The sequence below is a fragment of the Mauremys mutica genome, unplaced genomic scaffold (genome assembly GCF_020497125.1).
Source record: "Mauremys mutica isolate MM-2020 ecotype Southern unplaced genomic scaffold, ASM2049712v1 Super-Scaffold_100199, whole genome shotgun sequence".
In the NCBI taxonomy this organism is placed as follows: domain Eukaryota; kingdom Metazoa; phylum Chordata; order Testudines; family Geoemydidae; genus Mauremys; species Mauremys mutica.
Genome location: NW_025423286.1, coordinates 1 through 64709, shown reverse-complemented (window position 1 = coordinate 64709; position 64709 = coordinate 1). Strand labels below are relative to the sequence as shown.

General features: G+C 51.4%; 8 non-coding genes across 8 annotated transcripts; 3 read left to right on the top strand and 5 right to left on the bottom strand.

Annotated features, from left to right (window-relative positions):
- Window positions 1-25585: 25585 nt before the first annotated feature.
- On the top strand, window positions 25586-25657 carry TRNAC-GCA. Its single transcript has one exon. It is a non-coding gene; the product is annotated as a tRNA-Cys (tRNA).
- A 3968-nt stretch (window positions 25658-29625) lies between these two features.
- Window positions 29626-29697, bottom strand: TRNAG-UCC. Its single transcript has one exon. It is a non-coding gene; the product is annotated as a tRNA-Gly (tRNA).
- A 12145-nt stretch (window positions 29698-41842) lies between these two features.
- On the top strand, window positions 41843-41924 carry TRNAS-UGA. Its single transcript has one exon. It is a non-coding gene; the product is annotated as a tRNA-Ser (tRNA).
- Window positions 41925-43462: 1538 nt separating this feature from the next.
- TRNAF-AAA lies at window positions 43463-43535 on the top strand. The gene has a single exon. It is a non-coding gene; the product is annotated as a tRNA-Phe (tRNA).
- A 13034-nt stretch (window positions 43536-56569) lies between these two features.
- Window positions 56570-56663, bottom strand: TRNAI-UAU. The gene is made up of 2 exons: window positions 56626-56663; window positions 56570-56605 (listed from the first exon to the last, which is right to left on the bottom strand). It is a non-coding gene; the product is annotated as a tRNA-Ile (tRNA).
- A 780-nt stretch (window positions 56664-57443) lies between these two features.
- TRNAQ-UUG lies at window positions 57444-57515 on the bottom strand. The gene has a single exon. It is a non-coding gene; the product is annotated as a tRNA-Gln (tRNA).
- Window positions 57516-59165: 1650 nt separating this feature from the next.
- TRNAF-GAA lies at window positions 59166-59238 on the bottom strand. The gene has a single exon. It is a non-coding gene; the product is annotated as a tRNA-Phe (tRNA).
- A 2083-nt stretch (window positions 59239-61321) lies between these two features.
- On the bottom strand, window positions 61322-61394 carry TRNAF-GAA. Its single transcript has one exon. It is a non-coding gene; the product is annotated as a tRNA-Phe (tRNA).
- Window positions 61395-64709: the final 3315 nt, after the last annotated feature.

Sequence of the window (64709 nt, the reverse complement as noted above, 5' to 3'; positions counted from 1 at the left end):
TTAATACAGGGTCCGACATGAGCATCGCCTTAAGCTGGGTAAAGGCTTTCTGACACTCATCAGTCCACTTAACTGCATTTGGCTGGGTTTTCCTGGTCAGATCAGTTAGTGGGGCAGCGATTTGGCTGTAGTGTGGTACAAATCGCCTGTAATATCCGGCCAAACCTAAGAAGGATTGGACCTGTTTCTTTGACCTTGGGACAGGCCACTGTTGGATAGCCTCCACCTTGGCCTGTAGGGGGTTGATGGTTCCTTGACCCACCTGGTGTCCTAGGTAAGTCACTCTGTTTTGGCCTATTTGACACTTTTTGGCCTTAACAGTTAGTCCTGCCTGCCTGATGCGCTCTAAAACCATTTTCAAATGTTCTAGGTGTTCGGGCCATGAATCAGAAAAAATGGCCACATCATCGAGGTATGCAACTGCACAGTCTTCCAATCCTGCTAGTAGACCATCCACCAGCCTTTGGAAGGTGGCAGGTGCATTCCGCAGTCCGAACGGAAGCACAGTAAACTCATACACCCCTGCATGGGTGATGAAGGCAGATTTTTCCCTGGCGGGTTCATCTAGTGGTACCTGCCAGTATCCCTTGGTTAAATCAATGGTAGAGATGAACTGGGCACGTCCCAACTTTTCCAATAGCTCATCAGTGCGTGGCATTGGATAGTTGTCTGGACGAGTTACAGCATTTAGCTTACGGTAGTCCACACAAAAGCGTATTTCCCCATCTGGTTTGGGAACCAGAACCACGGGAGATGCCCATGCACTGGTAGAAGGGCGGATGATACCCATCTCCAACATGTTGTCAATCTCCTGTTTAATAGCAACTTTGGCATGAGGTGACACCCGGTAGGGTGGTGTTCTAATCGGGTGAGCATTACCTGTGTCAATGGAGTGGTAGGTTTGCTCAGTCCGTCCTGGGATGGCTGAGAACAAGGGCGTGAAGTGAGTGCACAGCTCCTTGAGCTGTTGCCGCTGCAGACGTTGCAGGGTTGTGGAGAGGGTCACCTCTTCCACACCACCATTTCTTTTACCTTCGTAGTAGACCCCTTCAGGCCACTCGGTGTCATCTCCTTCCTGAACTGTAAAGTGACAGACCTGTAATTCTCTGGGATAAAAGGGCTTTAGAGAGTTAACATGAAACACTTTAGGCTTTAAAGAGGAATCAGGGAATGTTATGAGGTAGTTAACAGCTCCCAGGCGCTCCTGGACCATGTATGGTCCTTCCCAGGACGCTTCCATCTTATGGGCCTGTTGCGCCTTCAAGACCATGACCTGGTCTCCTACCTTGAAGGACCGCTCCTTGGCATGTCGATCATACCAGACCTTTTGCTCCGCTTGAGCATCTCTTAAGTTCTCTCGAGCAAGGGCCCAAGAGTCTCGGAGGGTGTTTTGAAGGTTGCTTACAAAGTCCAGAATGTTAGTCCCTGGAGGAGGTGTAAACCCCTCCCATTGCTGCTTTACCAGCTGTAATGGCCCCTTAACCTCATGGCCATACACCAGCTCGAATGGTGAGAATCCTAAACTCGGATGTGGAACAGCCCTGTAGGCAAACAGCAACTGTTGTAACACTAGATCCCAATTATTGGAGTGTTCATTGATGAATTTGTGGATCATGGCCCCCAATGTTCCATTAAACCTTTCCACTAGGCCATCAGTTTGGTGGTGGTACGGGGTGGCAACCAAATGATGCACCCCATGAGTTTCCCACAGGTCTTTCATGGTCCCTGATAGGAAATTTGTTCCCGAATCTGTTAGAATCTCGAAGGGCCAACCCACCCTGGTAAAAATGTCAGTTAAGGCCCGGCACACAGTTTGAGCCCTGGTGTTGCCTAGAGCTACTGCTTCCGGCCATCTGGTAGCAAAGTCCACAAAAGTCAGTATATACTGCTTTCCTCTGGGGGTCTTTTTTGGGAAAGGACCCATAATATCCACAGCTACTCGCTGAAATGGGACCTCAATTATGGGAAGTGGCTGGAGAGGGGCCTTGACCTGGTCTTGAGGTTTTCCTACCTTTTGGCATACCTCACAAGACCGGACATACTTGGCAACGTCCTTGCCCATCCCCTCCCACTCGAAGGACCTTCCCAACCTGTCTTTGCTTCGGTTCACCCCAGCATGGCCACTGGGATGATCATGGGCTAAGCTTAAGAGCTTTTCCCGGTACTTCGTCGGAACTAGCAACCGTTTTTGAGGATGCCAGCCCTCCTGGTGTCCACCAGAAAGACATTCCTTGTATAAAAGTCCTTGGTCCACAACGAACCGGGATCGGTTAGTGGAGCTGAGAGGCGGTGGGTTGCTGCGTGCCGCCGCCCATGCTTTCTTGAGGCTGTCATCGGCTTCCTGCTCAGTCTGGAACTGTTCCCTTGAGGCGGGAGACACCAGTTCCTCTGGACGTGATGTAGGTGATGAGATTGTTTCTGTTGACTGTGAACCGCTCTCCGCTGGTCCACGAGGTGTTATTTCAGGCTCCGGCTGAGCCTCTAGGGTAGGGTTGTTTGCTGCTTCTGCCAGTTCAGGCCCGTTGGCGCCCTCTGGCGGTGGAGTTGCAAGCGCTGGCGCCGGTGCTGGCGCTGGTTGCTCTTCCAGTTCCGGTTCTGGGACTGGATGTACTATGGCTGCTGTAGGTGTTGGCCTGGGATCCGGTTCCACCACCTCTGTCTGGGTCTCTGGTAACACAGACGGGGTCCCGGTGGATGGCTCAGGAACAGGGATGGGTCCGGCAGCTCGTCTGGCTTGGCTGCGTGTAACCACTCCCTCTGTTTTTTGCTGTTCAATGTGTCGGGCCAAGTCGTTCCCCAGTAGCATGGGAATCGCATGGTTGTCATAGACAGCAAAAGTCCACTTCCCTGACCAGCCCTTGTACTGGACAGGTAAACGCACTGTAGGTAATGTTACAGGTTTTGACATGAAGGGTCGAATTGTCACTTTGGTTTTCTGGTTGATGAATTTGGGGTCCACGAAGGTTCGGTGGATAGCTGACACATGTGCTGCAGTGTCTCTCCATGCGATGATCTCCTTTTCGTCCACTCTCAAAGTTTCCCTATGTTCTAAGGGTATTTGAGATACATCTATGTCCAGCTTTCCTTGGTGTGAAGGTGCAAGGAGTTGCACTCGGTTTAGGTTCTTTGGGCATTTGGCTTTGATATGCCCCAATTCATTGCATTGAAAACATCGCCCAGTTGATGGGTCACCGGTTTGTGTTGGTCTACTGGAGACTGGTGAGGTAGAAGAAGAGGTAGAGTGTGACTGTCCGTGGGTTGTAGGTGTGGGTTTGATTGGTCCGCGACGGTAGGGTTTAGTGTCGGTGTGTACCCTGTTGGATTCGCTCCCCTTGGCAGTAGCTGTCGTGTTGTCTACCGATGCCATCCATCTGGCTCCAATCTCTCCTGCCTCAGTGAGAGTTTTTGGTTTACCATCTTGGATGTAGCGTCTAATGTTCTCAGGAACACCATCTAGGAACTGTTCCATCAATATCAGGAGGTGTAGGTCGTCTAGCTCCTTAACCTTGGATCCTGATATCCAGGAGAAATAGTGTTTTTCCAGGTAAGCAGCGTGCTCTGGAAATGACATCTCTGGTTTCCATTTCTGGGCTCTGAAACGCTGACGGGCGTGATCAGGGGTGATGCCCATTCTGAGTCTGGCCTTGGTTAGGAACAGTGGAAAGTCGTCCATCAGGTCTCTAGGCATTTCAGCTGCCACCAGGGATAATTGTCCGCTGAGCTGTGACCTCAGCTCCAGCATGTATTGTTCTTTAGGAAGATGGTATCCAATACAGGCCCTCTCAAAGTTTTCTAAAAAGGCCTCAACATCATCCCCTGCCCTGTAGGCGGGAAATTTTCTCCGAGAAGGTTGATCAGTAGGTTGAAAAGGGGTTGGATTGGTTGGCTCCTGCTGCTTAGTCTTTGCTAATTCCAGAGCCTGCTGGTGGGTCTCCCTCAGGATTTCCATTTGTCTCTTGTGCTCAGCCTCTTGTTTCTCCAGCTCCCTCTTGTGGTTAGCTTCTTCCCTGGCCCTTTCTGCAATAATTAGTTCCATCTGTATTTGATGTTCTTTTTGTTTTTCTTCAGCCTGCAGCCTGGCCAGGTCAAGTTTGCTAATTGTTTCACCAGTACTCATGATTGTGTGCCTTCTGGTGCTGGCCACACCCCTATGCAGTCAGTGAACTGTCTGTGGTGTTTGACAGTCCCTAACCCTGGCTATGATAACTTGAGTAAAGAAAGAGAAACAATCCTTTCTATAGCAAATTGTGGTTTGTGTAATGTTACTGTTTTGTACTGAGAAAGAGGGAAAGAAAGAAAAGAAATGTCTCTGTCTCCCTCTGCCCTGAGTTGATGACTCAATACCTGTGAGAAAAGCCTGGTCTATTTCCCTCAGGGATCTGTGTTCTCCTGCCTTTTGAGCATTTCAAAAGACCCAGGAGAAAAAAAAAACACCTGGCTGGAGGGTTATCTCCCCCCCCCCAAACCTGTTTTTCCAGCTGGATGGGAAATGTACTTTGAGGAGCACTTCCCCCCCCAAACCTGTTTTTCCAGCTGGATGGGAAATGTACTTTGAGGAGCACTTCCCCCCCCAAACCTGTTTTTCCTGCTGGATGGGAATGTACTTTGGCGAGCACTTCCCCCCACCTTAGGAATCCTGAGTGGTACCTCGTATCACAATCAGAAAGCCCTGCAAAAAACTGAAAATACTTCTAACCCTGAAACTGCCTCAGAGTGCCTCTGGTAGAAAAGCCTTGCCTCTCTCTCTGGGTCCGAAACACCACTGCCACCATGTCAGAGTCTACCCTCACTTGAAACTGGGCGGTTTCAAAGTGAGGACCCGCATGTATTCTCCCACCCTAAAATCCTAGGGTAGGTCTCCCCTTTTGCTGCCACCACCCGGTCAATTTCGTGGGCCGGGACACCCCTGTTTCCCCCCTGTCTCCCTTCAAAGACACTCCCTGGGAACACAGATCAATTCACAGAGGAGGAACCTTCCCCCTCCCCCCTCTCTCCAGCCTGCTCTGGAGACAGAGATACCTTGATTCAACTCCTTGAATCTCACACACACAGGGAAGCAGCCCACTTCCCCCCCCCCCCTCTCTCCCAGCCACCCTGGAGAGATATACACTGATTCAACTCTGTGAATCACTGAGAGAGAGTGTCTCGGCCCCTTCCCCGATCCACAGTAGAAGGGATTTAATCAAATCTTTATAGAAAGAATTTATTAAAAGAAAAACAAGAAAATACAGAATCTCTATGAGTCCAAGCTGGACACTCATAGGGTATAACCTTGCTACGTTCTGGAGAGAATCCCCTCTCTTTCTCAGTACAACCAGTACAAGCAGAATTAAGAATAATCAACAACAAACACACAGAATTGCAAACATAGGATTATTAGATAAGGACACAAAGTATCTTTCTAATACTCACTATCTTGACTAGAAGAAATTAGTTCAGAAAGGTGGAAGCTGGTAGACTTGATTAAAACATCTGGACTCTTGTAATTCCAAACGGCCAAAGACAAAGACCCCCCCAAACAGAGGGAAAAGTTCCCTCCTAGGAGTTTCAAATTCTCTTCCCTGATTGGTCCTCAGGTCAGGTGCCCACCAGGTACTATGCTTTAACCCTTTACTAACTATTCATGACACCAGGACTCTCTCATTGTCTCTGGACCTCTCTGTCAGCAAGAAGCAGTGCCAGGGAGACTTGCCCTCTCTCTGGAGACGTCAATATTTGGGACATGGATTTACTTTCTCTGTGCTTTACTGTGAGAGCAGCCACTCTTGGGCAGTTAACACACAGTCTCCAGCATGTAACTCGCTCCCAACTTGACAATATTGAGTTCTGTTAGTTAGTGACTCACGAATTACAGTACCCACAGGGGAACCTCAGAAAATTCTCTGGTCCCAGACATCCCCCAGAAATGTGCATCTTGTCCTGTCCAGCACACTGCTGAACAATGGGAACTCATGAATGGGAGCTCTTGCATCCGACAAAGTGGGTATTCACCCACGAAAGCTCATGCTGCAAAACGTCTGTTAGTCTATAAGGTGCCACAGGATTCTTTGCTGCTTTTACAGATCCAGACTAACACCGCTACCCCTCTGATACATATGAAATCTGTTATTTCATCAATGGAAAATGACATGCACCAGCCTTGTTATTCCAAATGGAGTTTCCAACACACTTTAATCCAACCACACTGGTTAGATAAACAATAAAAAAAAAATAACTGCCGGAAAAAAAATCTTTTCAGTGACTACGGGTAATGAGGCATGAAAGTCAGAATTGTTTACAAAAGAAATGCAAAGATAAAACACAAACTAACGTCTAAGTTAACCAGCTAAAATGGATTCAAAGCAAATGTTTCTCTCACCATGTGCTGAGACAGGCTGGTTTTCCTTACAGCCAGGACTCCCCCTAACCTGCCCCTGCTGCCCAAGTTCAGTTCTTCAGGATTTGTCATGGGCAGAGGGAAAGGGGAGAGAGAGATTTTCCTCACCCCTTTTTATAATTCAGTCCTTTCTATTAGAAACAACTTCAGTTCTCAGCTGAGTGATGGTGCCAGGCTGTCTGTTGTAGATATGAGTTTCAAGTGTCCCTGTGATGGAATGTAAATGTCTTCTTCACACCTTCCCCCTGCCAGCGAATGGCTGTTTGACCAGCTGTTTGCCTTGCTGTCTCTGAGGAACTGGTCTGTGGGTGTTCCCCAGAATTGTAACTTTTTGTGATATCCTACAGTAACATCTCATCACTTTACATACAGTGTTGTTACACGTTTTAACAGGAGGATACTATTCAGTAGATTATGCAATTTCAAGTGATACTTCACAAACCATTCTGTGTACAGAATTGATCATAATTTTCCAGAAGAGTGAACATAGGGGTACAGGCTGACACAGGCCCTGTGTCAATGTGTGTTCCCAGCAGATATGTGGGTATTTCAATCCCTCCTAAGCAGAGTGTACTGCATCTTCAAGGACCTGGGCAGCTGGTTCTGGGAATTCACTGGTTTACTAAGTGTGACACGGTCTGGAATTGTGAGATACTTTATTATTATTACTTTATTATTAATACCAATATGATAAAATTGCAGTGAATTGTGCTAGATATGCCATGCGGCAGAGGGCTGGGGGGAGACGGCTGGGCAGCTTCTCAGCTTGCCCCAGGGGGCTGATGGGGGCAGTATGGGCTAGGGGGGAGTTTCTCAAGGACTGAGCCAACCATTCTCAGCCCACCCTGGTGTCTCCCCCAGGACCTGTGCTCCCCCTCCAGCCAGGAGAAACCAGCAGTGGGCCCCCCCTAGTGCTGGGCAGGGGGACAAACCAAAAGACATTGCTCCTTTAAGAAAAGTTTGCCCTGGTGTCTGATGAGTGAACTTGGTCTGAGGCCAGCTGCTCACCACCTCCCCGTGCTCCAGCCAGCCAGCCGGGTGCGCCTAGCCACAGCCAAAGGGGAGAGGGGCTTCACTGCAGCCCTAGCCCCAGGTGCAGCTGAGCAGCCCCCCTTCCCAGCCTGGACCCTGCCTGTGCCCAGACTCCTCCCATGTGGCCTCTGGGAGCTTCCAACCCCTACAGTTCTGACCCAGGTCCCAGGGCTCTGCATCCATTGCCCCATGTGTGTGGGACAAGAGGGGCCAACACACCACCAGTGCTTCTAGCCGCATCCTCCCCGTGGGGTCTTCTCCATGGCCGGCTCTCATGCCTGGGAAAGTAACGCTTGCCCCCCTCAAAGCCGTCTCCTCCTCCCCTGCCCAGATCAAGCTTGGCTGAGGGGCTTTTCCTCCCCGCGAGGAAGTTTATCCCTTCCCGCGCCGACCAGCATCTGCATCAGGAAAGATTGATTTCCTTCCCCTGGATCCTTCCACCCCCCATCTCCTCTTCCCTGGGAGCTGCATTCACCCCCATGTATCAGCTTCAAGTCAGGAGACACGGCCCTGCTTCACCTTGGGATGCCTGAGCTCGTCTTCCTTCGGGGTGCTGGGCTACTGCAGCCCGGGGGAGGAAGCAACCCCTCCCCCCTGCCTTTGGCCATGATCCCCCCGGGGCTCCCCACCCACAACGTTGAAGAGTGGGTGAGGGAGTCAGCGAGTGAGCTTCAAAGTGGGGGTGGGCTGCAGCCTGGGGGACTGGGAGGAGCTGGAGTAACGCAGCAGCCATACAGCAGGATGAATAAATGGGCCATTTCTATGCTGGGCTGTTGAATTAAATTTCTCTCTCTGGCTCAGGGTGGGCAGTTCCTGGGCTGGCCACAGTGGGTGGGGCTTGGGGAAGACAGAGCTGCTTTGAGTGCGTGGGTGGGAGCGGGCACTAAACAGGCACCAGGAGATGGGGAGCAGAAAGAGAGAGAGAGATGGGGAAAAGGGACCCAGGTAGAGAGCAAGAACTGGGAAACATCAGGAAGGGGAGATACCAGTTATAGACACACTTTCAATGAGGACACTGGAAGTGTATACATATGCTGAAAATAGCCTCCCTTCAAAACTGGCAGAGCCCCCCTCCAGCACAAGAACCATCGCCCTTACGGCAGGAAGGAGTGCAAAGGAGCGAGCAGTAGGTAGGAGGCATTTAGGGCAGGGGGCCAGTAAGGAGGCAGCATTCAGGAGAGTCTAGGGAGATGGGGCAAGAAGAAGTACAGTGAGGGCGGGGCTTTGGAGAAGGGGGCGAAGCCAGGATGGGGCACCCACCGGCAAAACCAAAAGTCAGCACCTATGCAAACTGAAGCCTTGAACAAAGGACTGGATGACCCATCCAAGCTGTGGCTGTGTTCCAAACAGACTTTCAAGCCAGCAACTTACCAATACTGCTAAGAAGCTGATATATAGATTTCTGAATGTATCTGACTCCTTTCCCATTTAACAACTTTCTTTCTGTTTCTGGTTTTCTTTCTCTTTCTTATATAAACTTTTAGTTTAGATGCTAAAGTATTGTCTGGCATCATGGTATTTTTGGTAAGATCCAAACCCATACTGACTTGGTAATGTGGCTGACCCTTTGGGGTCAAAAGAACATTTTGTTTATGTGCGCAGAGTTTTTAAATAACCTCTCACTGTACCGGAGCTAGGTGCTGACTGGGAGTCAGAGAAGTGCAATGCAATAAAGGGGGCTGTGCGATTTCTTTTTTTCAGATTCTCAATAACCCGTGTGGGGGATCAGAAGCACAGTTTGTGACTGGTCAGTGAGTTTAACTTCAGTGTTAACCACCAGTTTTGGGAGCATCTGCCCTCCCTTTTTCAGCCTGCCCTGACCTTGGCATTTTCAGTGAAAACTGCCCCAGGCACACCAAGTCACACTAAGCACTGAAGATAAATTAATAGAATGTTTTTTATGACCAAGTCTTAAGAAATCCACTGAACTCCTTTGTTTTCTTTCATCTGAGCAGGGTTTCCCGTTTCCAAACCTCATCTAATCTCCCAGCTGGAACAAGGGGATGAGCCATGGGTCCCAGACCTCCAGGGTTCAGAGGAAAGAGAGATCCTGAGAGTTCCCTGCACAGGTGAGGAAACATTAAACCAACTCAGAATCTGTAAGTGCCTGAAGGAAACATCTGGGATGCCCTACAAAGCACTTGGGAGCTCTTTCAGTTCATTATTGTCTCTAGCAGGGGTCATATCCTCAGGGTACATATAGTTCATGGCTTCCTGTAGATCCTAGCAGACACCAGGCAGTACCTTCCTCCCTTCCCCCTGTGAATTTGGATGGGATGTGGAGGCTCAGTTGTGATCCCCTCCTCTCTCCTGTTTGGGGAAGAGTTTGGGGGAGTTCAGTTCCTGATTTTTATTTGACCTCCCTTCCACACTTGTTTTGGTTTGGCCTTCCCCTTTCCATCCCTGTCTGAGGTTTCTGTCTCTATTGCAGCAGGTGACGCAATGGTAGGTGAGAAAGAGGAGCAGAATTCTCAGCAGGAAAATGTTGAGCAAGTGGATAAACACAGGGAATTATCGCAAAGATCAAAAAGAAATGTGTCGAAGAGTCATGAGCAGGGAAAATCATGCGAGACTCAGCACACACCAGAAAGAGAGCAGGGAAACCAGCCAGGAGAGAAAATGGGTAAATTTATTTCCTGTCAGGGAACTCAGAAGAGCGTCAAGGAAACCACAACACAGCAGGAAATCCTCATGGGAAAGAGGGAAAATACATGCAGTGAGTGTGGGAAAAACTTCACTCGAAGATCAACCCTTTCTGTTCATCAGAGAATCCACACAGGGGAGCGGCCCTATAAATGCCATGAGTGTGGAAAATGCTTCACTCTAAGATCAGCCCTTTCTGATCATCAGAGAATCCACACAGGAGAGAGGCCCTATGAATGCAGTGAGTGTGGGAAAAACTTCACTCGCAGCTCAAACCTTATTGCCCATCAAAGAATCCACACTGGGGAGCGGCCCTATAAATGCCGTGAGTGTGGGAAAACCTTCTATTGCCACTCAAACCTTATTGCCCATCAAAGAATCCACACTGGGGAGCAGCCCTGTAAATGCAGTGAGTGTGGGAAATACTTCACTGAGAGCTCAGCCCTTTCTGCACATCAGAGAATCCACATGGGGAAGACGCCCTTCGAATGCCATGAGTGTGGGAAAACCTTCAGTCACAGCTGGCACCTTATTAGGCATCAGACAGTCCACACAGGGGAGAGGCCCTATGAATGCAGAGTGTGTGGGAAAACCTTCAGTCACAGCTGGCACCTTATTAGGCATCAGAAAATCCACGAAAGTGAGAGAACCTATGAAAGCAGTGAGTGTGGGAAAACCTTAGGGCCCAAAGAAATTTTGTCCAACTCCACTTCCTAGTTCAGTGTGTCTCATTACCGTTCCAGAGGATACCAGGGTTAGATTGAGAACAATCATCCTTCACCGTTTGGATGCAAAGAGAGAGTGCTTCATAGGACAGTCCTTCCCTGTGGATCCCAAACTGGCTGCCTGAGTGGGTAACAAGGACTTTCAGGCTGTAGAAATGATGGTAACCAATGAGGCAATAAATGTGTCAAGCTCCAATTTCAGACTTCTGGATACTCACATGTTGAGTCCTGATTCTAAGGTTTTGTGTCTGATGCTCTGGCTACACAATAAAGCTGATTTTGGTGCAGCTGTAGAACTGCTATTACAGATGCTCTCCACCAATGGGAGAAATCTCTTCCCTAGGACTTTTAGTCCAGCCCCTTCAAGCGGCGGTGGCTATTTTGGCAGGCAAAGCTCTCCTGCTGATGAGGAGGGTTGTGTAACTACCTTTCTCACCAGTGTGTATTTTTCACACCCCTGAGATATAGTTACACCAATAAATGTCTTTAGCGTAGACGAGACAGTTCTCTCTTGTGTTTTATGCATTTACATCACTTCTCCTCTATCTTCTCCCACTTTGAAAGATTAAAAAGTGTGACAAGAGAGGTATTTTTCCTCATGATGCAAAGATTCCCACATAGGAGACCCCTTCCACCAACAGATACTGCAGAAGATCCTGGGATATATGAACTCACAGAAGTGGTTGCGACAAACTTGAGCCAAGGTTCAGTTGTTGGCAATGGGCATTAAAAGAAAACTAACATATATGATAAGAATTTGTTACCTGTTAAAATGAGATTATTGGTGAAGTTATTGGTTAAAGAAGAGACTAAATGTATGATAATCTGAAGTATTTTGGAAAACTGAAAGTTGTCTTGGTTTTTGTTTTGTTTTGTTAGTCGTACAGGAAATGGTGGCTCACTCCCTCCTTTGGCAAGTCACGCAGAAGAGCCGGCCGCCATAGGCCAATCTCCAAGGGCAGAGGAAACCAAGCCACAAGGCTTCAAAGGGTGACTGGCCAAGATCCTCTAGCTTTCCCCTGCTGATGCCAAGGCTTTTTCTCAGCTCATTTCACCACCCTCTGTCATGCAGGGGTTGGGGTTATCGCAGGTGTTACCCGAAATTGGGCCAGCTAGTCAGCGTAGAAGGGACTAATGACCCACCAGAGTTTGGCAGAAAGCAGCACGTTTATTATATTGATAGCTAAGCTCAAAAGAAGCGGGGGGGGGGTCACACTCCCAGGATTCTGAAAGGTAAGTGTCCCACAGCGCCGTGATGGACAGTGTGATGAAGGTAAGTCTTCCTGAGGCACAATGAAATGCAACGCTGTGAACCACTGGCCAGGCAGTCCAGGCAAAGGGCATTCACTGGAGGTACAAGCTTGTGAGTGCTCTCCTGAGCACAGGGCCCCTTCCCTTTTAAGGACCTGCACCTCATGGCCTGTGACTAGAGATGACTTGGCTGCATCTGGTTGGTCACACTCCACCTTGGGCAGTGTCCATGCTCTGGGTGTGTGATCGCTGCCTAATTAGCGTCCCAGACACCTTGTCTACCTGGGAGCTCTTCTGCTCTTCAACCAGCCCATTCATCCCACCAGCATTCCAGGGGGGAGCGGGATAAATGACTAAATGAAAGAGTAACATGGCTTTAGTTAAAGAATTTTAATTGAACAGCTGTTGCATGTCCACCCTATGCCCCTGTGTCACCAGAGCACATCCATGCTAGCATCTCTTGGATTGCCACAGAGAGCAGTGCACTGTGGGTAGCCATCCCACTGTGCAACTGGCTGCAGGGTGCTTTGGGAAGGGTTTGCAATGCCTCACGGGCTGGTACAGCGTCACATGATGGAGGTTTCTATCCCATTGTTCCATGGGCATCCTACTAGATTGCCAGCTGCTTTTCAACTGCAATGTGCGTGGTGGGGTGGAGAGCATGTGTGTGTGGGGGGGGGGAGAGACAGTGTGTGTGTTGCGGAAGAGTGAGTGTGTCGCACACTGTCTCTAAGTTCAGACAGCTGCTGGAAGCAACCAGTCCTGAGGCAGGGGACAGCCCCGACATCAGCCCCCCTTCTCTCCCTGGCTCAGCTCAGCACAGCACTCTCTGTCACATACACACACACACTGCTGTTGCCGGCTTAAAGAGCCCGAGGCGGAGCAACAGCAGGGTTCGTTGCCCGGTGTGCGTCGCACTAATTATCACACCAGGGTGGAGAAGCAAAACCAGGTTTATTTGGGCCCAAAGAAAGGTGCCAGGGAGAAAAGCCTTCTCAAATCCTGCACACCCGCGCGCAGGCGGGGTCCCAGCATTTATACCCCCCTTGTTTGTGTAAGCCTTTTGTTCGGTTTTCCCCCTCACCCCTCCCTTCCCAGCAGCAGCTACATTAGGCATTACATTTCAGTGTGTTAGAAAAGGTTCTCATGCACAAGCTTATCTGTGGCCTTGACAGAACAAACACATACAGATTTTCCTTCCCCCTCTCCCCCTCCTCCCCGCCGCTTCTGCTGTTCCAAACTCCTACATTTGCAAGCGAAGATTGCTGACAGCTACACATTTTGCTTGCAGTCTGTTAGCATCTTAGGCTGGTTAAAGTTTACAGCATGTAAGAACTTTGGTTCACTTCAGGCCCAAAGTCACAACTTTGGTTTACTCAGGCCTTGTGGCACCAACACTGCTGCCTGCTTAGCTCTGTGTCAGGGGTGCTGGAACAGGGGGTTTAGAGGGCCATGGCCCCACCACTCTTTACTGGCTGTTAGGACAAATGATGGGGGGGGAAGGGTACAGTCTTGGGGAAGAGGCGTTCTGTGGGTGTGGCCTCGGGGGGAGAGGTGGTGTGTTTGGGGGTCCTTAGGGAAGGGGTGTCATGGGGGTGCCACAGTTCAGACAACGGTGCCCCCCCCCACCACTGTAAGGAAGCTTCTGCCGCCCATGCTCTGTGTTCGCAGAGCGGGAGAGAGCAGCATCCACGGCAGTGATTTGCTCCCCGGGGCTCTGGCAGGGGGTCTCAGAAGGCGATTTAAAGGGCCCAGGGCTCTGGCCGCTGCAGAGAGCCCTGGGCCCTTTAAATCATCAGCATGGGGAAGCCGGGCGGGGCTGGCACAGCGCACTGGCTCTAGCCGGTACCCCATACCGGAACATACCGGCTTACTTTCATCTCCGGAAGGGCCTCACATGGATCAATAACTGGTTAAAAGACAAGAAACAAAGGGTAGGAATAAATGGTCAGTTTTCAGGATGGAAACAGGTAACTAGTGGTGTCTGTACTGGGACCAGGACTAGTCAACATATTCATAAACGATCTGCTAAACAGTGAGCTGAAAAATTTTGCAGATGATCCAAAACTACCGGCTTGCTGCCTAGAACGAACGCTCCTTGAGTGGGGTGATCCACAGGGAGTAGCTCAAACCTCCACAGTGCCTGGCCAGGGGCAGGACATTGGCACAGCAAGGGAGGGGTGTGGCAGTGACATCACAAAGGCCTTTTGCAGGACCTCAGACTATTGGTCAAAGGTGGTGGGGAGGTGGTGACCTCACAGAGAGATGCTGACATCAGCCAGGCAGGACAGGAGCGAGGGGCCAGGGGAACCTCAGAGACCCCTGTGGCTTTGCTTCAGCAAGTCTCCTTCTCCAGGTCTCTCTTTGAGGACTGAGAGAGTATTCGGGTTCACAGACGTGAGTGCCAGGAGGAACCTTTTTCGAGTTTTCTCCTTCCCTTTTCCTGATTTTACTAGAAAACAGCCATCCCTGTTTAGACGGTAAGAGCCTCCTCTAGGTTTGAAACCTGTTCAGTCTGATCCATCTGGTGACAGTTGAATTCTAGGCATGGAAAACACGAACTTAAGGAGCCAGAATTTAATCCACACCTGGGATTTTTCCCTTAGAATCACTGGAGTCATTAGGGTTTGTCCTTTTTGTTTCACCTTTTCCTCCATCCATCTCTTCCTCCTTTCTCTTTTTCTCTTGCTTCTTTTGTCCTTTCACCTGTTCCCCTCCCAACACCAGGAACAGTGTGTGTGTGTGTGTGTGTTGCGGGGGAGTGCTCTGCAGCTCCCACTGTGGAAGGTCCACCCAAAAATGTGGGGCTGAAATAGTGCTCGGGCAGTGATCCCCACCAGTGACCTGGGCCATCCTTTTGGGCTCTCTGGTGAGAACCCTCAGCCTCCTGTCCTCAGTCTCTACCCTGATTGGCTGAGCAGGGGGTTATTGACAGGGAGGAGACTCAGGTCCTTGTTGTTCTCTTTGAAGACCAAGGAAATAAGTCAGAACCAGTCATATGTTTGACAGATTTTGCTGCTTTGCTGCATTAATGGTCTCTGAACAGTTCATGATTCTCTCTAACATTGCAGTTCTCCTCAAATACTTGCTGAATAATTACTGTGCACTGTTGTTGGTCTGGAGCTCATCTGAGAGCACTTTACTCAGGTCATTCAGTGTTTGAAATTCAAGATCCGATGGTCAGTTTGAAAATCAGGGCTCTTGGGTCCTATTCCCAACTGTGCCACTGACTGGCCGTGTGACCTAAGACAAGTCAATTCTCCTTTCTCAGCCTTAGCTTCTCCCTCTTTCAAGTAGGGATAATAATGATCCGCTCCTACCTACCTCACGGTGGGTGGAGGATGGGGATCCATTGGAGAGTGTCACTAGGAGTATCAGAGGGGCCGTGTTAGTCTGGATCTGTAAAAGCAGCAAAGAGTCCTGTGGCACCTTATAGACTAACAGACGTATTGGAGCATGAGCTACTGCACATGGCTAAGCAAAGAGAACAAACCCCAAATCCCCCCTGTGCTTTGGGAGCCAGGTTTGCGGTGGGAATCCTGTAGTTCAGATGACTTCACGCCTGGGCATTGGGATTATTTACCAGTTTCTCTGGCATCGAGGCAGTTTTGTGCTCACAGCTGTGATGGCCGAGTGGTTAAGCTGTTGGCGTTGAAGTCCAGGTTCAAATCCTGCTCACAGCGAGGCCTGTGTTTTAGCCAGTCTCTCACCCGGGCAATACCTCTGTACACCCCCCTGAGACACACTCAATTTTCTCTCCACCCCAAGTAAATCCTGTTCTGCTCCTTTCATAGAGATCCCTGGGACACCCCCTCACACTGTGTCCCTGAGGGGTCAGGCAAACTCTCAGCGCCTGAAGCCTCTGCCACTCACCTGGTGCCCCATAGATCAGCCATAGCCCTGGTTCTGCTCCTCTCTCTAGAGTGCAAAAGGAGCCAAGTCAGCGACTCCATGGGAGCTACGGGGCTGCAGAACCAACAGAGAAAAAATAGGTGCTCAGCGCCCACTGGCAGCCAGCTCCCCCCACCCCCACTACAGGCCTTGCTGACAAGCTCCTCCTCTTCCCCTTCAGCACCTCCCACCTGCCAGTGATCAGCTGTTCAGTGGGGTGCAGGAGGGGCTGGGTGGGGAGGGGGAGGAGCAGGGAGAGGAAGAGGTGGGGGAAGGAGAGGAATGGGGCAGGAAGGTGCAGGGCGGGAAGAGATGGGACAGGGGTGGGGGCTTGGGGGAAGGGGTGGAGTGGGGGCAGGGCCTGGGGAGGAAAAGGGGGGATTTGTCACAGACCCCTCTAGGGCCGGCCCTGAAGGGAAGCACCGACTATCACAGTGACAATACAATTGACCAGCATTGCGGGGGAGGCTGAGGGAGATCCGCACTCACCAGGTCTCTTCTTTCCCCACGGTGAGCCAGACACTGCTCTCTCCTGGCTCTCACTCTAGCAGCTGGACGCCAAGGAGCCATTTCCGCACAGGAAGTGCATTGAGTGCCCCTGTGGTGCTGGGGGGCTGGCGCTGCTGCTGCCTGTGGGACTGGCAGGGGGGCTGATGTCTGCACAGACTCTCAGCTGCCAGGCCGGAGGGGGCACTTGGGACCTTACCAGACTGGCTCAGTGAAGACGGGGGGTTGACAGAGCAATACAGACGCTCTCCAGAGCACGGAGCAGCATCCGCCCATGCAGCCAGGCAATGAGCATTTCCCACAGCCTGGAGCCGAGGGGGAGGCCGCAGCTGCTGTTCCAGCTCCTCGGGGACAGGCCCTGTCAGCCAACAGCCACTTCTTACTCCCCACAGCTACGGGCGCCGGGTTCCTCCGGTGGGGGTGTGGAGCAGCCGTTCGTTTTCCTGTTCGCACTCCTCTGCGGTGTGAAAATCAGGGAGGGGAGGCAGAAGCCCCACTTCCCTCCCGAAATGACGCCCAGTGGGGGAAGCCAGGACAACAGGGTGGGGCGGCAAGTGGTGGCCAGACTCTCACCGCCAGGGTCTAGTCTAGCTCAGGGTCCAGCTCAACCTCCTCCCCGCGCCACTGGCCCCCCGTCCCCTTCCACCACCAGGTCAACCCGGGCACTAGGGCAGGAACAGGGTGAGGCAGCAAGTCAAGCTGAGCAAGGCAGGCAAAAGCGAGTCTTGTCTTCATGGGCCGCTCCCAATGACGTCCTTTTTGTGTGCAACTGCTGCAAAAATATCTCGGGCAGAGAAGTAACAGGCCAAAACACTGTTCTACAGCTGCCAAAGTAGCTTAGTTGGGAGAGTGTTAGGCTGAAGATCTAAAGGTCTCTGGTTCAATCCCAGGCTTTGACAGGGCCTTTGAGCCTTCTTTGTGCAGGGGTGGCTTGTCCTCTGGGAGAGCAGTGGCAGCAGCACCTTTACCGGAGGCAAGTACCCCCTAGTTGGCCCACCTGACCTATAATGATGCAAGCTCCAACACAACTCCCAGTAAAACTCCCCTGTTTACAGATCTGGCTGCTGCCCCTAATCATATTTATTGCCCTCTGCTGGACTCTCTACAGTTTGTCCACATCCCTTCTCATGTGGGTCCCAACCCCAAAAGTACTCACATTTCACCCCAATGGCTCCAAAATACCAGCTTTTAATATGTAAATAGGGTGCTGCCATGGTCAAGTCACTCCCAAGCTCTCCAGTGGAAGCCTGCTGGCAGAGAACAAGGTGAAAATTAGCCAGGACGTCGCTCAGTCAATTCCCTCTGCTCCCAGCAGGTGGTATTGGAAAGCTCCAAGATCACTCACTTCCCTTTCTCTCATCAGCTTCAGGCCTCAGGGTTACAAATGCACAAACCAGTTGGGAGTCTCCCCTGGGCTCAGGGTGTGGGGCTGCTCTGAGGGGATGGACTTGCACACTTGGGATATTAGTGCAAAGCTACAATTTCAATTTCTCTTAGAGAAATTTGAGGGCAATTTATATTTGGTAAAAATCTTATTTAGTGAAAGGAAAGTTGCAGTGACAGCCTGGTTACTGGGGTGCAAAACACTTTCCTCCTGGGAGAAACAAGACAGAATTAGAAATTTACATAATTTGTTCCAATGTTGGCACAGGTTTGATTTTGCTTATGTGTAGGTTTGTTTCAGGCTGTGACTGGTTTGGTTTATTGGGTTGTTTTGGTTTTTTTAGTTGGAATGGAGCTTTTAACTGACATTATCTGGATTCAAATGGCTGACCTGCAACACCAGTTTTGACATAGTTCTGCGTATTTTATACAGATTTTGCCAGTATTCAAGGATTCAATTCCTTTATAGGAGGTTTTAGTGGTCAGGCTTATTAATTTTATGTTGTTTTATCATCCTGCTGTAGCACACCTTTTGGATAAAAGGTTGAAATTATTAATTTATGGCATTTGTTAGTTTTTATTTTTAAAAACAGTTTTTCTTAATGTTGGTGTTTTAAATTAAACATTGGTTTTGGTTTCAATTAGGTTTTGGTTATTGATGGGATCTTTAAGAACTTTGGATTTAATACTAAAATTTGGACAGATTTAGATTATTTAAAGTAAACCCTGTTCACTATTTTATTTTAATAAAGGTTGTATTGCTCTAACCCCTGGCCGGGGCGGAGAGGAGATGAGCCTGGCCTTTAAGTGAGAAGGAGCAGAGGCATGGGAGGCATGGCCCCCGTGAAGGGTGGGGACAGGTGATGGGGGGGGCACAGCCCCCTTAATTATTTTTTTGTCTAGCCCACCTCAGTCCCTCTTCAAACGAGAAGAGTCTGATGCCACCTGCTGGTCACTGGGTGTCACTGCTGCTCCATGGGAAACACACTCTGTGCATTACCGTGACTGGTCCGTGGGTGTCACTGCTCCTAGAAGGCAGAGACACGCTGTGCATTATGCCACCTGGCCACTGGGTGTCACTGCTGTATCAAGGGAAACACCTTCTGTGCATTACCCTGAATGACCACGAGGTGTCACTGCTGCTCCTAGGGAAACACCTTCTGTGCATTACTCTGACTGCCCACTGGGTGTCACTGCTGCGCCAAGGGAGACATAAGAACGGCCAGAATGGGTCAGACGCAAAGTCCATCTAGCCCAGTATCCTCCTGTCTTCTGACAGCGGCCAGTGCCAGGGGCCCCAGAGGGACTGAACAGAGCAGGGAATCAGCAATCCATCCCCTGTCGCCCATTCCCAGCTTCTGGCAAACAGAGGCTACAGGCACCATCCCTGCCCCCCCTGGCTAATAGCCACTGATGGACCTGTCCTCTGTTCATTTATCTAGTTCTTTTTTGAACCCTGTTATAGTCTTGGCCTTCACAACATCCTCTGGCAAGGAGTTCCACAGGTTAACTATGCAACTGCCCTGAGCGCCCCCCCCCCCGGTTGTATATGGAAAAGAGGATGAGGCTGAGGAGAGCCATGATGTGTCTGTCACTGGCTGGTGCCTCAGTTTCTTCTAGGCAGCAGTGCTGCAGCCTCCTTCGGTCAGTTCCTATGCAGCTGTGTCGGGGGAAGGGGGAGTAGAGGCTCGTGCTCCCCAGCCCCACGCCCCTCCCCCTGCAGCTGGGGAATCCAGGCCAAATTTAACCTCTGTCGTGGGGGTGTCTGCTGCCTGCTTCTCCCTTAGCATCGTCTCTCCCCACCCTGGGGCACTGGTGTCGCCCGTCCTGTGCAAACAGGCAGGCCCCGGTGTGCCCCATGGCACTGCCCTGCAATTGGGGGGGGTCAGCTGTTGGATGGAGCCATATCGAAATATGGGGGTGGGCAAGGCTGGGGACCAGGACTCCTGGGTTCTCCCCTCAAATGTGGGAGGGGAGTGGGGGTTAGGTGGTAGAGTGAGGGAGGGGCAGGGCTGGGATCCAGGGCTCCTGCTTTTACTGGTTTTCTCCACCTCCTGCAGCTGCCTTGGTCCTTTCAGTGCATTTCCTGTTCCAAATTAATTTGCTGACTTGTGCAACCCATCCCAGAGGTGGCTGCATCTCAGTGTTGGGTGAGGCACCCTTGGCTGCATCACCTCCTAACCGCGTGTCTCTCTCCCTGCAGGTGACTCTGCAGCACTCGGCAAACAGCCACAAGATCGTGGGGGGCTTTGAGCATTGGGCAGGCAGGGGCCAGGCGCTCAGCACCCCCCCCAGAGAATGGGACCCAGCCCCCCTACTTTTTACAGGGATTAAAGAGGGGCAAATCAGAGGAGGGGGGTGGCCAGGGTCTGAGCGGGGGTTGGAAATTGACAGGTCGGGGGGTCAAGCAGCTGGAGGCAGAGTTAGGAGAGGGGCTGAAGGGCAGAGTCAGGGAGGGGGGAAGGAGCCGGGTTAAGCCCAGGGGGAGGCGCTGCCAGAGGGTTAAACCCTGGCACAGGCAGGGGCAGAGGGGTAACAGTTACCCTGGGGGGCTGAGACTCCAGTGTTTGCAAAAACAGGGTGGGGGAGCAGAGGGGCTTTTCTATTTCCCCTCCCACAGGCAGCACCTCTCAGCATGGGCTTCCCAGGGCCGGGCTCTTAAAGGCACAGGCATCCCACTGCCTAGACACTGCAGCTCCTCTCTGATGTGACCTACTGAGGTGCTGCAGTAGGAGACTCAATTCAGTGAAACTGGGCATTCCCTATACGCCCCCCAGCCAGGGGGCTGTGCACCCCTCCCCCGAATTTCCCCAACACCCCCCAGTGGTCAGGTAGTTACATGCAGCGCTGCCAATGTTGTCACTGGTTGCAAATCTGAATGGAAATTGCAACGTTAACACACAGTTTAAAAGCAGATACAAGGTATGAAAAATACTTGTACCTGAGAAAGTAAAATAGGTTTGAAAAGTCTGGACAAAGCCGGGTTTCCTCACCCAGCTGTTGTGTTTGCTGACAATGTCGTTGCATTGGCTTCGGCAATGTTGGCCAAGCTCAGAATTTCAAATGATGATTTGGAAGCGAGGTGTGAATGAGCTCTCCCCTGACAGCTAGTGACGAGCCAGGGTTGGGGGAGGCTTTGGGACCAGACTGTATTTACATGAACTCACCTACTCTGCCAAGGTGTCCAGCAGACAGAGCTGGGCCGCCTCTACTCTAGGTGCCCAGAGGAGGAGGGAAGGTGTGTGGGGCTCCAGCCTGGGGCTCTTCCTCCCTCCTGCCAAGCCCTGACTATCAATCCCGGCCCTGACCCTCCTTTCTTCAAGCACCATGTGGGCCAGAGGAAAAGTGTGGCAGGAAGCACAAGGGCCAAACTTGTGGGCACCAGGTGAAGCAGCAAGAATCCCAACCACCAGGGTGGTAAGTTCTAGAGCCCTAACCCATTGTGGCCACCCCAACCAGAGACCTGGCTCTAGGAGGTGTGAGACACCCAGCAGGAGGGGGGAGACTGGCTCTTGCACAACTGGAGACAGAGAAGTTGAGCACTGGGAGCTCCAGGGCTTCACCACAAGCCAACACAAGGTCCTACTGAGATTTGAACTCAGGTTGCAGGATTCAGAGTCCTTAGTGCGGCCCATTACACCATGGGACCAGCTCATGCTGCTGTCTCTGCACATCGGTGACCCTCATGGGGCTGGCTTGTGTAAGGGGGCTCTTGGCCCTTTACTAAAACTTAGTGTGTGTGGGGAGGGGAGGGGATTGGTTGGCTAGTTCCCAGCACCAATAGAAGGGGGAAGGATCAATGGGAAATCAGGCCCCTGAGACAGTGTCTGTGTGTGTTGGGGAAGAGTGAGTGTGTTTAGGTAGGTAGGAGCGGATCATTATAATCCCTCCTTGAAAGAGGGAGAAGCTAAGGCTGAGAAAGGAGAATTGACTTGTCTTAGGTCACACAGCCAGCCAGTGGGAGAGCTGGGAATAGGACCCAAGAGCCCTGATTTTCAAACTAACCATCAGATCTTGAATTTCAGACATTGAATGACCTGAATAAAGTGCTCTCAGATGAGCTCCAGACCAACAACAGTGCACAGTAATTATTCAGCAAGTATTTGAGGAGAACTGCAATGTTAGAGAGAATCATGAACTGCTCAGAGACAATTAATGCAGAAAAGCAGCAAAATTCATCAAACATATAAGTGGTTATGATATATTTCCTTGGTCTTAAAAGAGAACAAGAAGAACCTGAGTCTCCTCCCTGTCAATAACCCCCTGCTCAGCCAATCAGGGTAGAGACTGAGGACTAGAAGCTGAGGGTTCTCACCAGAGAGCCCAAAGGATGGCCCAGGTCACCGGTGGGGATCATTGCCCGAGCACTATTTCAGCTCCACATTTTTGGGTGGACCTCCCACAGTGAGAGCTGCAGAGCACTCCCCCGCAACACACACACACACACACACACACACACACACACACACACCGCTCCTGGTGTTGGGAGGGGAACAGGAGAAAGGACAAAAGAAGCAAGAGACGAAGAGAAAGGAGGGAAGGATGGATCGAGGAAAAGGTGAAACAAAAAGGACAAACCCTAATAACCCCAGTGATTCTAAGGGACAAAATCCCAGATGCGGAATAAAATTCTGCCTCCTTAAGCTCGTGTTTTCCAGGCCTAGAATTCAACTGTCACCAGATGGATCAGACTGAACAGGTTTCAAACCTTGAGGAGGCTCTTACCTTCTAAACAGGGACGTCTGTTTTCTAGTAAAATCACGAAAAGGGAAGGAGAAAACTCTAAAGAGGTTCCTCCTGGCGCTCACGTCCGTGAACCCGAATACTCTCTCAGTCCTCAAAGAGAGACCTGGAGAAGGAGACTTGCTGAAGCAAAGCCACAGGGGTCTCTGAGGTTTCCCTGGCCCCTTGCCCCTATCCTGCCTGGCTGATGTCAACATCTCTCTGTGAGGTCACCACCTCCTCACCACCTTTGACCAATAGTCTGAGGTCCTGCAAAAGGCCTTTGTGATGTCACTGCCACACCCCTCCCTTGCTGTGCTAATGTCCTGCCCCTGGCCAGGCACTTTGGAGGTTTGAGCTACTCCCTGTGGCTCACCCCACTCAAGGAGCGTTTGTTCTAGGAAGCAAGCCGGTAGTTTTGGATCATCTGCAAATTTTGTCAGCTCACTGTTTTTTAGATCGTTTATGAATATGTTGACTTGTCCTGATCCCAGTACAGACACCACTAGTTACCTGTTTCCATCTTGAAAACTGACCATTTATTCTTACCCTTTGTTTCCTATCTTTTAACCAGTTATTGATCCACGTGAGGACCTTCCGGAGGTGAAAGTAAGCTGGTATGTTCCGGTATGGGGTACCGGCAAGAGCCGTTACGCTGTGCCAGCCCGGCCCGGTTTCCCCAGGCTGGTGATTTAAAGGGCCCAGGGCTCCCTGCAGCAGCCAGAGCCCTGGGCCCTTTAAATCACCTTCCGAGCCCCCCTGCCGGAGCCCCAGGGAGCAAATCACTACCATGGATGCTGCTCTCTCCCGCTCTGCCAACACAGAGCAGGGGCGGCAGAAGCTTCCTTACAGTGGGGGGGGCACCGTTGTCCAAACTGTGGCACCCCCATGACACCCCTTCCCAAGGGACCCCCACTCTCACCACCTCTCCCCCCGAGGCCACACCCACTGAACACCTCTTCCCCAAGACTGCACCCTCCCCCCCCCATCATTTGTCCTTACAGCCAGTAAAGAGTGGTGGGGCCATGGCCCTCTAAACCCCCTGTTCCAGCACCCCTGACACAGAGCTAAGCAGGCAGCAGTGTGTGTGTGACAGAGAGAGCTGTGCTGAGCTGAGCCAGGGAGAGAAGGGGGCTGATGTCGGGGCTGTCCCCTGCCTCAGGACTGGTTGCTTCCAGCAGCTGTCTGAACTTAGAGACAGTGTGCGACACACTCACTCTTCCGCAATGCACACACGGTCTCTCCCCCACCACACACATTGCAGTTGGAAAGCAGCTGGCAATCTAGTAGGATACCCATGGACCAATGGGATAGAAACCTGCATCATGTGACGCTGTACCAGCCTGTGAGGCATTGCAAACCCTTCCCAAAGCACCCTGCAGCCAGCTGCACAGTGGGATAGCTACCCACAGTGCACTGCTCTGTGTGGCAATCCAAGAGATGCTAGCATGGATGTGCTCTGGTGACACAGGGGCATAGGGTGGACATACAACAGCTGTTCAATTAAAACACTTTAACTAAAGCCACCTTATTCTTTCATGTAGACATACCTTAAGAGTGAGACAAGGCCCAGCTCCATTAAAACTAAAGAACCACAACTTCCTGCGTAGTTGGCAAGATTTGAACCTACACAGGGAGACCCCGATAGATTTCTAGCCCAGCGCCTTAACCACTTGGTCACAACTACTTGCTGGATAGGGGGGCTTTTACTGCACTCTACTTCTGTTCTCACTGAGTGATCAATTCCAGTTGTTTCCTGAAGCCAGCCTCCACAACACACACACTGCTGTGCCCTTGTGTAAGTGTGTCCATGGCTGAACTGCAAGAATTCCTGCTCCTTTCCCTTCTGGCTGGAGCATGAGGAGAGTGTGTTTGTGGTTAATGACGTTGCTGTAGCTTGTTGTCCATTTCCTGCCTTGATCATTCAGACAGTCCCTTTCCCATCATATCCCCAGTACCTCAGTGATTGCGATAGCAGGGGGCAGGTTTTCTCTGGGGCACTGAGCTTTGCCAGGGGGTTGGTGGCTCCTTTCTTTCCTCACCCTGGAGTAAACTCAGCTTTTTATTCCATCCTTGATGTTTCAAGGAATAACAACAGATGACCAAAGAAAGAGGTGGGCAGGGCGGGTCTCAGGGGAGGGGGCAGAGAGGTGGGGGCGATGGGCAGGGCAGGTCTCAGGGGAGGAGCAGAGAGGGGTGGGCAGCAGGCAGACCTTGGGGTAGGGGGTGGAGAGGCGCGAGGAGGCCCTGGGGGAGGAGAGGAGCAAGTGACCAGTAGGCCTCAGCCAAAGAGCAGGGGTGGGAAGTGGCCAAACGGGAGTGAGGGCGGAGCAGACTTCCATAAAAAAAAGTTGCAATACTATAGAATCCTGTATTCTCCTGGGGGCGGCCCCTGCCCAGACCGTGGTGCTGTCCCTCCACTCCACCCCCTTCCCTCGTTCTCCTCCCTCTGAGGCCCCACCTGTGCTCCGCCCTCACTCCCATTTGGCCACTTCCCACCCCTACTCAGCCTCTCCTCATAAGTCCCCTGCCCCCTAATAATTTTTGTTGCCCTTCCCTAGACTCTCTCCAATTTGTTCCTGTAGTGGGGGGGGGGGCGGGAAACTGGGTGCAATGCTCCAGGTGTGGCCTCACCAGTGCTGACTAGAGGGGAATAATCACTTCCCTCGATCTGCTGGCAACGCTCCTACTAATCCAGCCCAATATGACCAGTTACCCATATTGAATGCAGACACAGCAATATCTGATACATTGGTTGCTGTCCATTCAGGAGGTTATTTCCCACCTATTCATAAATAATGAAGCTGCTCTAAGCGGAGGGGAGAGAGCTGTCCCGTCCGTGCAGTTAACCCATCTCCCCGAGAGGTGGTAGCTATGTCAGTGGGGGAAGCTATGCTGGTTGGTGTGCAAGCTGTGGTGTCTACATGTGTATATAAAGTTTAATCAAACCCCATTTTTTAAACCCCTGTGGTCTGGGAATAGAAAAGGAGCTCTCTGAGGCAGAGCCCGTCCTTCAAAATCCTTAAGATCATGGACTTGCCTCTGCAAACCTCATGGGGGTATAGCTCAGTGGTAGAGTGTTTGACTGCAGATCAAGTGGTCCTTGGTTCAAATCCAAGTGCTCCCTTACAAGCCTGTTTCTTTAATAAAAATAATTTAATTTCCAGTATGCTCAGGAGCTCTACTATATAAGGATTCCTGAAATGAATGGAAACACTTACTATTTTCCTGTGCAAATGCATAAAAACCTAGCAAACATGTCCCCCAGCTGAAATCAGTTCCAATCCTCTAAGTGTCTAGGTTTGTTTTCATCAATGAAACAAAGGCACATGAAGACACATTTGCAGGTCCTTGGCCTCCATGGGCTACAATGTGCAGAAGAACAAGAACCACATCCATGTGAGAGGCATGGACTAGTCTGTATTACATTTGGTAAGTAAGTTGCCATTGGGACTGAAAACTCTACTGGAGGTGGACAGGAGCCTGTTACAAAACTAAAATAAACAAGATTTACCAAACTCCCTGTTACACATTCAATCCTCTCTTTGTGCACACGGCATCAACTGGGGCTCTAATAAATGGCAACCTTCCTTTAACACAGATCGTTGTTCCTTGTGACTTTCAGATACATTCAAATGGCAGCTGTTCAGAGGTCATGTGCTTCTAGTTCATGAGCAGCAGCAGAGTCTCTGTACGTTTCCCAACCGTAGAGCTGGGTGTTTCTGCATCCAAGTAACTGCAGAGTCAGTGTAGTCCCAGCCAGTTAATTGCACAGTCTCACTTTCTGGTCTCATTGATCATTTGGGTAGAAACAGCAATGGTTTGGTGGGTTTTGGTTTTTTTCCCCTTCGTTTTCTCCTAAGGAATGTGTGATCTTGAGCATGTTAGTTTAAGTTCCCTGTGGGTCAGGAAAACTCCATCTCTTTGAAATAGCTGGGGAAGTGACCTGTTTGTATAACCTAGAATAAAGGAGCTTTTGTAAAGCAGTTTTGCATTTAAATATACTGGGATAAAAATAGTAAACAGTAAATTCCACAGCCAGACACCAGGCCAGGATCAGTTGATGGGGCCAGGATCAATTAATTACAGAAGAAACAAACTCTTGGGAAGTAGCTATAATTTGTCCCTAAACCTTTCCTTGTTCTCATATGCTATCAGGGATTCTCTTCTAGAGGGCAGAGTTAAGGTTATCTGGGCATATACCATCACTCTGTATTCCCTGTTTTTCCAGAGTTTGAGTTTTACTGAAGTTGATGTTCTGGAAGGTAAGAGATAGTCACAGTCAAAGTTAACTCTCTGTTAACAAAGGTTTTGTTATTGGCAAATAATGAGACTAATCCCTCACTGCGGTAATTCCACTGACTTCAGTGTACTCTTTCCTCATTTCTAGTTCCAAAAAAATAAGCAAATTAAAACAATATTGAGAACTAAAATGCTGTGAGAAAATGGAAATTTTAGTAGCTCAAATTTCAGTTTCTTCTGTGTCTTGTGCGTGTGTAAATGGCACAACATGTTAATTTATAAGCACATCTTTCTTAACTTCTTTAAATGTTCTGTAGTGCATTAACTATATCCAGTGGGTTGTTTAATGCAGTGAGGTTTTCATGCATTGCCCAAAACATATTTTTTCATGTTATGTAAATGAACACAACTCATTGAACACAAAATTGTGTATTTCATGCTGTGAACTGTGTTGGTGGCTCAAATTAATAGGTTTTTTCCCTCTCTCTCTCCATGAAAAAAGGAAGAAACTGTGAAAATACCCATGGGAGAGAGGGGGTTTCTGAGAGCCGGGGTAGATATGAAGATTTTTATGAAAGGGGAGAGGCCAAAGTAGGGCCTTAGCTGGAGCAAAAGGGGAGGTTTTTTGTGCAGTTTCATTTCAGCCAGCCTCACATCCTGTAGTCCCTACTTCCACACACCCCCAACAAAGCCACCTGTGACTCCTGAGACAGCCCCACTGCAAAAACTGCAGAGCCCCCAGCACTCCCTCTCCTAGCTGGATCCCCTGGAAGCCAGAGCTCTCCGCAGAACTGCCGTGGTTGCTCCCCTGGGTCTCTGGTCAGGGACGGCTACCGGCTTCTCCTGAGAATGCAGCTGAGAAATGATTCACCCTTCTCTAGATTCTCGCCTGTGGGCTCTGAGAAGCAGGATGGGGCCTGTATGATAAAGTCCATGTAACATTCCCCCTCTCATCCCAGCCTTGGTATGTTGCCAGTAGCTGCTGTCCCTGGGTAGCAGCAAAGGATGTTTCCCATCATTCAGGGGATCCCAGCCTGGGACTAAAGTCAGCCCAGCCCAGCCCCCACACCTTAAAGTGAATAAGGAAAAGTTATTTACTTGTTCCCATAATATAAGAACTAGGGAACACCAAATGAAAGTAATAGGCAGCAGGTTTAAAACAAATAAAAGGAGGTTCTTCACACAGCGCACCGTCAACCTGTGGAACTCCTTACCTGAGGAGGTTGTGAAGGCTAGGACTATAACAGGGTTTAAAAGAGAACTAGATAAATTCATGGAGGTTAAGTCCATTAATGGCTATTAGCCAGGATGGGTAAGGAATGGTGTCCCTAGCCTCTGTTTGTCAGAGGGTGGAGATGGATGGCAGGAGAGAGATCACTTGATCATTACCTGTTAGGTTCAGTCCCTCTGGGGCACCTGGCATTGGCCACTGTTGGCAGACAGGATACTAGGCTGGATGGACCTTTGGTCTGAGCCAGTATGGCCATTCTTATGAAGGGAGGGAGAAAGCACTGCAACAGAGTTTCTGTAGTATATTGGTTATCATGTTTGCCTACCACACAAAAGGTCCCTGGCTCAAAACCAGACAGAAATAGGAGGGCTTACTATTTCTGCCTGTCCAGCAAGGCGCTCCTACTGCTGCCACTGGTCTGTCCCTGTGATAACCCCAACCCCTGCATGGCAGAGGGTGGTGAAATGAGCTGGGAAAAAGCCTTAGCATCAGCAGGGGAAAGCTAGAGGATCTGGGCCAGGCACCTTTTGAAGCCTTGTGGCTTGGTCTCCTCTGCCCTTGGAGATTGGCCTATGGCGGCCGGCTCTTCTCCGTGACTTGCCAAAGGAGATAGTGAGGCAGGAATGGGGAGAAAGAGGAAAGTCGAGCTGAGGAAGGCAGGGCAGAAGCTAAGTGTCTCAGTGCGGCTAAGTGGGGTTAGTAGAGCACCACCAGTCGTTCTGCAAAGCCTGGGGAGGTGCGGTTGGCTGCTGGGAGGTAGAATCCTGTGCCTGCCTCTTGGCTTCCCAGGGGTGGCTACTTGCAGCCCAGGAGAAGAAGGATGGTTCTGGGTGAAAGGAAGACAAGCAAAGCTCTGTGAGGAAATTTGGGTGCGGGGTGCGGGCTCTGTGCTGGGGGGGGGAGTTGGGGTGCAGGAGGGGTGACACTTACCCCGGGCACTGCAGCTCCCAAAGTGACTGGTACACACAACCCTGCGTCAGCAGCTCCTAGGTGGGCCGTGCCAGGGGATCTCCGTGCGCCGCTGCCTGCTGGTGCCGCCCTCAGAGCTCCCATTGGCTGCAGTTCCTGGCCAATGGGGGCTGCAGAATTGGTACTCGGGGCAGGGGCAGTGAATGGAGACACTCCCCCTGCCCCAGGGGATGCTGGGACATGCCGGCCATTTCTGGGAGTGGCACGGAGGGATGGAGGCAGAGTGGGCAGGGAGCCACCTCAGTGCTGCTGGCACATCTCTGCACACCCATGGGGGGAGGGGAGCAGAGGGCCTCCATGTGCTGCCTGGGATAGGGGCAGTGCACAGAGCTGCCTCCCCTCCTGGGTCTATTACAGGAGTGGGTGGGTGGGGTCTTTTGGCCTGCAAGGTGCAGCAGGTCGGACTAGATGATCACACTGGTCCCTTCTGACCTTAAAGGCTCTGAGTCTAAAAGGGAGAGGGAAGTAAAGAAATTTAAAAAAAAAATAAACCAAACATTGTAATACCAGGATAACTCCAACAGCTCATTGTATAGTCCCGCCCCTTTCTTCTGTGTTGAATGACCTGCAGGACATTGATTCTCTCATTCTATTGATAAACTGATACAATGTGACTGAAAATAAACCAATTCCCAGGGGAGAAAACATATCTCTGCGTTGGCTGGGAATCGAACCCAGGTCAACTGCTTGGAAGGCAGCTATGCTCACCACTATACCACCAATGCATCTGGCAAAAGGGCCACTTATGCTTGCCTAATGAGGCTAGAGCAGCATTGAGGAGATTTTCTGCCTGTTAAAATGTACTGGATTCTCATCACTAAAAAAAAACCCTCCATCTTCACCTGGGTTTGAACCATCAGCCTTTCATTTAGCCACCAAAGTTATTAATCACAGGGTATGTCTACACTACAGGATTATTCCGATTTTACAGAAACTGTTTTTTGGAAACAGATTGTATAAAGTCGAGTGCACGCGGACACACTAAGCACATTAATTCAGCGGTGTGCGTCCATGTACCGAGGCTACTGTCGATTTCCAGATCGTTGCACTGTGGGTAGCTATCCCATAGCAATCCCATAGTTCCCGCAGTCTCCCCCACCCATTGGAATTCTGGGTTGAGATCCCAATGCCTTATGGGGCAAAAACAGTGTTGTGGGTGATTCTGGGTAAATGTCAGTCAATCCTCCCTCCGTGAAAGCAACGGCAGACAATCATTTCACGCCCTTTTCCCTGGAGCCCGTTCAGCCTTTTTTCACTGTCACCGTATCTCTACTGGATGCTGCTGACAGACGCGGTACTGCAGCGCTACACAGCAGCATCCCCTTGCCGTTTGCAAGTTAGCAGAGATGGTTACCAGCCATACCGTCCCATCTGCTGCTTTGCAAGTTGACAATGACAGTTGCCAGTTATACTGAACTGTTTGCTGCTGTCATGGGTGCTCCTGGCTTGCCTTGGTGAGGTTGGCTGGGGGCGCATGGACAAAAATGGGAATGACTCCCCAGGTCATTCCCTTCTTTAAGTTTTGTCTAAAGGGAGAGTCAGTCCTGTCTAGACTATCAGGCAAGCCTACAAAAGAACCAGAGAAGCAAACGGCCGCTCCAGGTCACAGCCCCAGACATCCCACAGTAATGATGAGCTGCATGCCATTCTAGGGGGTGCCCCTGCAACAACCCCACCCGTTGCTTCCCTCCTCCCCCACCCCTCCTGGGCTACCGTGGTAGTTATCCGCCCATTTGTGTGATGAAGTAATAAAGAATGCAGGAATTTGAAACAACACTGACTTTATTGCCTCTGCAAGTAGAGCTCAAAGGTGGGAGGGGAAGGCAGCCTCCAGCTGCTATGATATTGCAGGCAGGACTGAATCTCCATTAGACAAAGCTTAAAGAAGAGAATGACCTGGGAGTCATTCCCATTTTTGCCCAGGCACCCCCAGCTGACCTGACCAAGGCCAGCCAGGAGCACTCACGGGATGACAATGACAGATATCAGTCCTACCATAACATCAGTCCTGTAGTACCGGGAAGGGAAGGGAGGGGATGGTGTTGTGTAGCGCTGCAGCACTGCGTCTGCCAGCAGCATCCAGTAGACATACGGTGACACTGAAAAAAGGCGAGAAATGATTTTTTTCCCTTTGCTTTCACGGGGGGGTGGGCGGGGGGGGGGAACGACATATACCCTGAACCATCCGCAACAATGTTTTTGACCCATCAGGCTTTGGGAACTCAGCCAAGAATTCAAATGGTTTTCGGAGAGTGAGGGGAACTGTGGGATAGCTACAGCTCCTTAAGTTTCAGCACTGTATTGAGTCCCTGTTGTGGCCTCTGTCTATCATGGCCTTGGAGATTTTGTCAAATGTTTAGGCATTTTGTCTTTTGGAACGGAGTTCTGATAGAACAGATTCATCTCGCCATACAGAGATCAGCTTCAGTATCTCCTGTACGGTCCATGCTGGAGCTCTTTTTGGACTCTGGGACTGCATGGTCACCTGTGCTGATCTGCGCTCCACGCTGGGCAAACAGGAAATGAAAATCAAAAGTTCATGGGGCTTTTCCTGTCAACCTGGCCAGTGCATCCGAGTTCAGATTGCTTTCCAGAGCGGTCACAATGGTGCACTGTGGGATAGCGCCTGGATGCCAATACCGTCGAATTGTGGCCACACTAACCCTAATCCGACATGTCAATACCGATTTCAGTGCTACTCCCCTTGTCGGGGAGGAGTACAGATACCAGTATTAAGAGCCCTTTAGATCGATATAAAGGGCTTCGTTGTGTGGATGGGTGCAGGGTTAATGTGATTTAACGCTGCTAAATTCGATATAAACTTGTAGTGTTGAATGAGGCTAATCATCTAGTGGAACAAGCTCCGCAAGGGATGTGGTTAAATCCCCATCACTGCCTTGTGTAAATGAAGACCGCAGCTCTTGCTGCAAGACACCTGGTGTGTGGGTGTCCCTGTTCCCCGTTCAGAACCTCTGGTACATGGTGCTTCCCTCCTCCCAGTTCAAGATCCCCATCATGTGGGTGCTCCCATCCAGGATCTCTGGTGGGTGTCTCTGTCCCCCACCCCATGAACTAGCTCCCGTGTGTGGTTTCCCCTGCCTGCCCCCATCCGGGATCTGTGGGTGTCTCTGTTCCCCTTTTCAAGATCTGTGTTGCTTGGGTGTGTCCCTCCCCCCAAGTCAGAATCCCCATCATGTGGGTGCTCCCATCCCCCCTCCAGGCTCTGCGGGGGGTGTCTGTATAAAAAGAGACTGTGTCTCACTGTCTTGCCCAGGCTACGCTGCAGGGGCTATTCACAGGTGCGATCCCACTACTGATCAGCATGGGAGTTTTGACCTGCTCCATTTCTGACCTGGGCCGGTTCACCCCTCCTTAGGCAACCTGGGGACCCCAAGCTTCCCTGGGATCACCATGTTGATGCCGAGCTTAGTGCGGACACCTGATCGGCACAGCCCCCTGCAGCCCAGAACTCCTGAGCTCAAGCGATCCGCCAGCCTCAGCCTCCCCAGGCGCTGGGATCACAGGCACCAGCCACAGAGCCCGGCTTGTTTCATAGCCTGGCAGCTGGAGCTTTAAACTCTGCTTGTGAGCTCTGTGCCTTGGCCAGACGGGGACAGCCTGGAACTGGGAAATGCTCCTGCTTCCCCTGCCCCCATCTCATCTTGAGCTGCAGGCGCCGCTGCCCTCCCAGGTAAGATCCTGGATGTTTCGGTGCCCCCCATCCCCCAGCCCAGGTGTCCGGGTACCTCTGCCCCCCATACAGAATCCTGGATGTGTGGGTGTCCATCCCTCTGCAGAGGATCCCGGAGTGTGGATGCCCTTGTCCCCCCCTACAAGATCCTGGGTGTGTGGGTGCCACTCTCCCCCCACTAGATCTCTGGTGGGTGGGTCCCCAGGGTGTGAGTGCTCCCATCCCCCGATACAGGCTTGGGGGGAGGGTATAACTGGCTCTCCCTGTCCTGCCCGGGCGGTGCTACAGCAGCTGTTCACAGGGGCAGCAACCCCACTGTCACCCTGCAGCTCTAACCTGCTCCAGGGGTGACCTGCTTCACCCTCCTGTGGGAGCCCGGGGACCCCGAACTGCCCAGAATCACCTGATTGATTCCGAACTTAGCACAGACACCGGCTCAGCATGGCAGGGAGCAGCCCTGAGCCCTGACAATCAGCTTCCCTCCGCCTCCTGCTGCACGGTGAGGGTCACACGCGAGAGGCTTCATGCCCAGTTTGTTCAGGAGCGTCCCAGGCCTGGTCTACACTAGGACTTTAATTCGAATTTAGCAGCGTTAATTCGAACTAACCGCTCAACCGTCCACACCAGGAAGCCATTTAATTCGAACTAGAGGGCTCTTTAGTTCGAATTTGGTACTCCACCCCGGCAGGTGGAGTAACGCTAAATTCGACATGGCTAGCTCGAATTAGGCTTGGTGTGGATGCTAATCGAACTTAGTAGCTCCGGGAGCTATCCCACACTGCACCACTCTGTTGACGCTCTGGACAGCAGTCCGAGCTTGGATTCTCTGGCCAGCCACACAGGAAATGACCCGCGAAAATTTGAATTCATTTTCCTGTCTGGGCACTTTGAATCTGACGTCCTGGTTGCACATCGGGGCGAGCTCCGCAGCACCTGCAACGATGCAGAGCTCTCCAGCAGAGGAGTCCGGGCAATCCCAGAATAGAAAGAGGTCCCCAGCATGGACTGACCGAGAAGTCATGGATCTGATCGCTGTGTGGGGCGAGGAGTCTGTGCTCTCGGAGCTGCGCTCCAGCAAGCGGAACGCGAAGACCTTCGAGAAGGTCTCTAAAGCCATGAAAGACAAAGGATACAGCCGGGATGCGATGCAGTGCCGCGTGAAAGTCAAGGACCTAAGACAAGGGTATCAAAAAGTCAGAGCGGCAAACGGACGCTCCGGAGCACAGCCCCAGACATGCCGCTTCTACGAGGCACTGCATGCCATTCTAGGTGGGTCTGCCACAACTGCCCCACCAGTGACGGTGGACTCCGGGGACGGAATAGTGTACCGGGACAGTTCCTCCTCGATGTTCGCCGATGGGGAAGATGAGGAAGGGTCTTTTGAGGACGGCGCAGGCGACAGCGAACACACTCCCGCTTTCCCTGACAGCCAGGATCTCTTCATCACCCTCACAGAGATCCCCTACCAACCCTCCCCTGCCATTAACCCGGACTCAGAATCAGGGGAAGGATCAGGCGGTAAGTGCTACACATGTATAAACATTTATTTTTTATAACATTGTTATAGAAAAAATAGAAACAGTATTTACAAAATTCTAAATATTAAACTATATGAAAAGAAGGTCCACACAAATGGGGATAGAATAATAATCCTCTATCGACAATTCCACGAAGGTGTCATTCAGTTCCTCGCAAAGCCTCCGCAGGAGGTTCGTCGGAAGAGGTGCCTTGTTGGGCGCTCCGTGGAAGCAGACTCTTCCACGCCAGGACATCCGAATATAGAGAGGAATCATCGCCTCTACTAGCATTGCTGCATATGGTCCTGGTCTGTGCAGTGCATCCCGTAACATCCTGTCTTTCTGGGCACGAGTGACCCGCCTCAGGGTGATCTCGTTCTGCAAATACTGCATCTAAGTAGGGCAATTAGTGTAGTGTTACTATTTTTAATGGTTTAAAATTAGGTTGCATAACAATGACCCTCGCCTAACAGCCACGTGCTAGAGGCCACAGAGAACAAGCATCCATTGATCGTTCCCATGCACTGGTGGGAGGGGCTGCAAAAGGCTAATCCTTTCTGCTTTGCACATTGCCTTTAGCAGGAGAGCACAGCTATCCACTAACTGATAAGCAGTATGTACTGTAAGGCTTACCAGGACTTTGTGCAAGAGGGATGCAGCTGTCTTTCCTCGCTTGTGCGCTCTCCAGTGCAATGGCGCCGCCAATGAGAGCGTATTCCGAAACCTCGAACTGGTTCTGAGATCTCCTGAGACTTGGTGCCCTGTATGGTCTTGTTCACTGAAACTGACTAGACTGTGTTCACTGTTGGCAAACATGTATGTGTTCAAGGAAATCACCTACTTTTTCGCATCACACAGCTTCGGCTCTTTCCCGGACTGCCCCGGCATCCCCCTCGCAGAGGCTGGCTCAGATTAGACGGCGAAAGAAAAAGACTAGGGACGACATGTTCCAGGAACTGATGGCCTGCTCCAGAGCGGAGGCGGCAGAGCAGAGACAGTGGAGGGAGACCCTGTGTCAGCAGCATCGCACACACATCGAACGGGAGGATAGGTGGCAGCAGGAAGACCAGCAGGCGACTAAAACGCTGCTTGGTCTAATGAGGGAGCAAACGGACACGCTCCGGCGCCTTGTAGATGTTCTGCAGGACCGCAGGCAGGAGGAGAGAGCCCCCCTGCACTGCATCTGCAACCGCCCTCCAACGCCAAGAAGTCCTGTCCCCCCCTCACCCAAAGTTACAAGAAGGAGGGGCGGTAGGGGCCGTGAGAACTGTCACTGCACCGCAGCAGAGCACTAATGTTCAAGACACCTCTCGCGCTGTAAATTTGTACAAGTTCTTTCCTTACAGCATCACCCAGTCCCAACTCCAAGTTTCAACCCCCCACTGTGTACTACATTATTAAAAGCGGTTTGCTGTTACTCACTGTTTCCGTCACGTTTCTCGTGTCAGAAGACTTTGTGTGTGTGTGGGGGGGGGGAATTGTAATTGCAGTGCATAGCCCACAGTACCATGGTACAGACTTGGGGGCAGGGTCAACTGCAGGGCACACACAGACTGCAGTCACTAGGCACCAGGGTCAGTCTGTGTGGTGTATGCTGCCCCGGGTCTTTCGTTGATGTGTATGCTTGTCCAGGGTCCTGGTGCCTGCCATCCCCGAATGTAAAGGCAGGCTTCCCTTAACATGCACTTCGACCATAGCCACGATCCTCCCCGCTGCCCTGAGCCCCCAAAAGAGCCCTCATCCAGGGACAGATACTCACCCTTCCCCCACACCCCTCACCCCTTCCAACGCCCAAACCCACAGCCCACAGCCATCATGCAAACCCCTATCCAAAGACGGCACCCCTCGCCCCTTCCTGCAAACCCACCCATTCCTGCAAACCCCCCCCCTACATGCACAACCACCGTAAACCGTCCCCCACCCCACAGACCTATGTAGGAGCAGGAGGCTGTCCGTCCTGTTTTGGACAACCGGTCTGTACATCAGTGCACACCGAACCCAGCACAGTATGCTTCCGTGTTTCAACCAAGAAACAGAAATGCAAAGTCAACGAAAGATTTATTATTAATTACTGTAACATTTCATTAGTTTTAAATCGTGCTTTGCAAGTGGGGGAAACTTGGAGAACCGGGTTTGTGAGCTCAGATCTAACTCGACACATACAGACACAGGCCCATGATCAGGCTCTCTTAAAATCAATTGGACAGTCACAGGTTACCCTGCTCTGCGAGGAAACTAGCTTTCAAAGCCTCCCGGATGCACATCGCTTCCCGCTGGGATATTCTCTCGGCACGGGTGTCTGGCTGATCGTAAACAGCAGCCAGGCGATTTGCCTCAACCTCCCAAGCGGCCAAAAAGGTCTTGCCCTTGCTCTCACAGAGATTGTGGAGCACACAGCAAGCAGCAATAACTACGGGGATATTCTTTTCGCTGATGTCCGAGCGAGTCAGTAAGCTCCGCCATCTCCCCTTGAGACGTCCGAAAGCACACTCCACCACCATTCTGCACTTGCTCAGCCGATAGTTGAAGAGTTCCTTCTCACTGTCCAAGGCGCCTGTATAGGGCTTCATGAGCCAGGGCATTAGTGGGTAGGCCGGGTCCCCGAGGATCACTGTAGGCATCTGCACATCCCCAACAGTTATTTTGTGGTCCGGGAAGAAAGTACCTGCCTGGAGGCGTTTGAACAGACCAGAGTTCCTGAACACACGCGCGTCATGAACCTTGCCCGCCCACCCGACGAAGATGTTGGTAAAACGTCCCCTATGGTCCACCAGAGCTTGCAGCACCATTGAAAAGTAGCCCTTTCGGTTAATGTACTCGCTGGCCTGGTGGGCTGGTGCCAGGATAGGGATGTGAGTCCCATCTATAGCCCCACCGCAGTTTGGGAATCCCATCGCGGCGAAGCCATCTATGATGACCTGGACATTTCCGAGAGTCACTACCTTTGAGAGCAGTTGCTCAACGATTGCGTGGGCTACTTGAATGACAGCAACCCCCACGGTAGATTTGCCCACGCCAAAGTGGTTCGCTACTGACCGGTAGCTGTCTGGCGTTGCTAGTTTCCAGAGAGCTATGGCCACTCGCTTATGCACACTCAGGGCTGCTCGCATGCGTGTGTCCTGGCGCTTCAGGGCAGGGGACAGCAAGTCACACAGTTCAAGGAAAGTGCCCTTACGCATCCTGAAGTTTCGCAGCCACTCTGTGTCATCCCAGACCCGCAGCACTATGCGGTCCCACCAGTCTGTGCTTGTTTCCCGGGCCCAGAATCGCCGTTCCACACCATGAACGTGACCCATTGCCACCATGATCTCCACTGCGCGGCGTACCCTGCTTTCTGAGAGGTCTGCGCCACTCTCCTCACCGCGCTGCCGGAGCCTCCTCGCCCGGTTTCTCAGCAGCTGACTGAGGAAGAGGTGGACGATAAGGTGCGAGGAGTTGACAACGGCCATAAGTGCAGCGATGATCGCAGCGGGCTCCATGCTCGCAGTGCTGTGGCGTCCGCGCTGTAACCGACCAGACAAGGGCGCGAACAGATTTCCCGCTGGCGCTTTCAGGGAGGGAGGGCGTGATTGACGGTTCAATGACGACAGTAACCCAAAACCACCCTCGACACATTTTTTCCCCCAGCAGGCATTGCGAGCTCTACCCAGCATTCCAATGGGCAGCGGGGACTGCGGGAACTGTGGGATAGCTTCCCACAGTGTACCGCTTCCAAAGTCGACGCCGGCTCCCTTAATGTGGACTCAGAAGTTCGAATTACTGTATTTAGTGTGGATACACAAATTCGACTTCATAAGGTCGAATCCACAAATTCGACTTAAGTAGATTCGAAATAGTCTTGTAGTGTAGACAAGGCCCCAGGCTCCAGCTGTAAACTCTGCTGGTCAGTTCTAGTCTTTGGCCACACGGGGGCGGCACTAACGGTCCCATCTAAATGCTGTTTGCGTTCGACCCTTCGGATCGCAGATTGTAACCCGCAGGCAGATCTCTGAGTGCAGCCAAATCCCTCCCCAAACTGAACATTGAAGCAGCAGCTCCCGTTGGAAAGATCAGGATTTTTGCCTTTAAAAACAAGGGAAATGTCTACAGTGAGAGACTGAAGAAGCTCAATTGATTTCATTGACTCCATGAATGTTCCTCTGTGTCCCCCTAGGAGTCATGCCCCACATTTTGGGGACCACTGAACCCTACTCGCTAATCAGGGGCTAGTGATGCCAGTAGGGTTCAGTGGTCCCCAAAATGTGGGGCCCAGGGAAAGGGAGAACAAGTGCGGGGCTCCCAGCACTGGAACAAAGGGGGGCACAGGAGGGGGCAGGAGTTAGGGGTGAAGGAGGCGCAAGGGTTGGGAGTGCAGGAGCTAGCGGTAAAGGGGGAGGGGATCGTCCAGGGGCAATGGGGAAGTGCCAAAGTACAAGCTTTGCCCAGGGCACCATTTCCCCTAATGCTGGTCTGAGCAAACAATTGGAAATGACCCTTCAGTGAGACCAGAACCATAGCGTAGAAAAGTCCCTTTGTTAAGTGGTGGTGGCTGAGGGCTGAGGGAGATGGGTTAGAAAGCAACAGGCACTTGTCTGTGGGGGTTGGATTCTTGCCTGCTGGGCAAGGCTGGTGTGTGATGTCTCCATGGCTGCACTTTCAGTGTCTGATCTGCCACAGGGAGCCAAGTCTAGACATACTCAGAGGCTCTATGTCAGGGTTTTTCAAACTTCCTTTCACGATAACCCCTTTTTGCCCAAAAAAAACCAAAAAACTTACTACATGACCCTAGAAAGAGGGACCAAGCCCCTCTACACTGGGCACAGGCAGAGGAGACAAAGCCTGAGCCCTGCCCCAGTTGGGGGAGGGCAAAACCAGAGCTTGAGGGATTCAGCCCTGGGTGGTGGGGCTCAGACTTTTGGTTTCAGTCCCAGGCACCAACAAGTCTAATGCCAGCCCTGGCGACCCCATTAAAACAGGGTTATGACCCACTTTGGGGTCTTGCCCCACAGTTTGAGAACCACTGCTCTAGGCTGATGGGAGAGAGTTTTCCTGTGGGTGCAGTTAATCCGCTTCCCAAGAGGTGGCAGCTATGTCAGTGGGAGAAGCTATATCGGTGGGTGTGCAAGCTGTGGTGTTTGCCACATTTAAGAAGTTTAATCAAACCCCATTTTGAAAACCACCTGTGGTCTGGGAATGGCAAAGGAGCTCAATGAATCAGGGTTTGTCCTTCAAAGTCCTGGACATCACGATTCCATACTCCTGTTGTCATTGGGGATATTGCTCAGTGTTAGAGTGCTTAACTGCAGTTTTCACGTAGTCCTCAGTTCAAACCCCCATGTTCTCTTATAACCTTCTTTCTTTTTTTTTTAAAAAGTTAAACATTTTCATTTCCATTCTCCATTATGTTCAGGGGCTCCTCTATACAGGAGTGCTTGATATCAATGTAAACACTCAACATTTTGCTGTCCAAATGCATAAAAACCTAGCAAAGCTGTCCATCAGCTGAAATCAGATCCAATCCTCTAAGTGTCTAGTTTATGTTTTCATCAGTTAAACAAAGGTATCATACGAATGTACATTTGCAGATCCCTCTTCTCCAGGAGCTATGTTGTGCAGAAGAACAAGAACCACATCCAGTTGCAGTTCAGGAATCTGATGACCAAAGAGCCACGAAGTGTTCTGAGGGCTGGAGAAAAATGCCTTCTAGGGAGCTATTGAACGAGCTCAACCTGTTTAGCTTATCAAAAGAAGATTGAAAGGTGACTTCATTGAAGTGTTGAAGGGCCTTAATGGAGAGAAAAGATGGGGCATTAAAGGGCTCTTTAATCTTGCAGAGAAAGGCATAACAAGACCCAATGGCTGGAAGGTGAAAAGAGACAAATTCATATTACAACTAAGGCACAAATATTCAACATCCAGGATGATTCACCACAGGAACAATCTCCCAAGGAAAGTGGTGGATTTGCCATGTCCTGATGTCATTTCATGAAGACTAGCTATCTTTCTGGAATGTGTTTGCCCCCAAAGTAGATATTGTGTCATACAGGAGGCCTGTGATATGCAGGGGGTCAGGTTAGATGCTCTAATGGTCTCTTCTGGCCATAAAGTCGACTAATTTCTGAAAAACTGAGTGTAGCATTGGGAGCAGCATCTGATGTTTTCCCGTCTAGCCAGCTTGCTGCCTAGAACAAACGCTCCTTGAGTGGGGTGATCCACAGGGAGTAGCTCAAACCTCCAAAGTGCCTGGGCAGGGGCAGGACATTAGCACAGCAAGGGAGGGGGTGTGGCAGTGACATCACAAAGGGCTTTTGCAGGACCTCAGACTATTGATCAAAGGTGGTGTGGAGGTGGTGACCTCACAGAGAGATGCTGACATCAGCCACGCAGGACAGGGGTGAGGGGCCAGGGAAACCTCAGAGACCCCTGTGGCTTTGCTTCAGCAAGTCTCCTTCTCCAGGTCTCTCTTTGACGACTGAGAGAGTATTCGGGTTCACGGACATGAGTGCCAGGAGGAACCTTTTTCGAGTTTTCTCCTTCCCTTTTCCTGATTTTACTAGAAAACAGCCATACCTGTTTAGAAGGTTGAAGCTTTCTCGAGGTTTGAAACCTGTTCAGTCTGATCCATCTGGTGACAGTTGAATTCTAGGCATGGAAAACACGAACTTAAGGAGGCAGAATTTTATTCCGCACCTGGGATTTTGTCCCATAGAATCAGTGGGGACATTAGGGTTTGTCCTTTCTGTTTCACCTTTTCCTCCATCCATCCCTCCCTCCTTTCTCTTTGTCTCTTGCTTCTTTTGTCCTTTCACCTGTTCCCCTCCCAACACCAGGAGCAGTGTGTGTGTGTGTGTGTGTGTGTTGCGGGGGAGTGCTCTGCAGCTCCCACTGTGGGAGGTCCACCCAAAAATGTGGGGCTGAAATAGTGCTCGGGCAGTGATCCCCACCGGCGACCTGGGCCATCCTTTGGGCTCTCTGGTGAGAACCCTCAGCCTCCCGTCCTCAGTCTCTACCCTGATTGGCTGAGCCGGGGGTTATTGACAGGGTGGAGATTCAGGTCCTTGTTGTTCTCTTTTAAGCCCAAGGAAATAAGTCATAACCTGTTAAATGTTGACAAATTTTGCTGCTTTGCTGCATTAATGGTCTCTGAGCAGTTCATGATTCTCTCTAACATTGCAGTTCTCCTCAAATACTTGCTGAATAATTACTGTGAACTGTTGTTGGTCTGGAGCTCATCTGAGAGCACTTTATTCAGGTCATTCAGTGTTTGAAATTCACGATCTGATGGTTAGTTTCAAAATCAGGGCTCTTGGGTCCTATTCCCAACTCTGCCACTGGCTGGCTGTGTGACCTAAGACAAGTCGATTCTCCTTTCTCAGCCTTAGCTTCTCCTTCTCTCAAGTAGGGATAATGATGATCCGCTCCTACCTAGCTCAAGGTGGGTGGAGGATGGGGATCCATTGGAGAGTGTCACTAGGAGTATCAGAGGGGCCGTGCTAGTCTGGATTTGTAAAAGCAGCAAAGACTCCTGTGGCACCTGGCTAAGCAAACAGAACAAACCCCAAATCCCCCCTGTGCTTTGGGAGCCAGGTTTGCTGTGGGAATCCTGTAGTTCAGATGACTTCATGCCTGGGCATTGGGATTATTTACCAGTTTCTCTGGCATTGGGGCAGTTTTGTGCTCACAGCTGTGATAGCCAAGTGGTTAAGGCGTTGAAGTTGAAATCCAATAGGGTTCCCCTGTGTAGGTTCAAATCCTGCTCACAGTGAGGCCTGTGTTTTAGCCAGTCTCTCACCCGGGCAATACCTCTGTACAACCCCCTGAGACACTCTCAATTCTCTCCCCACCCCAAGTAAATCCTGTTCTGCTCCTTTCATCGAGATGCCTGGGACACCACCTCACACTGTGTCCCTGAGGGGTCAGGCAAACTCTCAGCACCTGAAGCCTCTGCCACTCACCTGGTGCCCCATAGATCAGCCATAGCCCTGGTTCTGCTCCTCTCTCTAGCATGTGAAAGGAGCTGAGTCAGCGACTCCATGGGAGCTACGGGGCTGCAGAACCAACAGAGAGAAAAAAAGGTGCTCAGTGCCCACTGGAAGCCAGCTCCCCCACCCACCCACTACAGGCCTTGCTGACAAGCTCCTCCTCTTCCCCTTCAGCGCCTCCCACCTGCCAGTGATCAGCTGTTCAGTGGGGTGCAGGAGGCACTGGGGGGGAGGAGCAGGGAGAGTGGGAGAGGGAAAGGAATGGGGCAGGAAGGTGCAGGGCGGGAAGAGGTGGGAGAGGGGTTCGGGCTTGGGGGAAGGGGTGGAATGGGGGGCAGGGCCTGGGGAGGAAAGGGGGGATTTGTCCCCTACTCCGGATCCCTCTAGGGCTGGCCCTGAAGGGAAGCACCGACTCTCACAGTGACAATACAACTGACCAGCATTGCGGGGGAGGCTGAGGGAGATCCGCACTCACCAGGTCTCTGCTCTCCCCCACGGTGAGCCAGACACTGCTCTCTCCTGGCTCTCACTCTAGCAGCTGGACGCCAAGGAGCCATTTCCCCACAGGAAGTGCATTGAGTGCCCCTGTGGTGCTGGGGGGCTGGCGCTGCTGCTGCCTGTGGGGGCTGGCAGGGGGGCTGATGTCTGCACAGACTCTCAGCTGCCAGGCCGGAGGGGGCACTTGGGACCTTACCAGACTGGCGCAGTGAAGACGGGGGGCTGACAGAGCTATACAGACGCTCTCCAGAGCAGGGAGCAGCATCCGCCCATGCAGCCAGGCAATGAGCATTTCCCACAGCCTGGAGCCGAGGGGGAGGCGGCAGCTGCTGTTCCAGCTCCTCGGGGACAGGCCCTGTCAGCCAACAGCCACTTCTTACTACCCACAGCTAAGGGCGTTGGGTTCCTCCGGTGGGGGTGTGGAGCAGCCGTTCGTTCTCCTGTTCGCACTCCTCTGCGGTATGAAAATCGGGGAGGGGAGGCAGAAGCCCCACTTCCCTCCCGAAATGACACCCAGTGGGGGAAGCCAGGACAACAGGGTGGGGCGGCAGGTGGTGGCCAGACTCTCACTGCCAGGGTCTAGTCTAGCTCTGGGTCCAGCTCAACCTCCTCCCCGTGCCACTGGCCCCCAGTCCCCTTCCACCACCAGGTCAGCCCGGGCACTAGGGCAGGAACGGGGTGAGGCAGCAAGTCAAGCTGAGCAAGGCAGGCAAAAGTGAGTCTTGTCTTCATGGGCACCTCACAGTGACGTCCTTTTTGTGTGCAACTGCTGCAAAAACATCCAGGACAGAGAAGCAACAGGCCAAAATACTGCTATACAGCTGCCAAAGTAGCTCAATTGGGAGAGCGTTAGACTAAAAATCTAAAGGTTCCTGGTTCAATCCCAGGCTTTGACAGGTTCTTTCATTCTCTTTGTACAGGGGGGCAACTTGTTCTCTGGCAGCCCAGTAGTACTTGCACCCAAGGTGAGCAGAGCTGCCATGGGGCAAAGCAATTTTGGGGGCCCCTTCCATTAAAAAAAGTGGCAATACTGTATTCTCATGGGGCCACTGTGGGGCCTGGAACAAATTGCCCCACTTGCCTCCCTTCTGGGTGGCACTGAAAGCATGTCTCTGATCTTGGGCTCTGCAATAGGAAAACATAGAATGGGCTTCTGCCCCTAGTTGGCCCACCTGACTTTTAACAAGGAGAGATGAGAGCTGTCTTTCCCAACACGGCAGGAAGAGAGTGAGGCAGGGTGACCCTCAGGAATGGTGCCAGAGGGCTGCTGGGCAGTGACAGGCAGGGATTGGGGATGAAAACTCCTCTGTGCAGCTGAGCAAGGGCAGTGCCAGGGAAGGGGAATCTGTAAAAGTGGCCCTGTGGAAGGTGGAAGGGATTTGGGGGCCCAGGAGGAGGCACTTAATGTTCAGTGCCTTGGAGCAGCTGGACTTGGCCATGGTGAGTGTTCAGGAAATGCACATTAACAATTCTAGGGTAGCTCAATAGGCAGAGGGTGATTGGAGGAAGGGCCTCCTGGCCAGGGAAGAACGATGGGGCTGGAGTCTTGTTTTTCACATTCGCGGTGCAAGTACAGAAGGTGGTGGAGCTCCGACCAGGGAGGGCATTACTGGTGGGCTTTGTGCTCTGTGGTACTGGTTACTGCTATATTAGTGTGTATGGTCCCCAGTTAAGGCATGAGAGGGAAGATCAAAGGCTCCCTTCCTCTGGACTGCATGATGTTTGTTGTTGGGGGGGTTAATTGTGTCAGCCGGCCTGAGGACCGCTGGTCCCGTTTTCCCAACCATCAGAGGAAACATTTTTACAATGAGCACTACCTGGTGCACGTCTGTAGTGAGGTCGGCTTAGAGGAGCTCACTCCAGCCACAGAGGGGGTTCACCTTTCTGCGGGGACAGGCCAGGAGTCGCACTGACCGGATTTATGCTCAGCTTTTGTGTCTTTAGCATGTTGCTTCTCAGATTCTTTCTTGGCCTGACTTGTTACACTTTGACACTTAACAGGGCAGAGTTTATGCACCTTCCTATTATCCTCACTAGGATCTGATTTCCAAATTTTGAGGAATGACTTTTTGCCTCTAACAGCCTCCAGTACTCGGCCGTTTACCTAGAGTGGCGTTCTGCTGGTCGTCCTATTGTCATTTCTGATTTAGGGCAAACGTTTCATCTGAGCCTCTAATTGCAGTGTTTTTAAACGGTCTGCATGCTGCTTGCAGGCACCTAACACTTGTGACAGCAGCTCCTTTTAATTCCATTCTAACCATCTGTACTTATGCCAATAGGTCGACTTTAGGTCTTTAACTTTGAGCGGTAGCTGAGAAGATGGTAAATCGGGCAGAAACCCGTTCGACAAACCTCTTCATTTCCTTGTTATTTCCTGACTTCTTCATTCATCCCCTTTTCCTTTTTTCCTGGGTGAGGCGGCGGCCTGCCAGGGAGCTCCCTGGCACCTCTGGCTGCCTGGGCTGAAGGCAAGAGGGTGTGGCGAGGGCCTCCTGTCCCGTAATGAGGCCGCACTGCTTCCTGGTCCCCTTTTCCCACCCACACCGGCAGGCGGCTGCTGTGGGAGAACACGAGGGAGGCTCTCGGGATGCTAGGCAGTGCTGTGTGGCTGTCAGGGAAAAGAGCCTTCTTCTCTAAAGATGGCTGGCAGAAAGGTGGTACTCAGCTCTGTAAGCGACCTGCCCAGTAGCCTTGCTGCCAGGGGATGCAGACATTTCTGTAAGGTGCAGAAAGAGGGTATTTGGCTTCCAAGTTAATATGAGAAATATGCATTTAGGAGATTGAATTTCCATTCTTTCACAGGGCCCCAGTGGCCTAATGGACAAGGCAATGGCTTTCTAAGTCAGAGATTGTGTGTTCGAGTCCCATTTGGGGTGAAAAACTGCCTCTACATTGCAAGGAAATCTTGGCCTTACTTTCACCAAGGAAGTTGGGAGATGTTTGAACACAAAATACTGCATCTTGGGAAAAATGCCCCAGAAATGGCATCTTGACAAATGCTTTCTAAACCCCTCAGTAGCAAACAATTAATGCTAGTGTTTGTCTGAGACTAGAGGGAAGAGGAGTGTTTACTCCCACACCTCAGTGAGTGAAACAGATGGAAAGAGCAAGGCCGTCCTGAAAGAGAATGGATCTGTCTGGAGACAAAGCAGCCCCTGAGAATGAGCAACGGTGTGAAAAGAAGAGGTTCAAATGTGTGTTAGATGTTAGTTAGTGTTAGAGGGTTTATCCCTTCACCCTCCCATTCCCTGGTCCTTCTTGCGTACACACAGAGCAGCAATACCCAAAGTCCGAAGGTGCAAACAATGAGATGTTTATTGGATTGAACTTCCAGCAAGCAATGATTCCAGTTTCCTTCCTCAGTGTCCCCATCCCAGCCCTGACGCCACAGAGCCTTGCCTGTGTCCCTGTTCCCATTCTCCCCCTTAGCAAGACATAGGACATATGGTGACACATTTCCTGATAGGGCCAGGCATCAAGGTGGAAGGTGTTGATATTCCATTTGTCCCACTGCCCCTTGCGTAGTACAGTGCCCTGCTCCTTCTCTCATACGGGCGGGCCACACCTGTTCCAATTAGCGTTCCAGACTTCCCACTATAGTGGGCCCGGGAAGGTTGGGTCCAGGTTGTCTAGTACAGGGGGGAGGGGCTTACTCCATTACTTCTCGGTTATTTCCATAGGCAACGTATCACAAGTATACTTAGCAATACACCAGCCACTGTAATAATCCACAGCAACACCGAGAGACCTGAGCACTGCCGCATGGTCCAACATCCCGGCCACCACCGAAACACCTCCTCTCCTCCTTCGACAGGGTCAAGCTCTTAACGTGTCCAGTTGCTGGCAGTTGCAATACGCTGCTGCTGCAGGTTTTTGTGCTTTTGTCCATATCATAAGTCCATTGAATGTCCACAGAGAAATGGGTTATTGTTCAAACCAACTTAACCACGTGGTGTGGAATCAGGCTGTATGCGCTGGTTCGATTATTCACAGCAGTAAGATTCACAGATCTATCTGTGCGCCAAAGCCCAGAGAGCAGTGTGTAGTGTGGAATTTGGTTAGGGGCTGGTGTAATTGTGCCCCCAGTAATATGTACATTTCCAGCAAAACACCTCAGACACAGTACACCCAATTGTCCACCCCTTGCCACGGGCCATTGGGTGTGCTCCTCCATGGCCATCAGGGAGGGGCACATTCAAACATCTTCTCTAGATTTACACCATTTTACACACCCCTCCATTGATTCCCAGCGAGCAAATCCCCTTCTCATTATTCCCATAGTGATTGTGGGTCCCACCTTAGCTGCCGATTCACTTCCAGATACCACGGTAGCTATTACACAGGTGCTGGCCTCCTAGTCGAGCATTTTGAATTTCCGTACACATCTTCCCCCAGGTCAGCCTTTTGAAGCCACCCCCACCCATGTCATGAGGTTTTCTGTTCATTGAAACACAACAATGCTAACAACAAGACTAACACCACAGACAAACAACACAAAACATAGATTCATGGTATTATGGGTTAGTCTTTTGCTGGCACCAGATTGCTTGTAGAGCGTCTAAAAAACAAAAGAAACAATTTCCACACACACCCCCGGTGGGGACAGATTAGTGCTTAATAATAATAATACCACTTCCTTTTACAAATTTCCTTGCTAATTGCAGGAAAAACAGAAGAATTACCTCCAGGCTGTCCTTATTTTGTTCTATAGTCAGATAGTGAATTACCCCACTCGCGGGTCAGTTTCCCCTCTTGTACAACAGACACGGTTTGCAATAGTTTCTCTGCTGTACCAAGCTTTAAGTTTATCCTCAGGTAACAGCTGAGAGACAACTTTAGATTTAGCTTTAGCACTGTATACACACACACACACACTCCTTAGGGTTAACCTGTCCCCCTTATTTTCAGGCTTGACTTGTTTTTTCACCTCCCTTTCCTGGAGGGCCACAATCTGAGTCTTCCAGTAGCTTGTTTGCTGACCAGATGTATTTATTAGTTGCAGCTCCTTTGTGCTGCCACTGATGGGCAGTTCTCTCCTTCCCCCATCAGCTAGGTCATTTGCATTCACACCGGCTTTCGGGCTTGCTTTTGGATCCAAAGCCATCAGCAGCTCAGAGACTGTCTTAAAAGGGACACAATCAACTTCCACCCGAGTTCTGATTACTTTCCACTTTCATCTTCTGCTTCAAAACACACAGATCTGAAAAAGAAACCACAACCTATTGTGGCTCCCTTTGGAGCCCTAATAGGGTTTGAATTAAGTACCATGTTTTGTTTGCATTTCTTTTACCCCTTCTCCAATATACACTGCACACATCCTGGGAAAATGCACATTCCTTCCATAGTTTAACCTTCATAACATTATGTTACAAACCATAAGTCTCACTTTAGGTTTTTAAAACCTTACACAATTACACAAAACATTTTGTTTTGTCTAACATCCCTTGCACTGCAATAATTTTTCTTTTACACAACTGTACCCCGATTACACGTCCATCTTGTACAACCAGAGACAGCCAGGGGCAGGCAAGTTAAGTGCCAATAGAAACCCCTGACATTCCTTTAGTGATTTTGCTTACATTACCCAGGAGTCAAATCATTTTGATGAGATTATCTCTCCGCCTGCTGCCTGCAGCCGTCCCCTATAGACCATTTCTGTGGGCAAAGGGCCCATTTCCCCTCAGAATGTCTGTAAAGGCTTCTCGGGACAAAACACAGTGGTGGTAGCAGCCACTTTACCTGACCCTCTTGTATAATTTAATTACTAAGCTTCCATCCAACGTGAGTGCGCAGAGCTGCACATACAGTTACATTTATATAACTGGGTTTTATTATTAAACCAACAACTGCCCTTCTTGTAACACCACAACTGTTGCCTTTTACTATTTCCACAACTCTCAAATGTTTCCTTTCCTCCAAACTCTGTATTATTAATTTTTGCAAAACCCTGGGCGGCTGCACTGCCGTGCTGGGGTGACTCTGCAGGGGGAGAAGCTGCTGTGGAGCAATGTAGAGCAGGTGCAGGAAGGAGCCAGGGTCACTATTCACATTCTGAACTGCACAATTTTCCAAATTTGGGAATGTCCGAGAACAATTCTAAGGGGAAAGTGAATGCAGAGCAGTGACACTGGAGGTGCCCAGACCTCCAACAGGGGCGGTGTGGAAATTAATAATGGGAAGATCATTTGCGAAATTAGTCGTCACTGACAAGATTTGTCTCTTCTTATTTCATGTTATGGTGTTATTTAGCGGAATCAGGACATATTTTTACTATGTTAATTAAATACTTAATTTTATTTAACTGAGCCAAAAACTTAGTGTCACTTATTTTTTCTCTGTCCTAGCAAGAACTAAATGAATGTTGTGACTTTCTGGAAAGTGCAGCGAGATTAAATGTGGGGAATTCAGTCTCTGTGTTTGTGAGCTGATGTTTTCCTCTCACAGGTCAGTGCCTGCATTGAAATACCAAGAGGGATCTAAGGGCTGGTGTACACCGGGCACAGGGGTGTTTGCAGAAGGGGCGGGGCCTCAGGTGCAAGGGGCGGGGCAGGGCGTTAGTCTCCCCCAGCTGGCGGTTCACGCCCTGCCCATGGTGTTGCAATGACAGAGGCTGCCCAGGCTGCACTTGTAGCGAGGTTCCCCCACTAAGTGGCCGTGCAGAGGCTGCAGGAGACAGGCAGGTGGCAGCAGGGGAAGTGGCGACACAGGAGCTCTCAGCAGCAGGGTGAAGGACAATGCCGTGGAGTGGCAGCGACGCAGAGTGACCAGGGCAAACGGAGAGTCAGTTGAAGGAGTGTCGGCAGCAGAAGCTGAGGTTTCTCTTGATGCCTTCCCCTCCCTCCCCCACTCCTGGGGCTTTGCTGCCCAAGGGGAGTGGGGGTTGGGGGGAGGAGAGCGGAGGGGTCTGTTAAAGGAACATTGGATTGGCCTGTCACACCGCAAGGTGAGAAACTGAGGCACAGCACTGCCCAGCGTACTCTGGGGTGGGGGGTTTGCTGATGAGCGTAGATTTGAATGTGGTTGTGGGGTTTTCCCAAACTCAGGCTTGAGTCTCTTTCCCTTTTAATAGAAGTTCTCATTGGCTCTCCGCCCAGGCAGAGCTGGGGAGTGGGGGCGTGTTGCCTTTTCCCCAGGCAGCAGGTGACACCTGCCTGGCGAGTGAGGGTCGGTTTGGGTGACCCCCACTCAGGGCAGGCTCAGGGCAGGTCTCTGCCCTTTACTCAGCCCAGGAGGAGTTTTTTGCACTAACATCCCAAGTGTGCAAGTCCGTCCCCGCAGAGCTGCCCCATAGGGTGACCTTGAAGCAACTGTGGAAAACGGGATGGGGGTGGGGGGTAATAGGCGCGGCTGTTTCCTGCCGGTCGCGGGGTGACGGGTCCTGCCCGGGGCGGCCGGGGGCCGCGGGGTCCCGATGGCAGCTGGGGGCTCTGGCGTCCGCCTGCCCGCGGCGGCTGGGAGCTGCGGGGCCACCTGCAATGGCCGGGGGCTGCGGCTTCTCCTCACCCCACCCCCCGGTGACTGGGAGCTCCCGGCTCTGCCTGCGGTGTCTGAGCGCTGGGGGCTCCTCTCCTGCCTGGGGCTGTAGGGTCTGTGAGCAATGACGTGGGGCTGCAGGGTCCTCCCACCATCAAGGCCTGTTGGGAAATCCTGGGTCCATCCGCAGCAGCTGGGAGCTCTGGGGTCCACTCGTAGGAGCTGCAGGGTCCATAGGCAGTGGGGTGGGGCTGTGGGGGCTCCCCGGCCACCCATGGCTGCTGGGAGCTCCAGGGTCTGCCTGTGGGAGCTGTGGGAAGATGAGGGGTTTGGGGTGGAGGAGGGGGCTCCAGGCTGCAGGGTGGGGCAGAGGGATTCAGAGTGCAGGAGGGGGCTGTGGGTTGAGACAGGGGGTTGGGGTCCAGGACGGGGTGAGGGCTCTGGGGTGAGGGCAGGGATGAGGAGTTCCAGGTGTGGGAGGAAGCTCTGGGCTGGGGCACGGGGGTGAGGGCTCTGGGGTGCAAGCTCCAGCCTGGGGCTCTTCCTCCCTCCTGCCAAGCCCTGACTATCAATCCCAGCCCTGACACTCCTTCCTTCAAGCGCCATGTGGGCAAGAGGAAAAGTGTGGTAGAAAGCACAAGGGTCAGACTTGTGGGCATCAGAAATCCCAAACACCCAGTCAAACCATAGCCACTTCTAGACCCCATTCCAACCAAAGACCTGGCTCTAGGGGGTATGAGTCACTCAGCAAAAGGTAAACAGCTCATTCTTATACAGCTGGAGACAGGAAAGCGCTTGGATCTCCAGGGATTTACCATAAGGTCCCACTGAGATTTGAACTCAGATTCCAGCATGCCAACCATTACACCATGGGCCCAGCTTGTGCTAGTTTCTCTGAACATTGGTGACCCTATCATAGAATACCAGGATTGGAAGGGACCTCAGGAGGTATCTAGTCCAACCCCCTGCTCAAAGCAGGGCCAATCCGCAGACAGATTTTTATCCCAGATCCCTAAATGGCTCATCTCAAGGACTGAGCTCACACACCTGGGTTTAGCAGGCCAATACTCAAACCACTGAGCGCTCCCTCCCTCACAGGCCCAGGTTGTGTAAGGGGACTGTTGGCCCTTTACTAAAACTGAGTGGGGTTTTTTTGGTTGGCTAGTTCCCAGTCCCAATAGAAGGGGGAAGGGTCAATGGGAAATCAGGCCCCTGAGACTGACAGGCCCCTGGGGCGATGGTCACCAACTGGTAGGGAACAAGTGAGAATTTGTTAATGAGTAAAATTCCTGGTGAAAATTGGCAAAGCTGTGGAGAGTTTGAAAAGTTCCAGTGAATTTACACATGAAGATACAAACAGAGAGACAAATAGAGAGAAAGAGAACATCACAGACTGCACAGGCCCACACAGACATAAACAAAAACCAAACCCACACAGCACACAGAGCCATATACACATAAGGGAAAGCCACACAAAACAGAACAAATCCAAACCAAAAAAATACAGCAAAAGCCCACAACAGGAAAGCACAAAAACCACATACCAAAACAATACTTAGCAAAAAACAATCTGCATGCAAAAGTCATACAGACACCCATGCATTCACACAAAACTATGCAAGGCATCTACAAAAATCACACAGGACCCACATGCACATCAACACGACAGACAAAAAAAAAAACCCCAACATACAGAAAGCCAGGCAGGGTTTGAGTCTCACAGCGAAGAGGGTGAGCACACAGGTGGTTTGGGGAGCAAAGACTGAGGGGGAGTCGGGGGCAGTGCTCTGGGCTCTGCTCGACTCCTTCTAACACAGGCGGCTGGTGGAGAGCAGAGCCTGGTAGATCTGTGGAATCTGCCCTGCTCTCTGTAAAGCAAGGGGACCTCGGTGTCTTCTGAGCTGCAATTGTATTTTCTGCAGGGCAAAATGATTGGCAGAAGCCATTTGCTTAAAGGAAGCTAGTGCTGTAGGTGACGTTTGAACTCACAACCTCAGCATGACTCCACCTAGCACTGCTCTGTAAGTACCAGGCACTAACCCATTGCACCTCTGGATCTTATTTTCAGCAGCTTGTCTCCATGTTTCATGGGTGGTTTAGTGGGGGAGGGGATTGCATTAGCTAAAAGAAATCCATATTAAAGGCTGCAGGATGGCAGCAGCAAAGGTGGGGAGCCTCCTTCCATGTGATAGAGCTGGTTCCCCTTCCGTTGCTGAGGGGAAGGTTCACCTTCCCCTCCTATGGGCTTATCTTTCATTGAATCCAGCATTTTTTCACCTGTCCTCACCACAGAAGTGTCCCACACGCCTCAGCTACCGAGTGTCCCTCTTAGAGACGCCGAGGACTGGAACTGATTTCAGCTGCTGGACAGCTCTGCTAGGTCTTTATTCATTTGCACAGGAAAATGCTGAGTGTTTAAATTCATTTCAAGCCCCCTGCCCCCATTCAGCGAACTCCTGAACATACTGGAGATGGGTCTGGAAATCGATTTTCATTCAAAAAAGTTTTTAAAGGGAATCACTTGGATTGGAACTAGGAAGCCATTACCCTGCAGGGAAACATTCACCCACTGATCTATACTCTCAACAAAGAGTGTCAGGTATAGCCCAGAGCAGGACCAGTTTTTAACCTGGGGGATAGTAAACTTTCTCTCTATACAAACACCACAGCTTACAAACTCCCCACCCCCGCTCTGTGTCACCAGAGCACAACTCTCCTTGGGGCACACACAGCTCCCCAGCTCCCTGCCCGTCAGTCTCTCCAGCACTGCTCCAATCCCTTAAAGCAGGGTCTCAACCACAATTTACCTTAGGGCCAGTGCCAGTCCTCCAGTCCTCCCAGTGGGCCAATAATGTCACTCATACCGCCCAGAACCCGCCCCCCAAAACTCCACCCCTCACCTGCCTAAGGCTCTGGGAGGGAGTTTGGGTGGGGGGAGGAGATCTAGGGTGCAGGCCCTGGGTTGGGGATTGGGGTGCAGGAGGGGTGCAGGCTCTGGGAGGGAGTTTGGGGGGAGGAGGGGGTATGTGGGGAGGGGGTGGTGGTGCAGGCTCAGGAAGGGGGTCAGAGGTGTGGCGCTGACCTGGGGCTCCAAGGCAGGGCAGGCTGGGGGGCCTCCGTGTGCTGCTGCCCCCAGGTATCACCCCCACAGCGTCCCATTGGCCACAGGGGTGAAAAGGCAGGGGCAGCGTGCGGAGGCACAGACTCCCTGCCATGGGGAGGGGCCGGCAGCCACTGGAGTGAGCAGGCAGACACTGCTCAGCTCCGCTGCACTGACGGGGCCCCTGGGGGGAGCCCCTGTGGACGGCAGGTGGGGCCAAGGGAGTGACCTGGTCCCAAAACTGCTGGAGCCCCACGGGTGAGACCTGGGAACCAGGGCTGCCAGCCAGACAAACACCTTTAAGAGGAGGCGTCCCTCTCCCTGTCAAAAACTGATCTTCCTCCTTCAGTTCAGTGACAGCCTGAATTGTTCCTTATCCCGCCAGAGCCAGAGGACTGAAAGCAGCAACATCAAACCCCTGTGTAGCTCGCAGGAATGGACATAAACACTCCCTGGTATCTGAGGAGAGGTTTAGCTTTGCCCTTGGTCAACTACAAGGCCAAAGGGAAAGGAGGTGGCACCAGGTATAAAGAGTGAAACACGACACATCATACTTATGCCCACGGTGGCTGCAAAATCTTTTGATGTACTTCTTCTTATCAGCAGTGTACTGTTTTCTCTGGAGCCTAGGCCTTGACCAAGACATTTGTACCTTGATAAAATAATCGACTGCCCCTGGTGAAGGCAATGGGCTTGCACTCACTGGGGTGTCCCTACACAGGTTCAAGTACTAACAACAGTGGTTGCCTTTTAGCCATAGATTTTAATCAGGGCAATAAATTGATACAAACCCCTGTTAAATCATTTCTCAGCCCGAGTCCTTCACCCACGTTCCCTAGAGCATTGGGCCACCATGTAGACGTTACATTTCTGACCTCAGTTTCACACAAAGACAAAATTTCCTTTGCACAGATCCATGAACAGTGAAACCTCCCTGTGTCTCTGGTCTGAGCCAGGACATTCGATTCCAGTGAATCCTTCTCTCCTGCAATGGTGACGGTCAGACAGAGGGGACGTGGCCACCTGCATCCCTGCCAAGGAGATATTTGCTCGGCTCTTTCTTTCTGCTGTTGTTAGTCCATGAAACATCAAGGGTGGAATGCAAGGCTGAGTTCATGCACCAGCCCCCTGAAAAAATTTCAGTGCCCCAGAGAAATCCTGCCCCCTGCTATTGGAACGATGTGCTGGAGAATTGACTAGGAAAGGGACTGTCTGAATTGTCAGAGTGGGGAATGAACAACAATCTACAGCAATGTCATTCACACAAACACGCTCTCATCCTGCTCCAGCCAGAAGGGAAATGGGCAGGAATTCTCGCTGTTCAGCCAAGGACACACTTACACTGATGCGCAGTCATGAGTGTGCTGGGTAAGCTGGTCTGAGCAATTTGAAGTGACAATTCAGTGAGAACAGAATCATCATGTACTACAACAGCTGTATACCAAGTAGTTGTGGCCGAGTGGTTAAGGCGATGGGCTAGAAATCCATTGGGGTTTCCCTGTGCACGTTCAAATCCTGCCAACTATGCTGTTGTTATTATTGTACTCTTAATACCTGAGCATCCACAGTGTGAACTGGAGCCAGATCTAGTTTCACTCTGTCTACACTTAAAATGCTGCTGTGGCACTGCTATAGCACTTTGGAGTAGACAGTGACTGGAGGGATTTTCCCATCCCTGTAATAGCTGCATGGACAGAACAATTCTTCCTTTTCTTTAGCACTATCTAACCCGGGCATAGGTCACCTTAACAATATGTGTTTGTGGGGGGGTCACACCCTGAGAGACGTCGCTCTGCCAGTTCAGTGCCCAGTGTACACCAGCCCTTAGATCCCTCTGGGTATTTCAATGCAGGCACTGACCTGTGAGAGGAAAACATCAGCTCACAAACACAGAGACTGAATTTCCCACATTTAATCTTGCTGCACTTTCCAGAAAGTCACAAAATTAAATTCATTCTTGCTAGGACAGAGAAAAAATAAGTGATACTAAGTTTTTGGCTTGGGTAAATAAAATTAAGTGTTTAATTAATATAGTAAAAATCTGTACTGATTCCTCTAACTAACACCACAGCGTGAAATAGGAACAGAGACAAATCTTGTCAGTGATGACTAATTTCACAAATGATCTTCCCATTATTAATTTCCACATTGCCCCTATTGGAGGTCTGGGCATCTCCAGTGTCATTGCTCTGCGTTCACCTTCCCCTAGAATTGTTCTCGGACATTCGACTTCCTCTGTGGCATGGGGCTCGGGTCACTTGCTGGAGGATTCCCTGCACCTTGAGGTCTTTAAGCCACAATTTGAGGACTTCAATAACTCAGACATAGGTTAGGGGTTTGTTACAGGAGTGGGTGGGTGAGATTCTGTGGCCTGCATTGTGCAGGAGGTCAGACTAGATGATCATAATGGTCCCTTCTGACCTTAAGTCTATGAATCTATTAATCTAGTCCCAAATTTGGAAAACTGTGCAGTTCAGCATGAGAATAGTGACCCCGTCTCCTTCCTGCACCTGCTCTACATTGCTCCACAGCAGCTTCTCCACCTGCAGAGTCACCCCAGCACGGCAGTGCAGCCGCCCAGGGTTCAGCAGGGGCCCCTGGCAAGGACAGTGGGTGCAGCTAACAGCCCAGTGTGCCTGGCCGTGAGGCAGCTGTAAAAAAGCAACAACCCCCCCTCCCCCCCCCAGAAGTAGAGAGACTGAATTCCTTAACTTTAACATCATGACCCCCTGTAGAAAGCCACACGTCAGTTGTATTTTCACAGGGAGATGCAAAAATCAAGTGACACCAATTTTTAAGTTGAGTAAATAAAGTTGAGGAGATAGTTATTAACCTCACAAAAATATACTAAAGATCCCTCAACATAACACCTGAAGGTGAAATATGAACAGAGACAAATCTTGTCAGCAAAGGCTCATTTCCCAAACGATCCCCAAAATGTTACCAGTTCCCACCCCTCCTCCAGAGGAGCTCTGTGCAGTGTAACTGTTCTGCAGGCAGCTTCCCATTAAATGCTGTTGTGGGACATTCCCAGGCCTGGAAATGTACCAAGGACAGAATTTGAAGAGCAAACCTGGCTCCCCGCACCAGGCGGGATTTGAGTGTTTTGTCCCTGTCACTCAGTCTTTGTCAATAGTACAGACGCCCTGGGCAGGACTCCAGGCTCTGCTTGAGGGATCCTGGCACAGGGGCTGGTGGGGAGAAAGGATTGTAGATTCTCACCTGTGCTCTGGAGAGGAGGTAATAAGTGAAGGGGGCATTTATTTATTAGCCCCTTCCTGAGGGTCCCCAGGGCTGGAATTCTACATTCCACAGGGGCAAATAAGGGGGTGAAGCTGTTTGGCTAATGAAAACCAGTGCTCCAGGTGAGGATTGAACTCACAACCTCAGCATAGCTCCTCTCAGCACTGCCTTATAAGTACTGTGCACTAACCAATTGCACCACTGGAGCTTGTGTTAATCAGGATTCTCTGAGACCCCTAGGTTGATACAGGCAAGGCGTGACCCCAAAACTTTCTCAGTGGAGCTGAGAGCAGGTAGCGACAAGTGTTGTACTCGGTGGGGTGGATTCTTCTTAAGGCTTCCAGGCCCCATTTCACCCTTTTGTTCTTCCCTGTGTAATAACAGAGCTGGTTAAGACTCAATGGACAGTCTTGCTGCAGACCAACAGAGCTGAAATCACTGAGAACCAGCTCTAAGCATTAGTCCTGCTTTGGGACAGTGTCTCTCATGCAACAAACTGCCCAGTCTGCGCTAGCAGTGAGGCTCCCTCACTAACAGCTGAAATCAGGGAGAGCTGTGTGAAGTGCAGGACCCCAGGGGTGCCTGAACAGGGGGAAACAACACCCCAGGTGCCCAGAGGAGGAGAGGTGTGTTGGGCTCCAGCCTGGGACTCTGCCTCCCTCCTGCTATGAAGCCTGGCCCTGGCCCTCCTTCCTTTAAATGCCATGTGGGCAAGAGGAAGAGGGTGGCAGCTGCAGGGACCAAAGTTGTGGACATCAGGTGAAGCAGCGAGAAACAACCATATGGTCAAACCACAGGAATCTCTAGCCAGACTGTTAAGTTTTAGGACCCCAACCTGTAGCTGCCCATTGAACCAGCCAGACCAAAGACCTATTTCCAGTGGGGATCAGTCACCCAGCAGGAGGGAAAAGCCTCACTCTCTACCTGAGAGAAGGTAGCCAAACACATTGAGCTCCAGGGATTTGTAGCAAAGCAACATATCGCCACGAGGTCCCACTAAGATTTGAACTCAGATTCCAGGATTCAAAGTCCTGAGTGCTGCCCATTACACCATGGGACCTGCTGCTGTTTCATTTTCTAGACCCCTGTGACTCTCAGCTGGCTGGTTTGCACTCTGCACTTATTGCTTCCCACCATCAGCTTCCTCTCGCGGGACTCTCTCTCCTCCTCCAGTGACTGTGGTCCTGCACTACCGGATCCGTGGGTCCTGTCCTGAGTCCCTGCATCCCCCTGCTTTGTCTCCATTCCCTGCAGGCTGCAAAAATGTCAGGGGAGTCTGCTCCTCCCTTCACTCGATTCTCCCGCTCATATCAGCCAACTGCAGCCTCATCTCCCGGAACTCGGCCAGCTGTCGCTTGATCCCGTCATACAATCACAGGCTGACTAGCTCCCCTGCCTGGATGCTCTTGTGGAAATCCCACAGGTGACACTGCAGGACTTTGCACTGTTGGTTTCTTTAATGTTGTGTTGTTTCCCCAGCCGCCGGAACAAAGCAGCCAACTCCTCCCTCACCGACTCCCACCAATCCCCCTGGTAACCACAGAACCCTCTGATGCTTTCCCGTTCTGCCAACACCTCCAGGCCTCGCCCCCCTGCTCCTTTATCTTGCAAGCTCTGGATGTTCAGCTTCCAATATCCTCTGCCCTGGGTCAGGGAATTGCCCACATTGAGCACACGGCGAGAGCTGCGTGACCCGAACAGTCCATTGGCTCCACACTGCACTAGCTGTCGACGTGCTCTCCTTCACGGAAATCCGGTCAATGCGACTCCTGGCCTGTCCCCGCAGAAAGGTGTATCCCCTCTGCGGCTGGTGTGAGCTCGGGTCAGAGGAATAGGAGGCTACCGCCCACCTGACACTGGTTCCACTGTGGAGAAACACGTCCTCTAAGCCAACCTCGCTACAGACCTGCGCCAGGTAGTGCTCATCATAGAAGAGTTTCCTCTGACCATCAGGAAAACAGGACCAGCAGTCCTCAGGCCGGAGCAACAATTGAAATCCCCCCTGACACCAAACACCGTGCGGTCCAGAGGAAGGGAGCCAGTTCCTTCCATAGAACTTTCCTTTCACGCCTTAATTGGGGACCAAACACACTAATAGAGCCAGAACCAGTGCTACAGAGCACAAAGCCACCAGTAATGCTCTCCCTGATCAGAGCTCCAGCCCCTTCTGTACTCGCACCATGAATGTGAAGAACAAGACTCCAGCCCCATCATTCTTCACTGGCCTGGAGGACCAGAGAGATGAGCCCTTCCACCAATCACCATCAAGCTACCCTAGAGTTGTTAATGTGCATTTTATGAACACCCACCATGTCCAAGTCACTGAACATCAAGTGCCTCCTCCTGGGCCCCCAACTCCCGTCCACCTTCCCATTTTCACAGATGCCCCTTCCAGGGTACTGCCCTTGCTCAGCTGCACAGAGGAGTTTTCATCCCCTATACCTGCCTGTCACTGCCCTGCAGCCCTCTGGCACCATTCCTGAGGGCCACCCTGCCTCACTCTCTTCCTGCCATATTGGGTCCACCAATAACTCATGTAGGAGAGACAGCTCCCGTCCCTCATTGTTAAAGGTCAGGCGAGCCAACTAGGGGCAGAAGCCTAGTATTTTTTCCTACTGCAGAGCCCAAGCTCAGGGACTCACCTTGAGTGCAGGAACTGCTGTGCTCCCAGAAAACAAGCCATCACTGGGCAAAGAAGGATGAAAGGGCCTGCCAAAGCCTGGGATTGAACCAGGGACCTTTAGCTCTTCAGTCTAATGCTCTCCCAACTGAGCTACTTTGGCAGCTGTGTAGCAGTATTTTGGCCTGTTGCTTCTCTGTCTGGTAGTTGCACACAAAAAGGATGTCATTGTGAGCGGCCCATGAAGACAAGACTCGCTTTTGCCTGCCTTGCTCAGCTTGACTTGCTGCCTCACCCCGTTCCTGTCCTAGTGCCCGGGTTGACCTGGTGGTGGAAGGGGACTCAGGGCCAGTGGTGCGGGGAGGAAGTTGACCTGGACCCTGAGCTAGACTGGACCCTGGCAGTGAGAGTCTGGCCACCACCTGCCGCCCCACCTTGTTGTCCTGGCTTCCCCCACTGGGCATCATTTCGGGAGGGGTCTGCCTCCCCTCCCCGATTTTCACACCACAGAGGATTGTGAACAGGAAAACAAACAGCTGCTCCACACCCTCACCGGAGGAACGCGACATAACCTCAGGATTAAGACCCAGGGACTCAGGCTGAGAACTGATATAACTCCACTCATCTGGGATTTAACAACTTGTCTTCCACGAAGCAGGGCCAGATCCAGTGTTTTTCCTGCCCCAAGCGGCAAAAAAAAATAATTAAAAAATCAAAAAAAATCCACAATCGATGGCAGCTCTACCATTTTTGGCAGCAAGTTCTTCCCTTTGAGAGGGACTGAGTGGGCCAAATTGCCGCTGAAGAGCCAGACGTGCCTCCCCTTTCCGTTGGCTGCCCCAGGCACCTCCTTGCTGCGCTGGCAGCACCACATGATGTAGCAGGCGATAGCTAACTCAGGTGGGGCACGTGACCCCACACGCCCTCTGCAAGTCTTGCCTCTGAAATTAGGAAAACTGGTGAGTTCAAGGCACAGCTGCACACCCAGGAGAAAGCCCAGCACGACACGCCCAGGGTGAGGGGGTGCTAAAGCCTGGTATCAAACCAGAAACCTTCAGATCTTCAATCTAATATACTCCCACATGAGCTACTTTGGCAATAACCAGGCCCACCAGGAAGGCTTAATACACGAGCCGCAGCACATGCTGGGAAGATTTAGATCTGGATGTCACAACGCAGGAGACAAGCAGTGGACTTGGCCCCGAGGGGCAGGCTGGGTTCCCTATATCCCAGTCACTCAAGCCAGCACCTGCCCCCTCAAGCTGTCACTGGCGCCCCCAGGTCTGCAAGACAAGAGCAGCGGTTCTCACTGGAACAACTCCACCCACAGCTCGCAGGCTCCTCCCAAGCCTAAAGCGGAAAACCATCTTGCCAGAAAGCCGCCCGCTAGGACTCACCACTGCTTCTTTTCCTTCCACCCAGAACCCCACTTCTTCTTCTGGGCTGCAAGTAGCCACCCCTGGGAAGCCAAGAGGCAGGCACAGGATTCGACCTCCCAGCAGCCAACTGCACCTCCTCAGGCTTTGTAGAACAAATGGTGGCTACTACTAACCCCACTTAGCCACACGTAGGCCAACCTCCCAGGGCAGAGGAGGCCAAGCCACAAGCATTCAAAAGGTGACTGGCCTAACTCCTCTAGCTTCCCCAGGCTGACGCCAAGGTACTTTGTCCACTGATGTCACCACCCTCCATCGTGCGGGGGTTGGGGTTATCCCAGGGACAGGCCAGTGGCAGAAGGAGGAGCACCTTGCTGGACAGCAAGGGGAGCTGGGAAAAGGAAGCCGCCATGTTTCTGCCCGGTTTTGGGCTGAGGCCCTTTTGCATGTCAGGTTACTGTGAGAACCACTACACTACAGAAACTCCATCACCATGCGCTGCCCTGCCCCGCCCCTCAAATTCCCTGCACTTTGGTGGTGCTCAGCCTGGCACACACCGATGGGCGAACCCGGAGAACATGGCGGCAGCTCTTCAATGGGTCAGCTGGAAGAGCAGAGGACTGGAGCCGGGGCTCAGGAAGTCGTCCTTACATCACCCTTGTGACTCCAGCTTGAAGGGGAGCTTCTTTTCCTTCCCCTTGCTGAGAAAGAGCAAGAGAAGGAAGAACGGTCAGGTGGGCCAACTGGGTGCAGAAGCCAATGCTGCCTTTTCCTGCAGCTAAGCCTGAAATGAGGGACTTGCATTGGGTAAAGGAACTGCTGTGTTTCCAGGAAACAGCCCACTGCTGCAGAAAGAGGGATGAAAGAGTCTGCTAAAGCCTGGGATTGAACCAGGAACCTTTAGATCTTCAGTCTAACACTCTCCCAACTGAGCTACTTCAGCACCTGCAGGGGGCCTTTTTGGGCTGCTGCTTCTCACCTTGAAGCTTCTTCTCAATAAACCATCGCTCCAGTCAATAATGGCCAATGCAAGACGGACATCGCTTGCTATTTTAGCACTCGGAAATGTCATTAACTAGTCTCTGGATCTCGCAAATGCTGCGCTTCAGTTCATGGGGGAAAGGCGAGAGAAGCGACCTTTGAACAAAAGGCCTGGGGTTAACATCCTAACGCTGTCTGTCTCCGACTGTAACACTATTTAATACCAGCCCACCCTGTGCTGGTGACAGTTTCATTGCTAGGTGTTAGCACAGTTCAGTTACTGTTAAAATTAAAAGTTTCTATATGCTTAAAGGAAATGATTTTTTATTTGCTTATATATGGCATGAATAAATACAGGTTTACACATCCTAGCATGAAAATGTATTTTATATGACAGAGAAAATCATGTATCCAAACTGTGCATCAAAATCATGCAATGAGCTACAAATGCAATAAAAAATAAGGTATTCAATGGTTTAACATATGGAGCGGGGGTGGGGGGCACCGAAGACACTTCTTGCCTGGGACGCCACTTGGTCTAGGGGAGGCCCTGTCAGGGAGAGCAGGAGTTAGTGTCACACGCCTATTTCCAGGCTGTTATCTGTGGGCACCCTGCTCTGGGGGAGGGATCGCGGCAGCCCGGACTCAGGGCTGGAACAGGCCCCAGATTGAGGGGGTGGCTGCAGGGTTTGCAGCGCTCTGATGTCTCAGACAATGTGTCTCCCCAAAGCCTCAGAGCTGCGTCCCCAGACGGCTCCTGTGCTGCCTCCGCTCCTCTCACAGTCTATAGCAAGGAGCAGCAGCAAGGGTCAGGGATGAGCCATAGGCACTAGGTGGGGGGCAGAGGCTTCAGGACTAAACCCAGCCCCCAGAGCAGAGGGGGGTATGAGGCTTTTTCTCTCTCCTTAGCCACGGGCTATAGCTCCGAGAGCTCTGTGAAATGCCTCCCCGCCCACAGCCTGGGGAAGGGGAAGGAGTCTCAGGTTCTAGATTGATTTGGCTGAGGATCGCTGGACCCTAGAACCATTCACTGCCCTTTCCCGGAGAAACCTGTGATGCACAAAACGGGGCTGAGATAAATGCTGACAGGAGCCAGGAATTGCTCCCCTGGAATAGCAGCAGGATTGGGCAGCTGGAAATCTCTCCAAAGGAGCTGAAGACTTGGTGGGTCAGACATAGATGTCCCAGGTACTGCATGGGAGGTTTAGGTTTGTTTCTGGACAAGAGCAGTGAGAGTCTTATTGTCTTAACATTTCAGTAGAAAAATTCAGACCCAAACTGTGTGTGGCGGGGAGGTTGATAGCGGTTTTTTTGGGTTTGATTTAGTTTATTTTCTCCTTCTCATTGTAAAAGACTTTGATGATTTTGATGGGAACAATGTTTGCACAAGGCCAAGGAAAAATAAGAAAAGTTAAAAATCTGCATTGGGGTGAGGGGGTCTGTGTGTGCCAGGGCAGGGGTGGAGATTTTCATGGGGAGGGGTTAAGGGATGAATGAGAGGCTTTTGCGGGAACACAGGGGGATGTTTTGCAGTTTAATTTTTCCAAAGGGAAACCTCCCCACTCTCCCTGTGCTGCTGCCCAGCTCAGACCCCACTGACACCCCTGTGACAAAGTGGGAATTTTCGGAATGTTTTGCATATTGTGTATGCCTCAGTTTCCCCTAGTTGTTGCATGATTATCTAGATCAGAGGTCCAAAGCGCAGGGTGAATCCCACCAGGTGGAATGAAGTAACACTCAGGGGAATGGAACTGGGGCCCAGGCCAGCCCCCAGAGTGTGTGGGGAGGGAGCACCACCCAGCTCCGCTCCTGGCCCCAGCCCCAGTTGCTGGCCCTGGCTGCTGGCCTGGCTCCCAGGGCTCCACTCCCAGCCCTACACCTGTGGCTCTGCTGCCGGTCTCTGCCCCCACCCCCAGCTCTGGCCCCTGCCTCAGCCCCCTTACCCCTGGCTGCGTCCCTTCCCCCACAGCTGTGGCCCCATTCCCAGGTGTGGCTCATGGGGGCACGGACAAGGGCAAGGGGGGGGCGTGACCCTCAAAAAGTTTTGGGACAACTGATCTCGGTGGTGGGACAAGGGTGTTTACTCTTTGCGGAGACCCCCAAAGGGCAGGTGTCGCTGCTGTCTGGCTGCCTGGGCCCAGACAATGGCCACAAATTCTGTCTCCTAGCAACCGCTGGCCGGGGCGCACCTGCTGCAAAACATCAACTGGCTGGGACGAGTTGGAGAACAAAGAACAAAGTGGAGGCCAGGTGAGCAGGTTGCCAGGGAAACAGAACAAAGGGCAGAAGAGGGGAAAAGGGCCTGGCTGAGTCGGGCTGTTGGAAGCAAGGAGTCTGCTGGGTTGGGGACTCGACGGGAGAGCCCAGGCTCTGAGTTCGGGGTCTCCCCAAGATGGACGTTGCTGAATCTTCCTGCTTCCTGTGCTAACACAGAACTTTCCCAGGCTGGATTCCAGACCACTAATAAAGCTTCTGTTTTACAACGCTGGCTGAGAGTCACTGGTGATTGCGGAAGTTGGGGGTGCAGGACTCCCCTTTGGGGGGGGGGTGTAAGGCTTTCCCAGGTGTCTGATTCAGATGGACTCACAACAGGAAGGTTTTGGGGTGGGACAGGGATGCTGAAAGGTCCAAGGTCGGTCTGAGGAGATGCTGAAGCCAAGGAGGCTTCCTCCAGTGAGAGCATGTGGGAGGAAAGACTTGGACCTGCCAACTTTGTGACCCTGTGAATGTGAAGTGATGAGTTAACAATGATGCTGTTGCACAGGATTTGACTGGAACTAGAAAACAAAAAGCCCTTAAAGTGGAACTCTTGGGTGACTAGAAAGATCTGATTTGTATTTGGAAGTAAATAGATTGTTACATCAGTCAGAACAGCCTGGTTTGGTTTGGTTGGTTGGTTCATGGGTTGGCCGCTTTTCCTGGTAAATTGCAGAGGGTTCAGAGAAAAGCCACAGGAATGATTAAAGGCTTGAGCAGGAAGAAAAGTTTAAAAAAATCCTGCAGCCCTGGATAACCTCCCACTGCTGGCAATGGGAATTGAACCTTTGTAACTAGCTGCTGGTACCTGTGGTCTCAGCTATGGATTAAACTGGGGGCAAACACAGCTTCAGCCAAAGAAGTGAAGGATGGAAGTGAAAGAGCAAAGCTGGCCATCCGGGGAGCTGCTGCAGTCCCATCACCACAGCTGGAAGGGAGAAAAGGAAAAACTCCCTAAAGTGCTGGGAGCAGCACCGAGAAAAGGAAGTTTGGCCATGAGCTCAGTAGCAATAACTATGAA